The 57,370-nt window shown below is 35.7% G+C and overlaps 1 protein-coding gene across 2 annotated transcripts; it reads right to left on the reverse strand.

Moving 5' to 3' along the window:
• Positions 1-4,584: 4,584 nt before the first annotated feature.
• Positions 4,585-34,612, reverse strand: LOC106460515 (transmembrane protein 145-like). Of its 2 annotated transcripts, none has more exons than XM_022387262.1 (6): positions 33,953-34,612; positions 29,019-29,190; positions 27,178-27,285; positions 21,787-21,924; positions 12,642-12,897; positions 4,585-7,953 (listed from the first exon to the last, which is right to left on the reverse strand). In XM_022387262.1, the coding sequence occupies exons 1-6, from the start codon at positions 34,438-34,440 to the stop codon at positions 7,787-7,789; spliced, it is 1,329 nt and encodes a 442-aa protein (XP_022242970.1). In that variant the 5' UTR covers positions 34,441-34,612; the 3' UTR covers positions 4,585-7,786. The 2 variants fall into 2 exon arrangements, with proteins under 2 accessions (XP_022242970.1, XP_013775683.1); XM_013920229.2 differs by having other exon boundaries at positions 27,178-27,411.
• Positions 34,613-57,370: the final 22,758 nt, after the last annotated feature.

The raw sequence follows: 57,370 nt of genomic DNA on the forward strand, positions 1-57,370 counted from the left end.
CTTCGTTTTCCTTCGAACACATCGAAGACTATGAAACTATTTGAAGCTAGCCTAACTTTGCATGAAGTTAGTTCCCAACATGCAATCTTCCTCAATGTTAATTACGCATACATCATGAGGTGTAGAGAAGCTTCCTACAGTAAGGGTAATTTTAAATTTTTTCTTGCTGAAACTTTTATGTCCAATTGCTGTTCAAACCAATTAATTTTGTTTTCCTCATTGTTGGAGGCAGTTTTCCACTTTTCTTTACAAAATGAATCAAACTATTGTAGCTGTGAAACCAGAGTCTATCAAAATACTGCAAGGCTACATATCAATAAATTTATGAAATGGTTTCTTTAAATAATGAACTTATCTCATTTGTAGGAGATGGGTATTCTTAGCTGAACTTTGGTCCTTAAATCCAACTAATTTCTGTTTTCCAATTTCTGGTTTGTCTTTTTTTCTTCATTTGATTCCTCATAGTTTTAGCTGTAATGGATAGATTTCCCACATCTATAACAGTTCCCTTTTACTGACACTGTCTGGGAGGAGTTATTTTCTGCACTATTATCAGAAGAAGTTGATATTTCAATACTACTAGATCTGATATTCCAGTAACTTCTAGGTGGTAACTTTAGTTGTTTATCTGTGACTTTAATAGATTCAAGTTCTATCACCAACAGGAGAGCTTCCTTTAAATATATATACTTCCTGTGCTTCAACCTAATTCTCATATCCTTATATGTTATGACATCTAACTAAGATAATTGGGCAAGACTTTATAAATCTTCTGCAAGTTTGTCTAAGGTCTGTCTTACCTCTGTACTCTGCTCTGGATACTTCTTTTTGTTGTGTCACTCTGGACCTATTTGATAAGGTAGCTATCAGTGTTTGTTTGTTACTGCTCTCAGTTTAAAGGTTACTTAATGTTGTTAAAGCCGGTCTTTTTAAATGGGCAGCAAGATGAATAACTTGTTGTTCACTGTTCCATCTTTTCATTCTGAAAATTATTTCTAATTGAGCCTGATATACCTCTCATGGAACTTTTCCATCATAGTGCTTTGTTTTCTCAATTACATGATGTTGTTTAGTTGGCTAGCTAACTTCTTGAACTGGATTTCATAGTGTCATACTTCAGGAATTGGTAATAGATGTAGATGAAATAAGTTCTCCTACTCCAAATTTTGTAGTAGATGGTGTTTTAGGTTGAAATTCTTGGGTATATGCAGAACGAGGTGTGATTTATTTATTCTTTATGTTTACCAATTTGTTTTACAGATTTTTTATTTTGTAACTGATATTCTTTTCTACATCAATGATAACTTTTTATACTTATTTGATTTTGTCATTACAGATTTTCTGTACTTTAATTTTGTTGTAATCCCTGTCTACATTTCCAATAGTTTCATCAATTTATCTTCAATCAGATTTAATTTTTCTTAAATTCTTTTTGAAATATTATGTTTCTTTTTTAACTCATCTCGTAAATTCCTATCTCTTTCTCCATGGCCTTCTTTTAATGCTGTATCTCTGTTTGCTTTTCTTTCCATTGTCTTATCTGTAGTGGGTTTCCTATTTTACTTTAAAAGTTGAAGATTAATCAAAGTTCTATTGTATTTTTACCAAAATAATCCCATTTCTGATACCAGTGTTGTAACATTCTTTCATTCAACAGGTTATTTTGGATTATTTGGTAAAAATGATGCAAAGTCCAGTCCATGTAAAGATAAATTAATTTATTTCTTCTGTAAAGATTGCTACAGACTATGTTCACTTTGACATAACTTGTAGGCTTAAGTTCACAAAAAGGAATTCCTCACTAATGGTGCATACACCTAACTTGCTTAACTTTGATCAATAAGCAAATACAGAGCTGAACAGCAGAACAGAAATGAAACACTTATTGATTACTTCACTGAATTAACATTGAATCTTTATACACTGATTACTTGTATGTATAATGTACTCTTTTGTTCTCTCTAAATTCTACAAAATTTCTAGATTAAAAATCATGAATTTTCTAGGTACTCTATGACCACTTTTATGGACTTTCTATATCTAGTGTCATTATCCTGATTAGCAGCTCCCTCTAGCAAACAACTAAGTTATAAGATTGAAAATATAGCTTACAACAACATTTGCTATATGGAAGTATAACTTGTTTCACTTCACCAATTTAAAATATAAGTTTAAGATTTGGGCAACTATCCAACTTATTTACTTTGTCACGAAAGCTGTACAGAACTCTTTCGATTTAATAATTTGCACAAATCATAAAAACAATTAATATTATAGCCTCAAACAGATGTTACTTAGTTGAACATTTTACATATTTATAATTTGCTACATACTAGAGATCCAACAGTTGTTTATATTTACATAAAATTGTTTAATAGCACTAACATTAATAATTGGTTATTTAAAATATACAACAAATTAGTATTTATATATTAATACCTCAAATTAATAAGCTGTTTTAATTTATACATTCAGTATTATTAATTTCAGTAAGTGTTTAAATTGTTACATTCACCTGATTAACTTTATAAACTGAGAATATGATGGAGTTGAATTCAAATATACGACTAACATTATCTCCAAAAATGTTTTTAGTTATAATACTATTTTTAGTGTTTAATCCTAAAATTACCAGTGAAGATTTTTAAACACATCATTCTAAACTATTTTTGGGTCAAACATCTTGTTGATTATAGGGTTCCTGAGAACATACAAGAAAAAATTACAAAATTACCAACAATATGTTATAACTAATTCCACTTCTGGGTTTCCTATGTACTTTGCATTAGCAAGTGAGTGATTCTGCCCAATTTGTTTGGTCAATGCTTTATACTGCATGTTGTAATAGGTAGAAACATAAGATGTACTCAGTGTGATGCAATAAGTATATCCCCTCTAGCAGTAAATGGTATATAAATAGGCCAGTAATTTGAGGGTTAAAAACTGAAGATTGCCAACTAGATCTATTATGTTTATTTACTTAGTAACTCAAAATAATCAGTGAACAAAACTGCAAAAAATGTATTATTTTAAAACGTTTGCATTTTATTAGATTACAAATTAATTTGGAAACATAATGGCTCTAATAATAACCACTAAGCAGTTACTACTATTACATTGTTGTAAGATAAAAGGTTTAAAAGAATTTGAGTAATAGAAGTTTTGTGAATAATTGAATGCAGGCTAGTCTCTCTCATAAATTGTCTGATTTTTCAATTTCATAAAATGTGAAAACAAAAAAAATATTTTGGCTCATCTCAGCTGTAAATATTTTCATACAGTGTGTCAGAACTTGAGTAATTGAAGTTTTGTGCATAATTGAATGCAGGCTAGTCTCTCTCATAAATTGTCTGATTTTTCAATTTCATAAAATACGAAAACAAAAAAAATTATTTTGGCTCATCTCAGCTGTAAATATTTTCATACAGTGTGTCAGAAATGTTTGGGTACTGTACCTGAAAGCCCATATAGCTACTTGTGCTAAAGATTTATTCTATTGAACAAAGTAAATAGATCATTTAGAGATGTTCTAAAACACAACTGGTCATTATTTTGAAAATATATTATATGTAAAAACAGGATATCAGACACCTGTCCAGACCTGTTGGACACTGTGTCATATAATAAATTTTAGTGTGAAACTTTTTAAAGCTTGACTAATTGGTTTTTCTGTATTAAAAAAAAGAAAAACAAATACAGCTTAAAACATGTTAAAGAAACTGTTTTTTTTTGTCAAAACCCTTGTTATAAGTTTTCTTCACCTTGTTTGTTGAAAAATATATTTTATCTTGCAGGATTTGTTGAAAAATACCAGAAACTGCAATAACACATTTCATGCTAAAAGTGTACAGTAACAGAATCACACATGATGACACATAATAAAGTGTATTAAATCAAATATATCTGTAAGTTAATTATAATAAAAACTGATTTTATATCCATAAAACGCAAAAGAAAATAGGTAATTTTTACAAATTTATAAAACAAAACTTAAATTCAGAAAAAAACATTTGACTGTTAATGGTAATATATATCATATCACATGGAATTTTTGTTCAAGTTACAGAAGAAATTCAACCTTACCAATTTCAAGTTCTAATTCTAATTTTTTCTGATGTTGGTTTAGAGTTGTCATCATGACCAATGTGTCAGATATCTCTCATTTACCATCTATTATATATATTACAGACATACCTTATGAAATGTATAAACTGTGAATAGTAAGTGAATGCTATAGTGTACAGCAAGATAACTTTTTTATTGGGGCAAAAATTAATTATTTTTATACAGATCTCAAGAGAAAGCTAAATTTTTGAAAAAATAACGTTAAGATCTACTATTAGGGAACAACACCAAATTCATATGGATACAAGTTTAACACTTTCATGAGTCCTCTGCAATTCCATGTTTGTTTGTGACAGAAACAAATAAATATAAATTTGGTGTTGTTCTGTAATAGTGGATCTAAACTTTATTTTAGATTACTTTAACATGGTATTGTGTAAGGATGTTTGGTGAATGGTGATGAAAAGTCTGGATGTTTGTAGTTTGAAAGACAGTTACATTTATCATCACAACACTAACTATCATGCAAGTCGCAAGAAGCAATTTTATTATTCTTGTACATAACTCATTTAAAGCCAGTATAATATAATACACAGTTTATTTTAACATGCCAATATAAATTATGAAACAATTAAAAAAGACTTGCATATCACAGATCAAAATGCCATTCTTGAGTAGTACTGGTATATGACTAGATTTTTGTGCACAAGTAAGCACTTACTTATAATGGAACTTTTAACTGATTCATTAAGGAAATCAAATGTAATAATAATAATGTTCAATCACTGCATAGTTTTAAAATACATGTGAAATTACAAATAGATTTCACCATAAACCTTAGGAAATCTTCTTGTTAGAAGATTTAGGTTGTAATTCCATGGAAAGTAATGATTAGAATGAGCAGTAATTACCTGAGTTAAACTGGTAACTTCATAATTCATACTTCCTGAAACACTGTCTTTTTAAATTGTTCTGAAGTTTGAAAACTTTATGATATATAAACAAAGTAAAAACCTAGGCTCTGACACTCCCAATATAATATTTTTAAATAAAAGTTTCCACAGAGCCTTACATATCCTTATATACATGTGTGAAAAAAAACAAGATTACAGCAGTTACCTCAACAAACCACACATGAATAAATCTTAACTTTGCCATGCCACCTTCCAAGTACTACAACTTAACTTAGAATGAAGCAGAATAATTCAGATTCCATACTTGCTATATTCTCAGGATAGTAAACCTACCCTAACCAAACCTGATATGAGAGCCACAAACCCTGGTGTCATGACTGTACTTGCAAAAAACACCAATAGCATAATAATATTTGAACATTCAGCTATCACCCCAAAGCTGAAGTTTGCTGGATAATACAAATTACTATGAAAGCACACATAACCAAACAAAATGACTGACTAATTTATAAAAAAAAACAAGACCAACCAAGAATCTTAAATTTTAGTTCCAATATAGTTTTCCTCTACAGCTCTATGATTTCATAAGATACACAAACAGGGAGTTCCTCTCCATCTGGTAATATCCTGTTCTATATCACCAGTTTCCTAGTCTTGATTCTACCTTCTCTGTTTGGACATATCATATATCACTTAAAGTTTTCAATGATTTGAGTGAAAGTTAAAAGATACAGCCAAGAAGTTCAATGTGAAAGACCAAAGAATTTCTTACAGAACCCAACAGTCAATACTTGTACTGATGAAATAAAAACCACCCATAGCAGAAAAAAAAAAAAATCATTTACAATACTTAGTGATTATTTCATAAGACATATACTAGAGAAATGATATAAAGAACATAAAACTCAGCCACTGATAAATTTTAGAAGGAGGTCTTCTACAACAGTATCAGAAAACTCATCATCACTAGAGTTATGGGCTTAGAATAAGCAACCTTTGGTATGCCACCATAAAGTTAAACCAAATAATCCTCCATTTACAATCAAATTTTGGTGACATAGAACATCTGAAGTGATTTCACAACTGTTTCTTGTAGTTTCAACAATGGTCATGTTACGTCCCTATTACACAAGACAACCTAAGCAGCTTTCTGGCTTGCAGATGGTTAATAGAAGTTACCAGAAACATCATTAATGACTGCTTATGTTTCATCCACTCTATTGGTTTAAAATTCAACCAATAGGGTTTTCCAGAACTAAGAATTATGTATAAAAGATGCCAGTTGAGCACAGACAATTTACTTTTTATTCTAACCAATACTTTCTATTGATGTCTTGTTTAGTATAATCTTCTCAAAAAGTTTACAGAAATCCTGCTTCGCCTACATACAAACTAGATAAAAAACGTATAACACTTTTGGATGGTAAATGTTAAAACCTTCAAACTCTATAATACTTACATATTTTACCTAGATCATCAAAGCAAAAATTATGTACTACAGTCACATCTAGTTAGGACATATATACATATATAATAAGGACATATATACTGTTGTAAAACTGGTTTACTACCCACAAATACACCTCCATTCAAGGTATTCTAAAGTAATAACATTCACATTTTAAATAAAATAGATTATATAACCATTAAAGTGAGAACACAGCTTTACTTTTAAAAACACAGAACACAGAAATTCTAAATTATGTTTCAAACTCTTTAGAAATGTGCAGTCCAACACATTACCAATGTTCAAGAATATTTTTTTTAGGTTGAACTGTAGGAATATTTGTGAAAAGAAAAACTCAAAGTAAACACTGAAAAAAAAAAGCAACCGAGAAACAGTCTGATAAAGTCGTTGTTTGATCAGAGAAGTACAGTTTTAAAGTTAAGATGATATATATAACACTTGCTTCTTACTTTGTAGTTATAACAATGTCTGAGAAGCATTACAATAATAGCAGTAAATTGGTAAAGGTGCCCATTTCTGAACACCAATAAGTAGAGATATATACTAACTACAGATGCGCTGTTTATCATACATTGAATCTACAGAGAAACACTACACTACATCATCCTTTAAAGTAATTACAGATTGACACTCTTAAAGATTCTATAGAATTTTAAAGTACCAACTCCATGTTAATGTGCTATTAATAGTGCTGTATGAAATACTCTAATTCACATACATTTACAAGTCACTGGTTATATAACTTCATTTTATATAAAATGAGGTTTTTAATATGATTAGAGATCTTAAAGAATATAATGAGCCAAACTGGCATCTTCCTTTATCCACAGTAACATCTCACTTCACCATAAGTATACAATAAGATTTAGAATAAAAAATGGGCTAATAATTGAACACATAACTACCAAATACTGTAAATGTTTTATCAAGTTTGAGATTAAATTTACTAGTGAAAAACGTATATTCACAATTGTAAAATGAACAATAAATAATTCTGAAATTTAAAGTAGCAATCTTATGTTAGAACTAATTACATAAATATAAAAAAAGATTTTGATGAACTTGGAATACTTTTAGTACTTGCTGTAACTGAACTGTTATTCTGAGCACATATGGGGTCAATGACACTGACTAATATGAAAATTTAATTAAACTGAATTTATATAGCCATGTTCCATAGATGTTCAACCTTAGCCATGTTATTCTTTTTTTAACCTCAATAACTTCTTTCAGCAACATGTGCTTTTAAAAACTAGCATCTCCACATCTATTTTATATGAGAAATACATATTATAATACAGCATTATAGAATATTTGGAAGTTTACCCCGTTTACAAGATTACACTTTCTGGGGTCTGGGAATATTGTGAGGAGCTTCATTGAATTCCTCCAGTTCCTCCCCTACATCCGAGTCTGTTTGAAGCTGGAAATATTGCTCACTGCGGGTTGGCCATAACAAGTGAGTCATGATGGCATACGCTAGAAAATCTGCACTGGAAGTTATTCCTGTCAAAATCATTATACAATTTACTAAATGAATCACGAATAAAAAAAAATATTCAAATGTAAGTGATACTAGGCAATGTATCAGAATATAACAAATTCATGTATGAAAGGTTTTGTTCATCATTGTTATAATATACAACTGAAATTACAGAGCAAATTAGAATTAATAAAATTATAATAACCAAGAATGTAGAGAAAGCTGATAAAAGTTGAAAAACAAAACAAAAACTTTTCAACCAGAACAAACATTTAGAGTTAGTCTTATAAAGATAATTTGTTCCTTTAGCCAGTGGTTTACACAGGCAGAAATGAGAAAAGAGAAAGATTTAATATAGCCTGCTGGATGATTCTTGCAGATAGTAGTTTCCCCCTAAGGGTGAAACCTGCAAGTCTTGAGCACAGTATAGATGACATTGTAATCCATAAGGATGAAATTATCATCAATGTACATCGTCATGCAAGTATGTAGGATCTCATCCCTGTACTGCACAGCTGTCAAACACCCATTCTGTGATATATGGAGATCAGTCTTAACATGGATCATGATGAACTCATCACCTTAAAGGTTGTACACATCTATGTAAGCTGCGATAACTTTTACAATATCATCTCCACGCTCTGTGGAGTCAAGATAAAAAAAAAAAAGACTCATCTAAGAAAAGCATTGGTAATCTTGGATCTACAGGATTCTAATGCAAGCTTTCCATGGCCACAAACCAGACTCCTTGAGCCTATTATAGTCAGTTTCAGTAGACACGAATATCTGATGCAATTTGAAGGTCACCCCAGAATTGGTAATAGCTGGAAAAGGTCTAGGTTAGCCTGTTTGGTCAGGAAGCAATTATGTTCAGCCATGAGCATGCTTTTCTTTTTACAGTTCCAGGGAAATGTGTTGCTTCCAAGAATAGGAAACAAAACTTTGGCTCACACCAAAGGCAGCAGCAAAACAGCACTGAAACATTTCAGCTCCAAGAATTCCAAAACAATATTACAATTTCTAATTCTAAATGCCTTCTGATACACGTTTGAGCCATAATGATGCTAAATGCAATTGCTGAAATACAAAAACTAAGACCTTGTTAAAAATAAGCCATGTGGCATAGTGGTCTTTCTTAGCATAATAATCTGTAATAATAATGGTATATAATGTGGTGTGTGAGTAGTAGTACCTTTGTAAACCTGTCATGCTGCACATTTTTGTTAAGATGGATGTGAATAGGAGCACTGGTCTCCCACAACTACATAACTCTCATTCATGGCCACATCACGGTACCTTACTTCAGCTGGTGAATAAAACTAAGTGGAGGGTATCAGCAGTTTACCCAAAGACTGTTGTATAGGGGACATCAACCCTTAAATGCACAAAGACTAGAATGTTAGAGGAGACAGAGGAATCTCAACAGTTTGGACCAATGGCTCCAAAGGCATGGCAGCAAGATGTATGATACATCCAGGGCACATAACTTTTCAGACTTTAGAACAGTCACATTAATGAGTCATACCACCAAACTACTCTTGAAAGTAATACAGCAACAAATAGCAACTAAAACAGACCAGGAAGTAAGCAACTTACAGATTGGGTTCAGACCAGGATGTGGCACAGGAGAAGGTATTTTTAAACTGAGAACAATCTGTGAATGTGCCATAAAAGTCCAACAAAATGTATATATATATGCTTCATAGATTACACTAAGGCTTTTGATAAGGTAAAACACTTAAAGATGACTGAATGCTTAAGGGAGATAGACAAAGAAAAATCTCTAGATCACCACAAAGATGTATTGGGAACAAACAGCAGTGGTAGGAACAGAACAGGGAGTAAGACCAGAGTTTAAGATCAAGAAAGGCATAAGACAAGGATGTGTATTTAGTCTAGTTTGTTCAACCTATAAACAGAAAAAATAGTTAGAGAAATAGAATATATATATAAGAGGAGTAGTGATCGGTGGAATTAACATCAACATCCTAAGATATACAGATGACACAGAAGTACTAATTCTAAGTGTATCAGATCTACAAGAGTTAGTAAACAAAGTAAATGAAAAGGAAAAGGCTATGGTATAGAGATGAATACTAAAAAGATCAAATCAATGGTAGTAGCTAAGAACAAAGATCTATCTAGAATCAATCTAACTATAGAGAGAACAGCAACTGAACAAATAAATTTTTTTTATATATATCTAGGACACACGAGCACTGAAGATGGTAAGAGCGAAGTGGAAATTTTGAGAGAATAGGAATAGCCAGGAGTGTATTTAACAACATGTCAAAAATATTAACAGCAAGAAACATTAACATAACAACATGGATGAGACTAGTCAAATGCTATGTGTGGTCAACCATACTATATGGTACTGAAACGTGGACAATATCAAAGCAATTGCTAAAAAGGTCGAGGCATTTGGTATGTGGATCTATAGGAGAGTACTGAAAATATCTTGGACAGAACATAAGACGAATGAACAAGTAATAGAAATGATGGAAACTAAAAGAACACTATTCTCATTTATTAAGAAAAAAAAAATGTGAGTACTTCGGATGTATAATGAGAAGAAATGGAATACAAGGACTGTTACTAGAAGGAAAAACGGATGGGAAAAGAGGAAGAAATATGTGGATGGATAACGTCAAAGATTAGATGGGAACATCATATAGTAACTGTGTTAGAATGGTGAAAAGAAGAGAACAATGACGCTCCATGACAGTCTACCTGCTTTGAGCAGATGATGATGAATAAGTGATAAATGACAGAGCATCAACTACTCACTCATCATTTAAAACTAAAGCCTACAACTTCCTACACCCCTCCTAGGTTTGGAAAAAAAAAAAGTCAATATTGGATATTAGTTAGCAATGAGTAATAGTACTTCCCAGAAAATTTAGAGTTGTGTATTACTAAAAAACAATTCTCAGATGAACATTTAGTTAATGTAAAAACCAATTTTTTAAAGGATTGCATTAGAGTTCCTTCACTTGTAAAATACTGGTGAATTAGTAACCAAATAACTGCTTGAAAAATAGAAAATGAAAATGAAGTTAAAGCCTTAACAATTTCTGGATTAATAGAAACAATAAAAACTGAAGGTAATAAATTAACAAACAGCAATATACAGCAATGAAATTAATGAATCAACAATCAGATAGCTATTAGAAAATGAATTATCAAACATGTAATAGCTAAAAACATAGACTGCAATAAAGATATTGAATTTGATACGAGAAAATGGCTGAAATACAGAGGGTTAATCTGTATATAGCTACTTTACTTTTACCCTGTAGCTATTTGGGAAGTCTGTCAACACTAGATTGGAGGGAATACTGAACTATACTGGAATGATGTGGACTGGATTTTGTAGCTATGAGTTTTATACATGCATGTTGGCTAGGCTTTATAGTTTTTTTAAGTTGTAAAGCCATATATATAGATAACCATATGAATTTTTCAAGTTTTATAGATGAATGCATATTCAATGCAAATATAAGACCGTGTCAAAATATAGTAGTGTATGTATACAAATAAGCTTCAAGGTTGACTACTCTATCCGCAGTATCTATAAAATTTGCAATCACCCAGTGTTGGCTAGAATTTGACACTTACCATCAGCCATCACAGTGATTGCTGATCAGATGCTCAAAATTGAGCTTGGTGCTATTTTTTAAACTACAGCTCAAAGATTTCTGTTGTGGGAGATAGCCTAGACATTTGTGTAGCATAGCATAATAGAAACTGTGATCCTGTCAGCAGCATCATATCTGAAAGGGCATGAACATTATAATAAACGATATGCAACATCTATACAGTTGCAACAATAAATTAATAATTGCTTTGGTACATGTGTCACACCTGCTATATAAACATTAAATTACATCCACAGTCTGCATGCAGCTATATACATATGCATGTATATTAGATTATGAGGCTCCATATAAACCACAGACTAGATTAAAATGATTGGGTGTCAAGAGTTATACAGCTGCTGTTATCTGCTAGGTAGTCAAATAAACTTAAAAACTATCCTAAACAATGAGCAATGATGCATTTAGTAATACTGCACAGGTTTTATTACAATACTCATAGCCATTTTTGCCGTAGGCTGGTGGAACAATATTAAATAATAATAAAGAAGAAAAAATGGGCAATCTCTATTAAGAATCACTACCAGGGTTTGTGACTGACTAAGCTGGGTACATTTCTTGATACAATTAACCAGATAATTAATAAGGATTTGAAGTTGATAAAGACTCATAAGTCAAAAGTTCACTAGTTTCCAGCTACACCTTGAAACCAAATGTTTGTCAAACCTTGCCATTCTTCACAGAAGCTTGTTACAACAGACAGTGCAGTGTAAGGCAATATTTTTAAATAATGAAGACTGTTTGATTATGAAGGGAGTGGTTTCATGGATAACATGGGGTCTAAAGTAATGTTCTTATAAAGTGAAATTATTTCGCTGCAGACAGGAACAAACTTGTAACTATTTAAAATAAATACTAGAATGAACTTGTTGAATTAAAAAACTAGGTAACTGCTAAAAATACAGACTTTAATGAAGGTAAGGAATTAGCAATGAGTTAATTGATAGAATGTTTGGCTGTAAGTTTAATGAATTAAAAGTTAGAAGAAATTACAATTTTGATACTACAACTACTTTTTGTATGGAAAAAACAAAATCAAATTAATCTTTTACCAAGTAGAAGCTTTTGTCTCCAAAGGGCAGAAACTTGAAGGGCAATTAGAGCAACAATTGGAAGGTAAACAAACCAAACTAAGATCCCAGCTCCAAAATGTAGATAAAAGCGTAGCTTAGCCCTGTCATTCTCTTCTAACATAGTGGACCTCAATTCATACAGAAACCATGTCATGATGATAAGACGGAAGATGATGATAATCCAGCCAGGAAATGTTTGATATTCATCAATGTCTTCAATAACGTCCACTTCAGTCTGCATGCATGATAAGAAGTTATAAACATAAACAATCAATGTTTATTTATGAAATGTACACAAATGAGAAGATCTAATAACAGAAACACATTAAGTATGGAATGATAATAAAATTAACACTAAAAAAGATATAGAAGTGTAATAATTTTCCTATACTGAAAATGTATTTTTGATAGGTACTTTCCTCTCTCACAAGATTAGCTATTCTCATTCATTGCTGCCCTCTATAAGCAAACTTTTTCGTTACACATGCCACAAGCGTTCCGCTCCCCCTATTGGAATCAAGTGATTCCAACGTGTCTCTCATGTAAATCACCATGTGTCGTCTCTTCACCAATAGGAGCATAGTATACTCATATGATGCAAGTGACTTCCTCTATGCATTTCTACTAAACTATCACTTCAAAGTTTGGCAGAAGATAGAAGCACCGGAAAAGGGGGGGAGGGGAGGATGGGCGTGAAGTGTGAGTGGAAATACATATGCAGTATAGGAAAATTATAACTTCCAATACAGTACTCCCCTCTGTTCACAAGATTAGCTAGAATCCCACATTCATTAGGAGGAGGGCCCAGTGTAAGGGAAGAACAGACGTACTCCCTGAAAACATCTGAAGGATACCTCTGTAGATAAGAGAGTAGGATCCGAAGAGGGGAATTGCACCATTTCTGACCAGGTATCTTCTTTGCTCATCTGCAAAGAGTAGAGAAATAGGGCAGAAAAAGGAGAGGAGCACATCCAAGTGGGAGAGAATTGAGGGAGGATAATTATTTGAATCCTTAAGTAAATATATGCAAGTCAATCCCACCATGCAGAAAAGTGGGTAAACAAAGGATAAACCCCATTGTGTAGAGTGGCTAGTCAGTCAACTACATCTAAAACCCATGCTGCTGGGAACTGAAATCCACTTGGGGAGTAGAATGAGGATCATACCATCTTCACCTCAAGCCCCAGAGACTGGAGCGAATCTAAAACCATTCTAATCCCAGAGCATGACATGTTATTCCAACATCCATTATCAAAAGGATGTCTATGTAAACAAAATCTACTCCCCCAACCGACCGGAATCATCTGATAAGCAATAACATCCTCGGACAAAGGTACATGAGAGATAACAAAGCACATTACCAGAACAATTCCCCTTACTCCTGCTGTGATCCACAACACAGGGGAGAACAATCAAGGGAGGAAGACAGACAACCTTGAACATGCATGAGGACTTATGCTGATTTGTTCACTCTAAATCCAAAACCCAGCTGCAGGGTACCGACATACATGTGGGGGTAGGATGAGGGCTTCTAATCAAAGGGGTGAACTGCAAATCAATGTCTCACTCTAATAATTGTATAATGCATATTGGAGGATAGAACATCATCTACACCCACAGAACACCACCACCCTACTCTGTACTGAATGGTATTGTCTGTTTTGTGTGGAACACATTCAGCAGGGTGCCTCCACAGTCGATCACCCCTGCAGCTTAAAACTGGTAAGTGGTAAAGACTTCCATACTCCACTTAAAGAAAGGGTGTGAAAATGCGTAGGAGAGTCCAGTGGAACATCATCGCCCAAGACAGTGCAATGGGTGATTATGAAACCCTATTTTCAAAAGCAGACCATCCCAATGTATTCAATCAAGGCAAGGCAGGGATGGGCAACTATCCTCTTCTGCTTTACCTATGAAGTCAATGAGTGGTATGGTCTGGAATGGGCAAGTTTATGAAGCAAACATCGTGAGATTATTCACCTTGAAGCGATCTTGTGAAACACCCCAACTCAATGGTAAGCATTGCAAAGTCATGGAATGCAAAGTGCGACTCAAGATAGCTGTACAGTGCGGATCTGGAATTTTAGAATACCTGGCCAGGCACCACTCACCACAGATCAGGATTCATGAACTAAGATATGAAGGATGGGCCCCTGAATTAAAACAAAGCATTAATATAGACTTACCTAGTCTTAGAATCACACCGAAGCTTGAAGAAAAGCCACAGGTGGAAGCCAAAACTGCAATACAATGTAAATAATGGGAGATGAATGTGTTAGATGTGTTACACATGCCCGATTGTAGTATTTCCTCCAATGACCGACAAGTGAAGGAAAAAGTGAGGTGTTGAATTTGATGAGAAGTACCTCAGAACTAATTGCTGTGGGAAGGGGATAATGAGGAATAAGCCAACTGTATCAAACAACAAATCCAACTGGTGAAAGTTGAAGGGAATAGATCACTACATGAAGAAGATTGCCACGGGATAAAGAGTCTGGAACCAAGGGAGGAAGCCATGTGGGCAATACTGCAATGAAGGGCAAACACCAGACATAGAAGTCTATCTGGATTGGGACGAGGGTAGAGATAAGAGATAGAGGGAAGGGAAATAGGTGAAAATTAAGAGTTACCCTCACAAAGCAGGAAGGAATGATCCGGATAAAGAAGAAGATGGTATGGTGGTAAAGTGTGCATGTAACATTGATGGCAAACATGTCATCACTGTCAAGACCACAGGCGAAAAGAAGGAAATATGCCTTAAAGGAATGGATGACCACATTAACCTCCCAGAAGAGTAGGTTGTTGGAAAGGACAACCTATCCAGAAGGAATGGATTAACATGGTAAGGACAGGTGAATCAAAGACTCTACGGTAACAAGAAAGATGAAAGGTATGGACAAGACTGCCTGATAACCCAATATTAAGGAGACCAATGTGTCAGAAACTCGGACATATCAGCCACAGTAGGTCAAGCTGCTGGAATTCTCCAAGCATGTGACCAGGTTTGAAAGACTTTCCACGTCCATTGATATGCCTCCATGGAAGAAGGATGTATGGACTGAGCCAAATGGAAAACTACATGACAGGAGAAACCTGATCTCCTCCCCAAGGACTGGACAAAAGCAAACCATGAAGACAGGATGTGAACTGCGGGATGTATAACCAGTGATTGGGGTTGGTGAAGGAGGGCAGGAAATAAGAGAAGGGGTACAGGATGGAATAATTAGAGTTGGTGTAAATGAGGAAACCACGGTTGAGTCAGCCAATATGGAGCTATCAGAAGGATCTGGCACGGAACAGTATGAAACAGGGAAACCACCCAATGAAGCAATCAGATAGCAGGATAAACATATAGGAATTTGTGGTACCAATCTTGGCTGAAGGTATCAATAGCTAAAGCCTGAAGATGAGGCACCTGGGGTAATTTGTAATTCAGGGTAGTGGCAAATGCATCAATGTGAAGAAAACCCCAACAATTGCAAAGTCACCAGAAAATGAGAGGATCAAGGGACCACTCTGCCACAAGATTGAAAGCACCCAGAACATGACACATAATTAAATGAATGTGGTGCATATGGGTCTAATAGAGGAGATACAACATACGAAAACAGGAATCTTGACCAGGTGCCACCTTGGTGATTGATATATGATACCGCCATCAAATTATCAGAATGAAACATCACCAGACAATGTCAGTTGAGAGGTAGGAAGTGTTCCAAAGCCCAATGGACAGCTAGAAGCTTGAAGACATTGATATATAAGGACTGCTCATTGACAGATCAATGACCCAAAGCCTCCTGGTGAATGACCTATGTACCCCAGACCTGAAGGGATGCATCTGTAAGCAAATGTAAATCTGGATGATGAGGAGGAAGTGGGACACCCGCCAATGTAAGAGTCTTGTCTAACTATGAAAGTAGATCATTCATAAGGGAAGGAGGAAGTGTAACAGGAGCAGCCAAGGGATCCCAAGTAAGGTTCCATTGACCATGCAGAGTCCACTGCAGGGAACACATATGTGCATGATCTGAGAAGACCGGTGGTGTCATGGAAAACCACATTCCCCAAAGTGATAGAATCTTGCATGCAGAAAATGAGGGAGGAGACTGGGCATGGTGAATGAACAATTCCATGGAATGAAGTCAGAGAGGAGAAGGTTGGGCCGACTGAAATGAGTTTGAAAAAGATACCCAAATGGAGAAGGTGTTGGGTAGGACTTCTCCAATTTGATTAACCAGCCCACTCAAGCAATCACTTGGTGGAGCTGATGAGTACGACTGGCCGACTCCAGTTCAGAATGGGCCAGAAGAAGCCAGTCATCCATATAATAATGGAAATGCAGCCCCAGGGCATGAAGATGAAGAGCAAAAGCCTTGACCCCCGACAGAAAACATAAGGTGCAGAAACATGCCTGAAGGGTAGGGAGCAGAACTGGTACACCAACCCACGATGGATGAACCGAAGATATGGATGAGACTACGCTGAGACTGGAATATGTAGATAAGCATTGACAATACCCATTTTAGTCATCCTTAAACCTGGAGAAAATGCCCACTGTAGGGTGAGATAGGGCTCCATGGTGAAAGAGGGAAAATGAACAAAGAGATTGAGGCGGGACAAATTGACGACAGGCCTCCAGTCTCTGGTTTTCTTAGGAACAACAAATATTCAGGAGTAAAAACCTGGTGAATGATGGGGAACAGGTTCAATAGTCTTGAGTGAGGAGGTCATGAACTTCCTCTGGCAGACATTGAGAAACAGTGGGATCCTAAGGTGCAGGGAAGGAAATGAGTACAGGAGACACGGGAGACGGGCAAGAAATGGGATCTTGAATCCTTCTGACAAAACTTGAAGAACCTAAACATCATTGACAAAAGGGCACCATTGATGGAGAAAGGCCACAAGTTGAGTTCCCATTGGACCCGAGTCCTCCGGGTAGTCACTGGTACTGTTGGCAACGTGACATGCACCGTTGAGGAAAATGATGAGCTGTGGTACCTTGAGAAGGGGGGGGACAGGTAAGGGTTGGGAAGGGGTAGAATGGGAAACCGTACTGATTACCACACTTGGCTCTGACTGAGACAAATGGGCTACCAGATGGGAAAGGATAAACAGTTGTTAGAAAGAGGCGACCCGAGATTCTAAAGATTCTGGGATTGTATCAAAAACAAAATGCCATAAAAATGGGGCCATACGTAAATGCAAGAGATAAGTTGTAGGTAAATGGGCCTTTGATAAGACAGCATCCCAGCCCAGAAGGTCCCAACAACAGAGAAACCATGTATGTAAAGACAGAGTAAAAGATGATAAATGAGCAAACATGGCAATAAGGAGGGAGAGGATGTCCCCATAAAATCCCTCAGGATTTATGTAAAGAGCCTCAGATAGGAGATGAATAGTGGAAAGATACTGCAAAAGAGTCATGAGGGTAAGACATAGGCAGGAAAATTGGACATGGGTTAAGCTGATATGAGATTTGGGGCCCACCCCAAAATGGGTAAAAAAGAACCTAACAATTGCTGGTCAAGATAAGGACAGTCTGCAAAATGATAAGCGAGGGCAGACTGATATGAAGCCCATGGGGGATGAGGCATGCTAACACCATCATTTAACTGGGAGGCGAGTTGTTTGGCATGGACCCAAATGTCAGAGGGAGGGAGGAAGAACCAAATAGGGTTGGGAAGAATGTTCATGCAGAAAGGAAGGACATAGGGCATAAGAAATAGGGGCAAGGGAATAAAACATCACATATCTGAGAGATAAAGACAAAAAAAAAACTGGAAGGCTGAACTGAATTTCAGGAAAAGTATGGGAAGGCACGGCAAATTCAGGAGGTGGAAACAGGCAATGGAAGTCCTCATCAGTTTGAATAGGTTTAATATATTCAGGGGGAAATGTTAAGAGTTAGAGGTTGACCCATGTAACGTTCAATCTCCTGTTGGGTTGCCTGCACCTGAGGCCTGAGATAAAGTGCATGTCGAAATTGAGACACCCAAAGTGGTGACATTAACTTCAGAATTCAAGAGTCGACAAAACTGTGAATGTATAAAAAAGAAAAGGTGACTATAATGAGTTAGTTACGACAATTCGAAAGAAAACTGGGTAGTTTATCAAGTATAACCACTTCAAAAAGAAACTGTATCTCAAACTGTCAAAAAAAGAAACATGTCCGAACACAAGTGCTGCCAAACAAGAAGTTATAGTTCGGTAGAGGTGCATAGAGGGAGTCACATGCATCACGTGAATATACTATGCGCCTATTGATGGAGAGGTGATGCATGATGATTTACACGAGACACATGTTGGAATCACTTGATTCCAATAGGGGGGAATATACTCATGGTAACTTCCATGCCACAAGGAAACATATATATACTCATGGTAACTTCTATGCCACAAGGAAACATATATATAAGGAAACCAATAACCTGCCCCTCAGCCCAGTCCCACTTTCTGCACCATCGTTGCCAAACTCACCTAACGCTCTCGTAATCGACACCTCCCCTGACCATGACCTACCCGACAAACTTTTCCGCGCTCTCCACCCACCTAACAGAGAACTTCACACCGTCAATACCACACCAGAACTTGAACCTACCCCCCAGTAAAACCCTGGCAAACATAAGAAGAATCCATAAATAATTTAAACTATAATCCACCCCCAGCACCAGACTTCACTTTGCCCTTCCAACTTACTTCTTCTTGCTAACCGGGCACTGGTAACAGATTGGTTTTCTCGGGGTACTCCCCCCCCCCCCTTCCACACACATCAAAATTATTGGCATAGGATTTAGAGATCCCTGCCGCCCTGATGGACCATCTGTCCTATATCGCCCATTTACGTTTTTAATTACTTTTTTTTTTTAGTTTACACAGCTTGTTTGTATTAATTTCCTGTTCTTCAATTTAAGGCCATACTTCTAGTCCACACACGGGGTGAAGGAGGATTGCTTAATCTTTGAGCACCCCTGATTATTAATTATTTCTTCTGAAATAATTAATTTTAATTCAAAATAAATGCCAGAAATATATAATATATATAATCCATGCCACAAGGAAACATAAACATACTCATGGTAACTTGTGTGCCACAGTGAATTATTTTCAACTGAAGAATGCAGAAGAAATATAACTTGTAGACTAGCAACTTAGTTTACTTCATCTATAATAATTAGAAGTAAAGATTGAGCTGTTGCATAAAATGCTTTGTATTATTTACACATAATCATGAAAATATACTTCCCAGTAACTTTTCAACTCTGGTCTCTAAGTTATTGTAACTTCTATATTATCTTGCTCAAAAACATTATATAATCTCTAAGATATTGTACATTGTCTGAATTATCTTTATAAAGAATTCTACATTTTGTATTTTTTTTTACAGGAAACATGTTCTATATGATCTGTACTTCAATAATCTATACTATATGTATTTATAATCTCCTTATAGTATATTATTAATTTTGCAAAATATTAATTAAATTAACACCTATAGTAAACTAATTGATACTGATGGTTAATCACACTTTATCAGAATGATGCTCCAAGCACACTGGTTTTTCTAGGAACTACTTTCTCTATTACAATTAGTGGTCAATCTGATAAATAGCATTATTATACAATATTGCCCAACATTGCACTTTATATTGTGACAAGCTTGAGGAAGGAATGAAGAAGTTCATATTGGACAATACATATTGACAGACGTTAAACAGACCTTCCAGTGTACATTGGCTTCACTTTTAACTCTCATCAGCACATCTTTGAAAAATTATGTTGTGGAACAACTGGGATCCAACCGGACTTCAGCACAAAATTACCATTATAGTAAACTCTGGATTGAAATTCCAACAACCAGTTGCATTACAACTTTTATTATGGCTAGCATGCGATGTGAACAAACTAAAAATATATGTATTCTAGAATAAATCTGTTGACAAATTAAGAAATTACATAATTACTTTGTTCCTCAGTATACAAATAAGTAGCATTAAACCATTCCTTATACAAACAGTGTACCAAAAAATGTTTTACTATACTCATATATTCAAGGTATTATTCAGCAATATATGATAAGATTACCACAATACTGCAAAATACAACACAAAGAAAACTGAAAGTGTATGTTGTGAGTCACCTTGGGTCCAACCAGGCCCCAACACAATTATATCCTTAGACTAGGCTATGGATTAAAAATCCAATAAGCAGATTATTTACAACAATTATCAAACAAGGTTTCCATAAAATAGGGCATTATTAGCAGTCATTATAGATAACTCCTGTTGAGGAATGAAATGCACATACATGCTTACCACAATGATGTTATAAGCAAACAGACCAGATGATACTGTACTACTTTGATGTATTATCCTCTACAATAACCTATATAGTGAAATAAATGTTTAGAAATTTGTTTCATATACTATAGGACAAACTGCATGTATAGTGATGGTCAATGATAGTATGGGGTCTGCATCGACTCAAGACGAATATTAGATTATAGCTACGTAGTCTTTCTGCCTGTTTTGAAAACAATGGTGTCATACTGATCCATGTTTTCTGCTTAACAATTACATTATTTGATATAAATTTGTAATGATTATGTTAACAGATATACAAATGAGAAAGTTGTCGGGGTCCACATAGACCCCAGATGTGCTGATGAGGGTTAAGTAGAATGAAGGCACAAGAGTTGACTGAAGCTACTTAGGGCTTGACTACTATGTGATCAAATGGGATTGCTACGATTCCATATTCTTTAGTCATTTTTCTCACGAAAATAGCAAATGAATACAAGTTGTGGAAGATGATGAACTTAACTTGCGAGTCTTTGTCAATTTCAAACCTTTTTTTATACCTTGCTGATGATACAAGGAAATATGCCTAGCTTTATTACAATGGTTTTTTGAGTATGAGGGTGTTACTCCAAATTTGCTTGGGGCATGGTTTTGGAACCTGGTGCTGTTCTAAATACTCTGTTGTGGACAATGAATAGACAGGTGTTAAACGTGTCACCAGTGGCAGCATCTACAGAAACATACCACTGTATTAGAATATGCAGATCATTTTTATAAAGTGTGATAAATCTTCTGTATTAAATATAATCTAAGTTCTTTTTACTTACCATGTTCCACACATATAGCAGGACATCAACAAAAGTATACAGTAGCCAAACACAGAATAACACAGGCTTCCAGGTAAGTTCTGGTCTAGTAATAGCCCAGCCCTTAGCAATTAGCAGTAATAACAGCATGAAGAGGCTCTATCAAAATTAAAAGGGTTTACAATGTTAGGGTATTCAAAAGAGTTCTTTTATCTATATTTTGGCCAGAGAGATACATGTACAAGTTACATATACATAAATACATGCTGCTATAAGGTTGGTTTTTTAAAAATTTTTAGAAAGTAATTATTTTCCTTTACTGAAAAAATATTTCCGATAAGTACTTACCTCCACTCTTATAATAGTTATTCTCATTCAGTGCTGCCATCTATACACAGTTATTTTGGCATGCCACAAAGCCTTGTAACTCCTACTTACCCCACTATCAACGTGGTTCCCTGCATCTTTACATGTAAATCATCATGCGACAATCTTCCACCAATAGGAGCCTGAAACATCCTCCTGATGAACGTGACTCCCTCTATTCAGTTCTACCTAATCATCACTTCAAGATTAGGCAGAAATTAAGCACTGGTTTTAAGTGGGGAGGAGAAGGGTGGGAAGTGTGAGTGGAAGTAAGTACCTATCAGAAATATATTTTCAGTGTAAGAAAATAATAACTTCCAATACGATACCTTACCTCTTCTTACATAATGGCTAAAATCCAACATTGTTATGGTGAAGAGACCAGTGCAAGGGATACAAATAAGCTTCCTTCGAAAGTGTCCAATGAACATCCATGGAGTGTGAACCCCTGTTGGGAGAGGAACATACATGAAAGATGGCACCCCTTCTATACAACATATAAAGTTTGCCCAGTATGGTAGTAGGTGTCACATAAACTTTCAGATATTTGGAGGACCACATCGAATGAATTACAGAAGAAAAAAATGGGTGGTTCTGACCCCACATCCCATTGAAATCACTGGAATTGTAGTCCAGGATAAAAATGAATGTGGGGTCCTCACCCAGAGATCAAATGGTGGGGAAAGCTAAAATGGATGTGTCTCTTGGTGTAAAATGGCTAGGGCACAACAGATCATACTTGGCAGGTCAAGTGCAGTCCAAAACCAAGCGGCATCGGTCATAAATAATCTGACCTGTGGTAGAAGACGGGTCCACACCATCTTCACCTCAAGTTGAGTAGAATGAAAGAAGAAAATTACCATACAAGTCCACTAAACAGGGTGCATGTGCACAAATCCACAATCAACACCAGTCATCTATAAACCTGACATCTGAATGACAGGTTGAAGGAATATGCCAATGTGGCAAATGGACTAGTTCCACTGTGTGCAACATCTACCAAAGGGACAACATTTGCTCCACACAACATCTTCTCAAAATAGGACCGCACAAAAGCTGGAGTGCATGAACTCGCAACATCAACTCCTGGGACCCACTGCAGGGAGGTGTTGTGCACGAGTGGAGGATCTATGCCATCTACACCAGCAGAACACCACTACTCTACTCTCTACTGAATGAAAGCAAACACATTCAGGAGGTTACCTCTGCCAGTGCCTAGGAACAGGAAAGTGGCAAGGACTCTCATACTCCACTAGAAGAAATTAGGGGAGAAATGCAGTGAATAGTCTGGAGGAATGCTGACAACAGAGACAGTGCAATGGGTGACCACAAAAACTCTATTTTGAAAAGCAGACCACCTTTGATTTGTTCAATCAAAGGGATTGCAGCAATCCCCCTTCTGCTTTACCCATGAAAGTCCATGGGTTAATATGATCTGGAATGGGCATGTGGATGTAACAAATTATTGTGAGAAAAACCTACTAGCAATCTTGTATCTACTATCTATACAGTGTGCATTATTGGCCATGGGTATACATTGAGATTGGTGGAATGAGCATCCACCCAAAGACAATTTCGGTGAGACGTCCCACACAACCCTTGCCAAGTTACCCCACACAACATCATTTTCTAGGGCCCAACCTCAATGAGGTGGAGCATACAAAGTAGTCTGTGCAACATCATCCTCCAAATAAGACTGCATAGAGGTTAGAGCACATGTATTACCAGCAGAATGTTTCGAGTAACCACAGTACGTAGAATGATCAAAGCTGGGACTGCACAACATCAACCTCTGGGACCCACTGTACAGAGGTGGAGTGACTGAGTCACTAGGCAGCAGATAATATACCCCTGCATGACTTGTGGTTGGCCATACAATGTGGATTTTTGAAATGAATAGAGAAATAGCATACCTGGACGGGCAACACTTGCCACAGAGTGGGATCCTAGATCTAAAAGGGACATGCCATTGTAAGCAAAAGTAATATATAGAAAAGGATAATTAAATGAAAAAGAAACAGCCACCTGATGAAGGTAGTGGGAGATCAAATGTATGAAGTGTTGCCAACATGCCCTAGTGAAGAATTTCCTCCAATGGACAACAATGGAGGAGCAAGCAGGACCCTCTCCATAATGTTATCCTTGTTCAATCACCAATAGAGATCTTTGAGAAGGGAAGGAGGATGATTAATTGGGGAGTCCAATGGATCCCAAGTAAGATTCCACTGGTTGCACAACATCCACTTAAGAGAATGTATTTGTGCGTGATCCAAGGGGATAAGAGCTTCCATGGAAGCCCAAGCCCCAAAAGTGATAGAACCTTGCATGCAGAAAGATAGGGAGAAGAAAGGGTGTAGAGAAGTGAAATCTCCCTCAAATGCAGACAAAGTGGAGAAGATTGGGTCAGACTGAGGTAAGTGTTGAAAAACACACCAAAGTGGACAAGATATTGGGTAGGAATCCAACCAACATGAGCTGCTTCTGTCAATAGCAGATGTGTTGAGAAGACACCAGTTTGGAAAAGCTAACAGAAACAAATCATTCATCTAATGGTGGAAGTGCAATATTTGAGCATGCACAAGTCGAGAAAAGGCTTTGACCACTCAACAAAACACATACAGTGCTGAAGCAAGCCTGAAAGGTAAACTGTGAAACTGGAATACAACCCTGTTGTGGACAAACTGAAGATAGCATCGAGACTGATGAGAAATGGGAATATGGAGGAAAAAATTCGGGACATCCACCTTGGTCATCCATAGACCAGGAAACAAAGACCATGGAAGGGTGAGAAAGTATTCCACGGTAAAGTGAGGTAGATCCAGAAAATGGTTGAGGTGGGACAGATCAATCAGAGGATACTAGTTCCCAGTCTTTTTAGGGAAAGACAAAAAGCTTGGGGAAGGCTGGCTGACAAGCTCAATAGCACACTGTGAGGGAAGTCTGAACAGCCTCAGATAGATGCTGACTGGTAGCAGGATCCCAATTAGAAGGATGTTGGGAAGGGAGACAAAGAAGGAGAGGAGAAGAAATGAAGAAAAAGTCTATCTAAAAAAAATCTGATCACCCACAGATCAGGAGTGAACTCCTGTCACGGTTGAACAAAATTGGAAATAAGCACCCCTAATGGGCTGGGAACCACCTGATAGTCACCAGAACTATTAGTGGCAAGGAGCATGACAGTAAGCCAAATGACAAACTGACATACCCCTGGAAGAAGGAACAGGCAAAGGATGGGAGGGTACAGAACAGGTAGAGAATATGGTATGGGAGCTGGTTGATACAAACAACCAGCCAACGAAAAAAAGAGTTGAGTGTTGCCTTTCAGATTCCACACGAAACTCCAAAGATTTAGGAATATATTCACAAACAGACCTTTGGAGATGTGGAGCCATCCTTAGGTCACAAAGATATGTGGAAGGTAGATGAACCAGAGACAAGACAGCATCCATACTAAGTAGATCCCAACAGTAAAGAAACCACATGTGAAGGGAAAGGGCAGAAGAGGATAATCACACCAATGTGGAGATAATGAGGGAATGTTTATCCTCCAAAAACCCCTTAGGGGAATGGTAGAGAGCCCCAGCAAGGTGTGTGTGGGAAAGATACCATAGGAGAGATGTAAGGGTAAGATGAAGTCAGAAAAACTGGACAAGATTATCAGGGACTGCCCCCCCCCGGACAAAAGTGACTCCAGTTTTTTCGAGTCAAGAGAAAGATGATTGGCCTGATTATAAGCCAATGCATAATGATCAAAGCCCATGATGGATTAGGTATGCTGGTTCCAGCACTCAATTGAGAAATGAAATGCTCAGCATGTACTCTGATATCAGGAGAAGGAGGGAAGACCAGGTAATTGGGCAATGGGGCAGGATAATATGAAACTGGGGAGAGAGAGATAAAATGTAACAAACCTGATAAATCATGTCCAAAAAGGATGAGGGAAGCCTGGCTGATTCCTCAGGAGTGTACGGCATAGGCAAGGAGGTGGAAAAAGGCTTTCAAAATCCTCCTTGTCATGAATAGATTCTCCAACTAAACATTGTCAAAAGAGGAGGGTTGACTCCTGTAAAGATAAATATCTCAACAAATGATGGCCAAAAAATCCTCAACCGAGACCCCTGACCTGAAGCCTGTGTAATGATACTCGAAGTAGTAGGAATAGAAGCTGAAGTAATAACACGAAATTCCGAACTCATTGACTGTGAACAAGTCAAAAAAGTTGAAAAAAATGACAAACCAAGGTAAGTTGATTTGGCCAAATACAACAGTGAAAAATTAGTAGAAATGGTAAAGCACTACTTTGCAAAAAGAAAATAAATTATCACATGAAATGAGCACATTTTCAAAATGTCTGTACTAGACAACTGCCTAAGGAGAAGTGATAGGTAGAATCAAATAGAGGGAGCCAAGTGCATCAGGAGTGTGTGTCGCACTCCCATTGGTGAAGAGTTGTCACAATGATTTACATGTGAAGATGCAGTGAATCAAGTTAATAATGGGATAAGTGGGAGTTTCAAGGCTTGTGGTATGCAAAAAATATTTTGCATATAGCTGGCAGCACTGAAGGAGACTAGGTATTATGTGAGACTGAGTAAGGTACCGGGTACTGTATAGGAAAACTAATTTCACATTTTACTAATATTTCTGTATGCATTTTAAGAAACATCTCTACCTACTGAGAGTTTTTACAGGATTCATAATAAGCCCATAAAGCTATTTGAAATTTAAAATATTTCACTTGACTATAAACTGGCGAAACAAAAGAAAAATTGTATAATCAAAATAAAACAATTTTTACACAAATAAATTATTTATGAGTGTTTTCCTAGATTAGTACAATAAATTAGAATGCATAACAGCTTTAAATTAATATTTGAAATATAACCTAAATTTGCAAAAATACCGGTCTTTCATTTTTGACAGAACATAAAAGCATGAATAAGTTTAAGTGTTAAGAAGACCTTCATTGTTTTTATAACTAATACTAGAGATCTTTTAATAAAAATGCTGTTTTCTTTAAATGTCACTTAGATTGCTTTTCATTACCTGAGCAAACAACCTGACAACCTCTCCTGCTATAGATAAAGCCTCTATCCCCATTCCATCAAATGCAAACTTGATCATGTGGATGAGCGTGGAGAAAAGAGATAACATCTGGAGAACAAGTGAAGCAGTGAAAAGCCTGGTGAGGTGATGGTGTTGACGAACAACAGCATACACTTGCAGTGGCACAAGTATCAGGTAAAGTGTGAAAAAACCCATATTCATTTCTGTTATATCCTGAAGCAAGCAAACAGCATCAAGCAACTCAAGACTGATAAATATTAATAAAACAACTTTTAAAATTAAAAATGAAATCCTTATGTTTGATAAGTTGTAAGAATAGTACATTTGTTACAAAAAAGTTTATAAAATGTACCCACAGAGGCTGGAAGTGGACATGAAAGAGAAAAATATTTCATGCTCATAAGATACTATATTTAGCACCAGGGGCGTACCTAAAATATTTGGCACCTGGAGCAGACCCTTCCTTTGGTACCCCCCTCATAAATAATTTTAAAATTTAAACACACATAAAAATATATTATGTTTGCAAGTAGATTTTTAAACAGTATGGTACTGTCATAAGCAAATTGGAAATAAGAAAAATGCAGGACATTAAAAATTCAGTGAACAGGTAATACCGCATTTTATTTTATACAAAAAAACAACGGAAATCTAGTCTCAATGCTAAGCCTATTATTCAAAGGTAAATAGAGAGGATTTACAGTCACTGCTTTTGAGCCTTAATTTCAGCAAATTGATCAATGACCTTATCAGAATTCACCTTCTTTGCATATTCATGTTCAATTGAAAGTAAAGCCAGATTTGTCAATCTTGTCTGACTCATGGTCGAGTGAAAGAAATTTTTTTTATCAATTTCAAAAAACATCTTTCACATGAAGCAATAGACACACAGACAATCAAAAAGAATTTGAAGCACAGTGATAAGCTTGGCAGAGATCCGCAAAATCCCATTTCACAATAAACTCCAGAAACTGTAATGCTGTCCATTTCTTTGCCTCTGCAAGGCTGATTTTGGCAGCTTCCAAGTGCCTCCGAAGTTGTCCAATTTCCACACTGATATCTTCATCAGAGAATTCATTGAAAATCTGTGTCAAACTGGGTATATATTTCCAAAGTTCTTCTTCTGTTGCAACACAGTGTTTGGTATTATCTCATGAGCATGAGATAATAAGTTATGTAGTCGATATATCTTGTGAGCATGAGATGATAAATTGTGTATTCAATATATCTCATGAGCATGAGATAATAAGTTGTGTATTTGACATATTTCATGAGCATGAGATAATAAGTTGTGTAATCGATATATCTTGTGAGCATGAGATAATAAGTTGTGTAGTCGATATATCTCATGAGCATGAGATAATAAGTTGTGTATTTGATATATCTCATGAGCATGAGATAATAAGTTGTGTAGTCGATATGTCTTGTGAGCATGAGATGATAAATTGTGTATTCAATATATCTTGTGAGCATGAGATAATAAGTTGTGTATTTGACATATTTCATGAGCATGAGATAATAAGTTGTGTATTTGATGTATCTCGTAAGCATCAGATAATAAAATGTGTGCAAAAGATAATTTGTGGTGCACACAATATAATATTTTTCTCCTGTATGTTCCTTCCTGGGCTCTGTATAATAAACCAAATGCTTTCAAGAAAGAAATATTAATATACAAGTTGGATGCTCATTTATTTCAATAACATGCAACTTTTTTTTGGTAGTTTAAAACATTTGGTAATCAATATAAACTACATTACACCCCTTAGCATGTATAAGCTATGAAACTGTCAAGATCTAAAAGACATATGATAGCAAACCTGTTGATCAAAAGAGAATTGGTATTCAAGTGGATTTCTGTTTGAAATGAAAGGGTTTCCATTAACAAGCCACACATCATATTCCATAGCAGCTCTACTGTCTTGCGTTGATTCTCTCCAATCGCAGACATTTGGCGTTCTGTGACAAGCCACAAGGCTAACATACCAAAACCTATGAAAGTTGGTCATAAAAAAATATGTACAGACAATAAAGTAACTCCAGTATCATTACTACTTGTGTATAGAGATGAGCAATTAACTCAATTACGTTTGATTAATATCATTAACATAATCAACTAGTGTTTCTGATTATTACTGTTTACAATTAAATCGATTAATGTCATGAACATAATCAAGTAACTGAAATTAGTGCTATCAATTATTACTGTTTTTGATTATTCCAACTATTCAGTAATCTAAATATTGCCATTATGATTTTTAATTATTATTTTTGATTAATTCAAGTATGTTCATGTTAATCTATCAGTGTCACAACTCACAAAAATAATCCTCTAACTGAAATTAGGGCTTTCAATTATTATTATGTTTGAGTATTCCAACTATCCAAGTAAGTGAAATTAGTGTCATTATTTTTTTGTTCTTAAGCACAAAGTCACACTTAATGTGTACTGTTATATGTTGTTTTTAGTCAACTCATTGCAATAATGAATATTTTTTTAAATCCTCTCATGAGAATAATCAATTAGTTGAATTAAATCAGATAACAAGCTTGATGATTAATTGATTAGCTAATTTCACTTGTTGCTAAGCTCTACTAACAAATATACATATAAAAAAAAAATTTCCAGCACTTTCATCTAACACCAGAAAACACAGAACAATGAAGAAATGAAGAAACTTAAACAGTTAATTTTGATAACCTGCAATAAAATCTCCACAAATTAAATTTATATCACAGTTTTTAAAAAATTAAGAGCTGCTTTATAAATGAAGCTATCACAAGGTATGAAATACTTCACATGTAAAGAAATACAAGTGTAAACTAACTTTCTAATTCTACAAGCTGTAAATTAAAAAATTATATTATTAATTAAATAGGACTCTAATGGCCTTTTAAATGCATTTTTTCTAAACTATTTGAGCAACAAATAGTTTGTGGATCCATGACTTTATTGTTTATAGGATACCTAATGTAAAAGTAAACAAAATTACTATCAATAATACAATTAACCTCATCAGTTACTGTTGGAGTCCCTTATGTAACATGGAAAATGATATATCTTACCCAATTGTTTTGGCCAGTTTTTTAAACCATTATAACAGGTAAAAACTTAAAATTAACATAACATGCACTCAACAAGGGACCATTTTGTCATTCAGAGCTGTCCTTGTTCATCCACTATTAAGAAAAATAAAAACTTAAGCCCACTCTTTAAACTCTTGTTAAGTGCTTCCCTCCACTACTGTCAACATAATCACATTCCATATGCCAAACACCCTTTCAGAAAAACAAGTGTTTCAACTGGAGCCTAACCGGTTCTTTCTAAACTTTAAACTTGTGTAGTATCTTTACAGGCCTTTATCCAATCGATTCCCTACATAATCTTGTAAACTTCAATAAGAACATCTCTCACACTTCTTTTTACAAAAGAGGTTAAGAGATCTTAACCTATCTCTAAAATAATCTTTCCAGCCTCAGAGTTATCCTAGGAGCCCTTTCCAATAAGTCATTATCTTTTCTTAGATAAGGAGACCCAAATAACACTGTATTCCAAGTGACGCCTTCCTAGCAATTTATATATCGAGAGAAATTGTAATAAATGTCTACAAATACATCCTAAAATTCTTTCAGCATTACTACTAGCAATATATAGCAATGCCTAATAATTTGACAGACTAATTCACCAACATGCCATGATCCTTTTCTTCAATTACACTATTAAGTGCATCCTCATATATACTACATATGGGATCCAAATTATGGTAACCCAAATGCATTACCTTGCTCTTATTATACTGAGTAACAATTTAATCAGTATGTGGGTGAAATGAGTAGTGAATAGTACACAAACATTTCAGTAATTTTAGGTTTAAATAGCCATTTAGTTAAAAGGAATAGATGAATTAATCCAGAATTTCTCTCCAGAGATTTTTCACATTAATATAAAACTCCTAAATTCCATTTGCAAGCCTTTTTTTTTTTTGCATAGGTCTTACATTTCTGTAAATTTATTTATGAACTTACAATCATATAGGGACTCATGAATATAGTATAATAGTATCAAGTGAAACATACAGTAAACTCCAAAATGAAACAGCTTTCAATGTCTTTTGGATAAGGAAATTTTATTGTCTATATTTTCCAATTACTTCAACTCTAGTTTACAGCTGTATATTCTTTTGAGAAATACTTTATAATAAATTAGCAAATAAGGAAAAAGTTATTTTCAAACAAGTATATCATAAAATATTTAAGTTTCATGATCCTCTTACCCACAGCATTTTGTTTTTGTAAATTGAAAGAACATTGATATAAGCATAATACTTTTTAGTGAGATAAATATCAAAGTACCAGCTGAAATAAAATAAAACTATCTGACCTGATGAGGCATTGAATACAGAGCTTTCATACAGTAATGATCATTATATGAATTAAATAAATTATCAGGATTAAATGCTGCACACATTATTCTCTGTCTTAACAACAATAAAATATTAAAAGCACAAGATGATCTAAAACAGCAGTACATGAGATTTCTCATATACTGTATAAACTAACTGTGCAGTTTTAAATATAACTATTTGTGATACAGATCTTTGGCTAAGGCAAACCTACAACTCTGGTAGGGTTATAAATTTCTGGAATGGTTTGTCTTATTGCTGTTTGGATGTGAAATGCTATATCTAGCTGGGGGAGGTAATATTAGTGTTGTTCATTATTTAAAAATACCACAATTCTTAATCCTGTGAAATTATTCAAAGAAACTTGGATCATAGAGAAACTTGATCACTCATTTGTTGTAGCTCATTGTAAAAAACTTGCAGAATTTTTCGAAACACAATAAAGTGTTAACAGATGCAACTTTTCTGAGAGCAAACTTATGAATCAAACTAAGTCAAAAGTATCTAAAGTGGCCATTAAAAAATACTGTGAATTTCATATTTTGGATATATATATATATATATATATCTTCAGAATTTTTTTGAATCCATGTTTCCACAAAAATTAAATTAGTGAAAACAACAATTAAAAAACTTTTCTTGGATAGTATCTGTGCTCACTGTTAGTCACTATCATTATCTCCTTTGACTAAAAATACATAGTTATATACATATAATTTAAGAAACAAGGGATTTATTGGTCCATCTAGGCCATTCCATCAATCAAACTAAACTTTAAACTAAAAATAAAACACTCAAAGTCAACCCTTATCATTAAAATATTTATCAAGTTTTCCATTAAACTCCCTTAAATTAAATGCATCCACAACATCTGAAGACAACCCATTCCAAAGGCCAATATACCTCTAACTTCATTTTTTTAACTTAATCAATAAAAAGTTTTCTTACCATAAGCAAATACTATAAGAAATTTATTTCAAAATGACTTCTTGCATAAAATTAGACAAATGAAAAGATAGGAGTTTGAGAAATTAATATCTTAAAATTTAAAAAACATTGTTCTTCTAAAGCCAAAACACTTCAAACACCAATCTAAGAAAATCACAAATATTTTGCCTTTGCAACCATACCAATTTTGCTTATGTTTGACAAGCCCACTAACAATATACATTAGTTATGAGACCAGATATCTTACACAATAATACCTTTTGAGAAAGTGGACAGATATCCATTGTGGGTTGCACATAGCTGAGCCAATTGTTTGTCATATTCAGATTTATGTAGCTTTATCCAGGATACGGTCACTTGATCAGTTAAAAATTCATGTCACTGAAGGTGCAAATATGGAAAATGTTGTTTACAGGAAGATTTGCAATGAACTTTTTTTTTTCCAGTATGAATTTGATAGTACTTAGTTTTAACCCATGGTTTGAAATACCACAATTCTATATATTTTGTCAAGTTTTGACACATTCTACTAGCACAATAATATAATCTTGGAAAACAGATGTCTGTTTGTGCATTGTGTATGAATATAAAGAAAAAAATATGCAAAAACAAATATATGTATAAGTGTAAAGCCTACTAAAAGCAACTCTTATAGATGGATTTTAATTTCTGTGTGCATGTGTCATAATTTTTCCATTTAATGCTTTAGCAACAAAATGATTTTTTAAAAGCCAATTTTTAGGATATTGTTTATGTTGTTTTATGCTAATATGAAAATGCTACACTTATATTCTAATGAAAATTTACATACAATAAGCATGTCTGAACATGCTTTGTTTTTATTTCAGTGTCAAATAGAATTCTGTTAACAACTGCAAAACATAAATAATTAAGTCACATGTTTAAAGAAGAGGTATTATAAAGTCATTTTGCTGTTAACAAGTGGATAAACAGGGATTATGAATCAAAACTTTTGAAAGTGGCCTCTGGTGAGTATTCATAGTATAGCTCAGTGGCCAAACAATTAATTTTGTGTGGTTTGACGAGCATGTGAATTGAGTGTATTTTGTCAAATTTCGACGTGTTCTACTATTCCAATAATAAACTTAAAATCTTACTTTCAAGGTTTTTAATATTTTATGCAATTTTCAGAAAAAAATAATCTTGAATGAATGAATAAGATTTAATTAAGTTAAGCTTTAATAACTTAAATCTAGATGACTAACAAGTTATTTTGATAAGTTACATGTATAATTCTAAGTTTATTCTTTTTCAATTACACAAATCACTGTAATTTGTAAATTATAATAAACACCAAAGAACTTGTGTAACAAGACAAAGACTGACCAGTTTATTTAAGTTTGTGAAGTCTAATAAAGATAAAAGTTATGATGAATATTTACCTTGGTTGATTGCTGTTCTGAACTGCATAAGTGAGTTGATGACCTGGGACCACACGTTCTGCAACATCTTCTTCCTCACATAGCTTGTCCTTGGGGCACGGAATATGGCGTAGAAAATCTTCAGACCCAACATCATTACATTCACTGTCATATGCAATTGTATTAATCTTTTGAAACATCTTTTGGCATGCTTCAGTTTTATTGGACAGGCTCCTATTTCCATAATACTCTATAAAAAATTGTTTATCGACTACCACAAGTGTTGCATAGCTATTGCCAGAATAGTTCGAAGCATTATTAATACCAGTTGATATATTTCCATAAATGTAACCTAATGAGTTAGCACGATCGTGAAGATTAGTTTTCTGAAACCCAAACTTAGAAAGGAAATGAAAAAAGTTGTTCGTGTCCCATGTTCCTTTCACACGTAAGAAATCAGCACGAGAGAAGACAACTAACAAAACTAGACACTCGATAAGTCTCATCATTTAAATAAAAAGTAATCGTAGATAAATACCAGTAGTAGTTTAAAATAGCTAAATAAAACTAAATACAGATGTTAATTAGGCAGATATAAAACATAGTTCACGTAGAGTCTACACATTTAGTTAAAGTTTTACTGATTATTAGTATTACATAAGACTTTCTGCATTTACCAGATTTTCACCGCATAGTCAAACTATTGCCAACTCCATCTCGCGGAAAACATAGTATGAACGCATTAAGTAAAGCAATATTAAATATTTTCCAGTTTCAGTAAATAAGGGTGATAACCACACAGATTTTTGCATTTATTTATAGTCGTACTATTAATCATATTAGACTAATAGTCAAACTGTTCGAAAAATCAACATCACTACTCCTATTTATATACTGATAGTTAATAGTTTTTAAGTAATCGAGCTACATTCTCGTTCTTGTCGATTTTTTACAATTGTTAGCTGTTAAGCGTAAATGGGATATCTGTGTTATGCCTACCATAGGTATTGAAAACAGGCTTTTAGTGTTATAACCCAGCAAACTTGCAACTGTGCCAATGATGGACTTCTCTTGAACTAAATATAACTAAAGTTATGGTTACGTTTTCTATTTTCAGGGAGACATAGATGATTACGTAATATCTCTTGTAAATGGTATTAATTTCTAATTACCGATTTAAAGAATGAAACAGGTTTTTCAACCACATAAAAAAGAGATAAGTGATAACTGAACTTTTTTTTTCTCACAACAACAAAATATCTCATTTTATAAAGTATTATATAGAATTTAGAATAAAAATATGAATAATCTAGAAACATTAGTTCTCGACTAAGTTAAAAATAAACTTAATAATGAAACTAATACTTATTTTAAATTTAAATTTTGTATATGGCATACAATATGCATACTTATTTCAATAGAATATATAAATCTGCTGTTTCCTTACAACCGTATAAATATTCTTTTAGTATTACTTTAAATTTGATTGTATCATTTTTATTTTTTAAATTTATTAATAAACCATTACAAAGTTTTGGAGGTAAATAATAATAATGTTTTCGCATTATCTGATTTTTAAGTACAGGAACTAAGTACCATAATCCTTGCATTCTACTTAAATAAGCACCAATTTTAGCCTGTACATAATATTTTTTATTGTTTTACAAATATTAATAATTTATAAGCGTACAAATATTTCAAACAAAATATTCAGTAAAATTTACTTGTTAAATTTGCGCCATGTTTGTTTTTATTTGAGATATGTTTTTTATTTTATAATCTTATTTTGCCAAGATACTATTAATTGAAATGGGTTGATTATGTTTGTCCTAACTCAAAATTCCACACTGTAATACGTTGTGTCAATGAAAGTTCAATTGTTATAAATATTTTCAATCTAGAAATACTGTATGTTTAAATAACAAATCTTATATAACATAAATCTTACTTTTACCTACTAAACCTTTCACATACTATTTACAACTTAAGTTATCATCAATGTCTAAATCTAAGTATTGTTGCGTCAGCAAGGTCACGTGACTAGTGTCACGCCACTTCTTTCTTGAACCTTCTAGATTGGGGGTAGGCTGGTATATATAGGATGGTGACAGCGTGGCTGGACATTGGGTAGGTAGTGAGTAATTGATCTGCAGTCAGGGAGTATTGTTGAAGCTAACGTTCGTTATAGCGTTTGTTTTAGCGCGAATTTTGAAATTAAGTGTATCGTAATGTTATATTCGGAAAGAATAAACCAGTTTTATTAAGTAAGGACTTGTGTCGCTAAAGTTTCGTCGGAACGAAGTTACGGAAAATTAATTAACAAACGGAGACGTAACAGTATCTTATAATAAAATCTTATACAACATAAAGCTTACTTTTATGTACCAAACCTTTCACATACTGTTCACAAATTCAGTTATTATGAATTGGCTATTATCCAAAAGTGTACGTTATTTGCACATCGTTTTTTGTATATATAGATAAAGATATCCCCGTTTTGTAGAAAACTTATTTTTCAATTTATGATATTGTTGCATCTCTGTTCATTTGTTAATTTCCGGTATAACTTCTCCCAGAGGAACTTCAGCAATACAAGTCCTTTCTTTAAATAAAACTAGTTTATTCTTTCTCAATACAACTTTGCAATACACATAATTTCCACAGTCACTTTAACTTAAACACACGCTATAATTCACAACGATTCATGCAATTACTTACTGTCACTACCGCTCACTTGACTCAATTATCTGTCTCTATATCTCTCTTCAATCTGTTATCATCTCCGCTTTATTTGCTGGGCTTATATATTAAAATAGAGGGCGCCTGGAAAAGACTAGAGTTGCCAAGAAAAGGCATGTTCCTCCTAGAAACTCATGACATATTACCAGTGTCACGTGACTTCCGCTGACGTAAGAATATCATTGTTTTTGAAGTATTAATATATAATTTTTTCAACAAACCAATTAACTGCTATTCATAAATCACAATTGATGATATTTTGAATTAACTCTAAAGAATTAGAACTCAAAGCCAAAATTGTATCATAGCAAATGCATTAACTTTGCTTTTAGTTTTAAACCGTTTTTTGCTTGTTTGTTGTAGTACAGGTAGAACAAGATGGGGAAGGAAAACTATCAGGTGCAACCAGAAGGCCTGGTGAAGTTATTCCCCGAGGATGACTGAGGATTGTCGGAGAGGTAGGCGGGCTAGGGTGTCCAAGAGTGAATTGATAGGTCTTTATGACCCATATAGGTACTTCAACCAGAAAGCAGAACCTCGTCTCTGGTTGATTCCACCCACAGGACTAAAGAGGAGAAGTGCCAGTGGGACGAGCTTCACCAACATGGACTGTTTTCCCAGCAGGGGAGACAGCAGGGTCTCACTGACAGAACTGATACTTGCTGGTTTATCAAGAAGCCATTCTATGACGTGAAGCATGTAGCCAAGCCGAGGTCAAACCACAAAATACCCTTGTTGAATGAGTTTCACCTACAAGCACTGTTTCACCAATAGACATGATGGCGAGCCCTCATACAAGAGATCGACGATGGATGGGATAGTAGTAAGCTTCTCCATGAAAGGGGCATCCAGTTCTAACAAGATTGAGAGCAAGGTGTCATTATTGGACAGTATATGTGATAACGAGCACTCGTAAATGATAATCAGGTGCAAGTTGCAGAACTTCTCCATGAAAAGAAGTAAATAGCCACTGAGAGTTGGGTGAAAGAGGTCACTGGTGGATGGCAACCAAAAACAGCATGTGTATCTTCATCAGATAAGACAAGAAGCACTTGTCAATGACGGCAGCAATTGATGGAATAGAAAGGAATATCTCTATGAAGAGAGGCACTCGCTCACCCTGAGAGCTAAAAGTAAGGTACCATTGTTGGATGAATTTCATCAACACGAATTGTATCAGCAAATGGTGATGCAGCGAGTGCTCACAAGTAATGAGAGAGAAAGGTGGGGCAGGAAAGACCCTCTCTCAGAAGAAAGATTGAGTTGCTGAGCCACCGACAGGCTATAGTTGTAGGACCCATGGAAGAGATATTGTCTAATCATTCAGTGACCCCAACATTGAGAGCAGACATTTGATCTTTATAACTTGATGGCCTGTTGCATCTGAGATGAATTATGAACCTGTAGTGCGAGATATGTATCAAGAATATGTGTGCCCATGATAGAGGCAAAGCAGATTACGTTTCCAATCTTTAAGAGAACAGCAAAGGAAGACGTGGAATGATTCTTAAGAAGGTTCTGACAGTTGATTGCCTAGAACCATTGGTCTCAGAAGCAGGAAGTGCAATGCCTAATCCTGAGTCTAGATAATTCAGCACTCAGTAATGGTGGAGTAGATGGTTGACTGGGACTGTTGTGGCCAAGTTGCACTGATGTTTTGACTTGGTGGAGAACCAGGCTATCCACTGGGCTGAATTTAAGGATCATAAATAGAGGCTCTTCTAAGAATTTGGACACCTTCACTGATCATTTGGCCATTTATATGGGAACACATACTGTGCTCAGAGGGATGTCCATGTGAAACTATAAGGAATCACTTGGGGTATGAGATCTTCATACCCCTAGTGATGCCTTATAGTTTCACATGGACATCCCTCTAAGCATAGTATGTGTTCCCATGTAAATTAGGTGGTATCTGTGGTGATGAGATTTGAGGTGGAAAGGAGAAAACTGACAGAAGCCATTATAGTAGTCCCGAGTATGACTTGTCTGGTACTTCCTGTCAAGCTCGTCCTCTGCAAAGAATTTAGTTACACACGACTCTGCAAGGTATTGTGACACAAATAGGTTGGTACTCAGCTATCAGTCAGGGGTACTGAGATCCTTTTTTGATGTTTGTGTCACAGCAACTGCAACCAGTACCTTCCTCTGGCCATAAGTTTTAAAGTGAGGACCCAATCATTTGTCACTGTTGTGGGTTGCAGGAGTATTCCTAGACAAAGTGTCTGTATCTTATTGGGTAGTAAGATAGATAGATTCCTCCTTCCAAAAACAATTGCACAACAAGCAGGGGGGGGGGGTAAATGCAGCTGTTGCTCAAGCTCCAGAATACTAATAGAGCTTGAGTCAAGTCTTGTAATCGATTCTATGTATGTGCCTGAACAAATGCACAGTGAGGCAGTCGAGTTCCTAGTGGAGCTGCATAAACCATGGTGGATACTGCCATGTATCAGTCACTTAGAGTAAAATTGCCACTCTGGCAAATGGTGTCAGACCAGATGTGAATGGAGAGGCACGTATCTAACTGCACCTAGGCCACATGAATTGTAGGATGAAGATTGTAGTTGTGACCCTTGGGTATGGCAATAACATAGTTGTTGTGGATATTACAGAAGCTTTCTGGTGCCTTTGCCTGTGGAACAGGTGAATTGAGTTTTGGCAGGTAATCCATCCAGCTCTTGTCATAACCAAGCCAGGAACAGTGGGCCACTTATGTGTACTTTGTGGAAGGTACAACAATATAATTATGTATACAAGTGGTGTGCTGTGGCTTATTACAGACCAGATAGTGTGTCAGTGCCATGTATTGTGATTGTTGAACTAATGCATGAAACACACTGTCTTCTTGACCTACCCTCTGGATTCTGGCAAGTCAAACAGATGACAAGAATAGTGCCAAAGCTGCTTTCAGCACATGGGATGATATGTTTGAGTTATGAGTCATGCTCTTCAGCCTGTCTAATAGTACCACTACTTTTAAAGGTCAGTGGAGATTTTAAAGGGTTACAATGGGGAAAATGCCTGATAGATGTAGACAAAATTTATTATTTGACTTAATATTTGTGTCTGGTGTTATGTACTTGATCATGACTTTATAGTGGATAATAGTGCTTAAACCTGGGAAGTGTGCATTTATACGCACATCAGTAGAAATATTTGGTCATATCATTTGTAGAAAAAGTGTCTTGATTGATCTTGTAAAGACTGCAGCAGTTCAAGATTGGCTCCAACTCTTAATGTGATGAAAGCTCAAATTTTACTTTGGTTCATGGTCAATTTTTGCAATATTTCTGCACCAGTGTCTACTCTTACTAAAGCTTATGCATGTTCCAGGTAGACCTAGGAGTGTGAGCAGGCAGTCTTCTCCTCAGTCTAGTGGAAGCACTCATCCTGACTTATTCATGGCAGAATTGTGAGTTTCTTTTGGATACAAATGCCAGCAGTAGGATAGTAAAAGCAGTGCTGTCAAATTTGCAAAATGGAGTTAAATGAATGATCACATATACTAGCAGATACTCCATTATGAAGAAAGAACTGCTTGCAATTGTAGTATTCGTGAAGCACTACCACATTACCTGTACAGCTGGAAAGCCCACCGTCAGGGTGGATCATGCACATCTGAAGTGTCTAATGAACATTTAACAACTTTGGAAGGAATGATATCACACTGGATCACAATGTTGCAGGAGTATGACACAGTTATGTAGCATCATTTGAGAGTACTAAATGGAAATGCTGACAGACTATATCACCATACAGTGGGACCATTTCTATTCATTGAATGTCCTGATCTAGAAGACCAAGTTGAAAAACCCCATTTCTACTGTCATGACACAGATCCAGCCATTATTTGTTTTTACTGGTGATTGAATGCCAAAACTCACCTCTCGATAGCTCTGGGAAGAGCAATTAGGAGACCCAGAACTGCCACAGGTGCTCCGTGTTGTGTAACAAAATATGTGTATCTATACAGGTTGAGGAACTGAGTGCAGGCACACACAGTCTATGAAACTTGTATGAGACAGGTGCACATTGCATGTTAAAATGCTACTTTGGACCACTGAGACATGGGAATCAATCTGTGCTGCACCTAGTGGTCTCCCACCCCCTGAGAGAGCAAATTCTTCAAACCATGCATAATGTAAGGACTGAAGTTTATCAGGGTGTTATTGAAACTAGCGCTCGTGTCTGAAACTATTCTACTGGAAAGGTTTGAATCATAATATTCAGCACTGGTGACAGCACTGCAGTGTAAAGAATAAGGCAGCCTAGATAGGGCAAACTATAGTAAAAAATTGTTGGTCCTCTCTTCCACAAAATAACCCTGGATATTACTGCTCCCTCTTGGATACTGATAGAGCTAATTGATATATACTGATCGTCATTCATTACATCACCAAGTGGCCTGAAGCTTCTCCACTAGTTAACATTTTAGCACAGTACATCACTAATGTGTTGGTAAAACAATAGATAGCACATTTTAACACCCATGAATAGATTCACATGAATCAGGGAAATAACCTAACAGCTAGGTATTACCTTAGATCGTATGAAGTTGGTAAAAAACATGCAATTTAGTGTAGCACACCTACTCAGATGATTTGGTGGCATAGGTGATGCAGAATGTAAAATGTATGCTTGCAAAGTTTGCTAATCCCGGTGAAACTGATTGTGATGAACAATTGCTGTACCACACTACAGAATAGTGATTAGTATGGGTTGTTATTCTAACATCTTCATATTTGGGCAAGAAGTAACACACTCTGTAGAGGTGATGTTTAGCTCACCTCATAGCTCCATAGCACCATAATATCCAAAAGTCTATGTGCAGTGGTTGAAAATAACAATGGCAGATCCACGTGAGTTTTAAACTCAGGAACTAGGAAAAACAGTCATACAACAAAAAAGGTGCTGTGACAAGATTGTCAAGGAAAGGACCTTTCAGCATGAAGGTTGGGTATTGCAGTGATACGTGCTTCCAGCAAAGAAGTTGCTTGGCTCTGGTTAGATCGGTTCTCATTTAGTACTCGGACAAGTTAGCTCATTTATGTAAAATAACCAGCATTTAGAAGAAGTGTGAAAGTGTATCCAGTTCGTAAATAAGTTTTGACCATATATTACAATTGAATATCACATGTCATGGGTTGCCCAGAAATCAGAGTTCTAGGTCAATGAGTCTGAGTAAGAAAAGAGTGTTATGGAGCATATCAGATCAGCTGATAAGGAGAAGAAAGATGAAGGAGCTTACATGACTTTGTTCAACGAAGCAAATGAATTAGCACCTGAAGAAGAGCGGGGTAGTTCCACTGGTTGGCTAGATAACTGATGAAAACCTCCTGATTGTTATGACATCGAGTAACTACCAAACTACCTAAGATGTTCATTTAGTCATACCACTAATGACTGGCTTATAGATCCTTGCCTCTTGAGCTCCCAGATGCTGATGTGAGACACCATGTATGTATTATCAATTACTACTTTCGTATTAGTTAGGATAGTCCAGTAGGATAGACAATCATGTAATAAAAAATTGATGACTGAAAAGACTTAGCAACCCTTGCTTTCTGAGCCTTTGGGTAGTGATGTGAGATATGATGTTTACATTACAATGTAGAGTTGGCACTCGAGGAACAGCTAGAACAGTTATTTGTTCAAGAAACCAATAACTCAAAGAGTGTCGTGACTCTTTTTTTTCTGAGTACCTGAGTGATTTTCTGAGTACAAATCACGTTCCCTTATCAGAGTAGCAACAGTTATACCAAACAAGTAATGGGGTCCTTCATGGAAAACTCTACTGTAAACATAACTGTATATAGTTCCTTCAAATGCAGTGAATGAGTTGTATCCTCTATCACCCACAAGCACAAAAAGTGGATTAAATGGAATGGGCCTTGTTTTATTGAGATTGCTGTTATGTCAAGTAACATGAATGGATTGACTTGTGTGAAACAATACAATGTTCCAGTGTTCCATGGTTGGTGGCCATTCTGAACAATGATTGCCCATTTACTGTTGATTGTTATATTTAGCTGTGGTTGAACTGAAGGTGTATTGATGTTCAAGGTAGTGACAGAGCAAATACCAACTTTAGCACAAGGAAGTTTAGCTGTTAAATAAACACGACTATTTCCATTAAGTATATCATAAGTATTAAATTTAGTTATTTTCATAAACAATAGTTTATCACCGGTTTGTTTACAAAACTGTGTATTAATCATACATTGGGTGGTTCAGTTGTTGTGAAATGGTGTTTATTGTATTATTTCATCATGTTACTATAAAGTGCAAAGTTTTTCTCGTTGTTTCAATTTGTCATTATTGCATCATATTATCATGTATTGTGTAGAGCATTCTAGGCCTCTGTCAGTCTATAAATACGCTTACAAATGTAGTTCAATTAAGATAGACAATTATTCATAGCTCTAGATACAACTGTGGAAACCAACAGGTGTAACTTAAGAGAAATTATCACGAATTGTATTGTAACAACAGGGCAAAAAAGAACAATTTGCCTTGTGAATTTTTTTATAAATTAACCGAACCAACCTGTGAGAACTTTGATGAAAAGAGACGATTATTTAAAGCTTTGGATACAACTCTGGTGATTAACTGTATAATGAACACTTGTATATACGTTTGGCTTGTTTTAATATATAATCTTAAAATAAGTGAACGATGTGCTGTTTGTTTATTGTTGAAATTTATCACCAACAAATCACAGATACCTACTGTAAAGAATCCTGCCCATCCATATATAACAACCTGACATTGGCGAGTCAGCCATGATTATACAGTGGTAAGCAGTGGTAGAAGAAGACATAAACAACAGTGGAAATAGGCCTGTATACGCGCAGCTTAAGTGGTGGCAGAAATATTATAAAGGTCACAACCATGCTATATAACAATGCCAACTGACTTTGACAAGTGGATAGAGAAGGGCGAGTGACTTGGGCTCAAAGATATCGACCTACAAGAGCTTGTTAAACAACAACAAGACCTAGTGAGAAGAGCATCAAGATAGAACAGAAAATAAGAATACAAACTGAGAAAGAATAAAAGGAGAGACTGTAAACAGAGAGAAAAAAATAAGAGCACAGGAAGAGAAAGAAGGAAAGGAGAGATTGGAAATAGAGAGAGAAAAAGAATGACAGCACAAATTGAGAAAGAGGAGAAGGAAAGAGAGGAGAGACTGGAAATAGAGAGAATAAGAGAACAAATTGAAATTGCCAAGCTCACACAACAGCTGATTAAAAGCTGCCCAAATTTGATAAACAGAAAGACGACAAGGAGGCTTTCCTGGAGAGGTATGACAGATTTGCCCAAGAACTGAAACAAAGGTGACTGGACAGTCTGTCTCAGTTCCCTTCTCACAGGAAGAGGCCTACAAGTGTATATGGGCATGATGTCAGAAGATGCCATGGACTATGAGAACTTAAAAGTAGTCTTGTTGAAATGCTATGAACTTACTTTGGAAATATTTCTTAGAATGTTCAGAGAAGTCAAACTTGACACTGGAGAAGCTGTATTTCAGTTTGGGGCATGTCTAAGGCGATAATTCACAAGGTAGACTGACATGGCCAAGTATGAAGATAGTTTTGAAGGCTTGACAGATTTACTAATATGTGAACAGTTCATGATCACATGCTTCACTGAAATATCACTGATCCTAAAAGAGAGAGCACCAAAGGATGTGGATGAGATGATCAAGCTGGCAGAACAGTATATGGAAGCCCATGGAAACGTATAACTTTCAAGTCTAAGAATAACCAGTTAAAGTCAAAACAGGAGTGGCTGATCAGAAGCAGGATGCCACCAAAAGTGACAAGAAGTCAACAGGCAAACTTGGAAAACAAATGCTGTGCTTGTTATAAAATGGGGCACATTGCGAGAGGGTGCATGTATGTCACCAACAAACATCTGCAGAAATCTCAACATAAAGCAGCTATAGCTGCCTACAAAGATGGTTCTGGCGAGAAACAAGAAAAGGGTGACTGTCAGAAGAAACAGAATCAAGACAATTTATGTGGTTCACCACAAGAAGGAAGTCCTATCATCATTATTAAACAGTGCATGATTGATAGTCAGTTCAAATTAGCAAATAGGTCAACATTGCCAGTGGTAATAAAAGCATGTGAAAAACATTGAGAGGCGCCAACAAACCACAACATGCCAATAGGTGAAAGTTATATCGGGAATATGAAAGTGAAAGTCCTATGAGACACTGGGTGCAGCAGTGAGAACCAGTCTAATATTTGAGGGAACCATATGACAGGCAAGGTACATCTGTGTGTGTTGATTGATAGGAGAGTAAGAAAGTTATCTATAGCAAGAATAAAGGTGGACACTGTATGCCACAAGAGCTCAAGAGAAGATGAACAAGCAAGACATCTAGCCCCTGCAATACTCGTAAGGTGACATATCACGAATGTGGGTCTATGGAAACTAAATGAAGCACAGAAGAAAGACCCTTCACTGCAGAAACTTTGGAACAGTGCCTGGGAAAACATCGAGTACAAAATCAAGGTAAAGGGGCTTACAGAATAGTAGACCAGAAGGGAGTGCTGTATCAGATCTATCAAGGCAGTTGTACTTGGGAACTTAAACAGATCATAATAACAACAGAGTACGAGACTCAAGTGATGAAGTTGGCCCATGAGTCGATTGTGGAAGGACACCTAAGAGCAAAGAAGACAGCAGACGTAATCACTAGCAACTTCCATTGGTCGGGTCATTGGAGATGTGACCAGATTCTGCAGATCACGTGACATCTGCCAAAAGACAATACCTAGAAGGAAAGTAGCCAAGGTGTCACAGGGTGAGATGCCTCTCATAAAAGAACTGTTCAGCACAGTAGCTGTTGACTTGGTCATACCACTAGCACCTGTATTCGACAAGGGCAACTGGTACATGCTGACAGCAGTAGATTATGCAACATGTTACCCAGAAGCCATATCACTGCTGAGGATAGAGACAGAGAGAGTAGCAGAAGCCCTTCTGGAAGTGTTCTGCAGAGTAGGCTTTCCAAAAGAAGTCTTGTGTGAAAGAGATACTCATTTTACCTCAGAATTGATACAAGAGGTGTGCAGACTTATCAGTAATAAGCAGTTCCTTTACCACCCCATACAACCCCAGATCTAATAGACTTTATGAGACAGTCAACAGAATCTTAAAGAGTATGCTAAAGAAGATGTGCCAAGAGAGACCATGTGACTGGGTAGGTATCTGCAGGCAGTATTATTTGCTTACTGAGAAGTCCCGCAAGCGAGTATAGTATTTTTACCCTTTGAGTTAGTGTATGGAAGAACAGTACAAGGTACAATGCAGATATTGACAGAAATGTGGACATAAGAAGAGTCAGAAGTGAGGAACCCATAACAGTATGTGTTAGACCTCAGAAACCGACTGGAGGAGACCTATCAACTTGCTCGAGAGAGTTTGTATGCCACTCAAGGCAGCCAGAAGTACTTCTATGAAAAGAAGGCTAAGGATTGACGTTTCAAGGTAGAATGGAAGTTCTTTGTTCTGTTACCAACACACAACAACAAACTCACCCTGCAGTGAAAGGGACCTTTTAAAGTACAAGAAGTGGTCAAAAGAATGGAATATATGATGAAATTGGATGGGAATATCAAACTCTACTATGTCAATTTGTTTAAGATGTACTTTGAGAGGGAAGAAGACCTAAGGCATGCAGCTATTGAAGCACAGATGGACATTACAGGTGTGGCTGTCATAAATGCAGAACCTGCTGGGTGGAGACGAGATGTACAAGGACGTCAACATCAGTGATGAACTGACTGGTAAGCAGAAGATAGAGATACAAGATCTACTGTGCTAGTATGCAGATGTCTTCGCATATAGACCAGGCAAGACAGACCTTGTGCAACCCAAGATCGAGACCAAGACCACAAATCTAGTAAAGGTGAACCCCCACCAGATGCCTTATGCAATGAGAGACCAGATTAAGAAAGAAGTTGGGGAATGTTAGAAGCTGAAATCACTGAGCCTTCGAATTTAGTCCACTGTTCACTGAAGGTAATCATGAAAAAGAGGGATGGCTCAAAATGTTTCTGCATAGATTTCTGGAAGCTGAACCTCGTTACGAAGTTCGACTCTAGAGGCTATCATGGCGAAACTAGATGGGGCCAAATTATTTTCCAAGATCAACCTCAGTAAAGGTTATTGTCAAATTTCAATGGAGACAGAGTCTAAATAGAAGACAGCCTTTGTGACACCAGATGGATGGTACCAGTTCAAGAGGATGCTACTTGGGTTATTCAATTCAGCAGCAATATTCAACCACACCATGAGAAAGATGTTGCACAAAACCACCAACATTGAGCATTATATGGACGACATTATGACCCATACAGCCAGATAGGAAGACCACCACCTGAAGAAACACAGAGAGCTCTTTGGGCGAGTGAAGGCTTCAGGTCTAACCATCAGACCATCTAAGTGCTATATTGGTTATCCTTGCAGTACTTTGTTTGACATCAGGTGGATGACCAACAGAAAGCCATGGAAAAGGAGAAGCTAACCTGAATACAAAAGGCACCATCTCCGACAACCAAGCAGCAAGATAGATCTTTCCTGGGATTAGCAGGATACTACAGGAAGTTCATCCCAAACTACTCTGAAGTCACTACACCACTGAAGGACCTGACCAAGAAAGGCCAACCAAACAAGGTGAAATGAGAAAACTACAGTAAATGGCATTCCAGAAGTTGAAGAACTTGCTAGGAAGTTCGCCAATCCTTAGAATGCCAGATTTCAACAAACCATTCTTCATTCAGGATGATGCATCAGACGTTGGAATTGGAGCAATACTTCTACAAGAACATAAAGATAGACTATTTCCCATAATGGATTTCAGTAAAAAGTGGTTGAACAGTGAGAAGAACTACTTTGTTATTGAATGAGAGCATCTGGCTGTCATATTTGCCATCCAGAAATTCGAGAATTACCACTACGGGAAAGAGTTCATCATCTAAACAGAGCATCAGAGGTGCAAAATCGATAGTGTCAGGAATATTATTATTTTTTATTACTAATAGTCATCAATCTAATTAAAAACACATTAGGTGTAAAAAAAATGTATTGAGTGGGCAACTTAAAGGAATGAAATCAAAATTAGTGGCCAACCTTGTAGCTACACTTATAGCATTGATAAAAATTTTACAGCAAATATTCATTCATTAGTTAGTCAGGCCGCGTTTTGTGTTCAACTTGGTGGGTAAAACAAAATACGCGGCCGCACCTTTTTTTTACACCTAAGGTGTTTTTGATTAGATATCATGACATTTTGTCAATACACACCAACAAACCACTGCAAGTAAGAAAGTGACACTCGATAGTAATCCACATTAGCTTTAGGATTGCAACTATTACTTGAAACGAACCTTTGCTTTACAGGACCAACCAGATTCTTTAAATATATGGTGGTAGTTTTCGTCTCTAAAACAGTGTTAATAGCTTCTTTTATAGTAACACTATGAAATTTAGATTAACAGTTTCTTGTCATCACCCCATGCAATCGGTACAGCCGTATCAAGCATCATTATTAATGCTAATTGCTTAAGCAAATATCACATGACGCTAAACGCTCTTTAATTAGAATAATTTCATAAAATTTAGTAAATTTGTGCTGAAAAGTTGGCAAAGAATGATCAATAATGTCTACCCGTATGATTCTTTTGAAAACTAGAGCTAGAAACTACTAATCCAGTTTGCTTGGCCTAACCCTGTATCTGCACGTCCTTTCACCTTATAGTTTTGATGCTCTAAATCAGCTGTCTTTAATCCGAATGATAAAAATTACAATTTAATTACAAATTAATTTTACTATTTTTAAGTTTTAAACTTGCGTGCATGTGATTATATATGTAAGAGGTTTTACATACATCTATGGAACTTTATACAGTTATTTATAAGTGTTATAAAAAAAACGATGGACAATCACTGAGAGAGCAACCTGAAGGCAAGTTTGTAGTGAGAATATGGGAATTTGATCAGAATGTTAGAGCTCTGAGGTATGAAGTTAACTGTTATTACTGGCCTGTCAGACATTTTATGGTGACATAATGAGCCTCTTGGTTTTATAATTTAGCTTCAAGAAAGTTTCTGTTTTTACATGAAAACATTTTGCAGGTAGCGGAGTTTAGAAGAGAAGGTGAGAGTAACATCTATGCTCTCACCACTTATGCAGGAAAACACAGTTCTATCTGTGTTTTATAACTTTTAGCCAGTAAAATTTCAGTCAGTTGGAAATGAGATGTTAGCGAGTGTAATCATCTGTGAAAAGTAAAATTCATAAACAGTATATCTAAGTATAACAGTTGTGAACGTGGTGCACCAAATGTTTCATCTGTTATGTGAACTATATGTGAACATGCAGGTTGAAATATTTCCAAAGAAAACGGTTTTCTGAATATGTCCTCAAAGTTTCTTATGGCAAGACCAGTTAGAATTTATGGAAATTCAGATTGTGCATGTAATGTAAGAGAAGAGATGTAACATCTTCATGTGACATGTATCTATTCTCCTCTGCGAGAGGTGACATAGGAAATAATGAATTTCAACAGTCAGAGAAAACAGATCATAATCTGAACAGTACTTGATTAACACTGGTCAATGGTGTGGACACTCTAGCTTCCCATTTCTATTCTACTGGACCTTGGTTCTGTTGGTTCAACGACCAGATGGTAGTGGAGATAATACTGCAGGGACTATCATCACGTTTATGAAGACCTTGGAGATCACAGCTGAGGTTTGGGTCAAGCTAGGGACCAGAGAATGCCTGCATCATTTGTGGTCTACAGATAGTAGGAATAACGTTCTACAGGCAGGTTAAGCATGAGCACATGTATGCCTGTGTACACAGAGTTTGACCACAGGTTTAATTTTGGTGTTTTTACTTTTTTCCGGATGAAGTATTTTTATAACTAGGAAATTACAATTTTAACTGATGTCTTTGACCAAATTTTTCTAACCTATTGGAGATCTTTTGGCCCCGAATTATCAATCCTAATTTTCCCTATTTAAGATAAAGTTTTCAACCCTTCTGGCTATCTTCATATTTTGAACTAGCCAGTTGGTGTTCCAAATTTTTCTGTGTTGCAGAAATCTATCACAATCACTGCGAAAAATGAAAGAAGCTAATTATGAGCCATTTGTGATAGATTCTTAAGATGTTTGGGGTTTCTTGTGTTGCCTACCACACCTGGATCTGGCCTTACTTTCCTGCAGCCAAAGCATATGGATGAAGATGTATTGCTCGATGGTGCAACTGATATGAGGGCGTCTGGGCCTACAACTGTGGGATTAGCTCTCCAGACATCATAACATCAGGGAATACCAGCCACCTCCTCGCCATTAGAAGTCCCGATCTTGGAGCCAGAGGATCCAAGGAAGGTGAGCCCTGATGATTGCAATATATCCAGTGTACCACCTATCCAGACAATTCTACTTATCCTGGAACCCATCCCATTTGAGGTTAAGGAGTGACCTAAGTCAAATAAGTCCATAAAAACCAGGCAAAGAAGTACCAGTGCCTCATTAAAGAACGTTTTGTAGAGAAGAAAAATAAGCATGGAAAGTGCACTCACCTCATTAATACAATCGCATCATTCATCCCTCTAAGATCTTCCCACAACTTGAACACCAGAGACGAGCTGTCAAAAGGGAAGGTCCCTCCATGGATTTGGCTTTTTTGTTCATGACCCCAGGGGTAACCATCCAAGTGGCAGCACCTCCATGTGTGATGCCAATCCCCACCATGTGTGCTCAGGTAGGGATAGAGAAGGTAATACTCTCCCACAACACAGATGAAAGAGCAACTCTTGCTTCAGTAGATCACAGCTAAAATGCCACTATCAAGAACACGTGGTCAGGTAGACAAAGACCTGTATGTTATACAATGATGAGAAAAAAACATTTACTGAAGCACAAAGAGCCACCAACACAGTTGGAGTTGGAAGTGCATCATCTCAAAGAGGATCTGGTACGAGCTTGTAAGGTTTTTGTGAGAGCTAGAGAGACTATTTACCAGACTACCATGGCACAAAGAAAACCTACAACTGTTTTGGAGGATTTGTTGTTGGAATTCCCTCAGGTGAGTAGTTCTATTTTCCCCTAAAATTGTAAATCTAGTGAATTTTTGTATATGTATATATATTTTTTTGTATGATTAATTTAGCATTTCAAAATTATTTTTACAGTGAATATATGCTTAGTTTTTTGTTTGTTTCATGTTAAGCACAAATCTATACAATGGGCTATTTGTATTGTACCCACAACAGGTACTGAAACCCGATTTTTAGCGCTATAAGCCTTCAGACGTACTGCTGTGCCATTGTGGAGCTATATGTTTAGGATCAAGGATTTTATATGCATTTTGACACACTTCAGGTTAATTTTTGCTGTGTGATTTCTGTAGGTATTTAATTATCTCTTTGTGATTCGTTCGTATATAGGATTTATTTTAAGGTGTTACTTTTAAATGATAGTTTTACAATCATTTGTTTGTATATATATATATTTAGATTGGAATTTTTGGTGTTTAGATATAGCTTGTGTAAGGTTTACGTTTAAGGGTATGTGTTTTGATGTGCATATAATATATATATCCTTCTGGAATTGCCATTAGCATTGTAAGCAAAATGGAATTAACTAGGGGTAGTAGTAATATTAGGGTTGTATTTGTCACGTGACTAACATATCTAAGAATGTTATATTGAGAATTGTGCAAAAAATATGGACTCAATGCAGAGGCAGTAACTCAGTTACTCATTAGTCGAATATTTTGATGCATTTATAGGATTAGATGTCAGATTGGGTAAAATGGCATTAATTAACTACACATAGATAATGATCTAACAATCAGTTCACAGACTTCTCCGATACAGTAAAGATGTAATCAGTGCCGAGCTAAAATATGTGTTAAAGGACAGGATCATAAAACCTCCAGAGAGTGCTTAGTAATTCCCAATGGTGATTGTCAGATAGAAGGAAGGCATGCCAAGATTTTGTATTGGCTTTAGACAGGTGAACATGGCAACTTGCACTAAGGCTTTTCCATGACCTTGAACAGATAACTGTCAGGATGTGTCGGAGGGAGCCCATTGGCTCAAAATTTTAGACTTGGTACACATATTCTGAAAACTTGAACTGGATTATGTGAATAGACCAAAAAATAAATTTGAAATTAGAGAGGGCTTGTATGAGTTTTCCATTATGCAATTCGGCCTGCCACTTTTGAGAGACTAATAGAGCTTATACTAAAGGGTCTGCAAAACCAGAGATACCTGGTCTATGTCAGTAACGTTTTGGTGTTTATTTGGACATTCGAGTCTGCAGTTGATAACCTGAAAAAGCAGGCTTGAAACGGAAATCAGTAAAATGTGTCCTCATATGTATGGAAGTGGAATTTCTTGACCATATTGTGAGTAGAGATGGAGTATACGTGGATCCTTCTAAAATAGCAGTGGTGAGAGACTGGCCTTAAAATGTGACAAAACGATGATTTGGTAGAATGGGCAATACAGAATATCAAGCAGATACTTTCCAACTTTGTTAATCCTGACCATAATGATTGGGATAAGCACTTGCCATATGTAATGCTGGTGTGCAGAACAACTGAGCATGGATCAACAGGTTATTTGCCAAACATTTTTATATTTGGGTTGAAAATTCTGTTCCCTGTAGACATGATCTATGATCTTCCTCCTAGAGTAGATGTCCTGCAATGTCCAGAAGAAAATGTGATGTAGTTAAGATCTGCATTTTCATGTCAAAACTAGGAAAGGCCATCATACAACAAAAGAAGGTAGTTAAAGAGAAAATGTATCTGCGTGGAAACTGGGTGTGGGGTACCTCACAAAAGTAGCTCAAGCAGGCTGGACAGGTTCTTATCTCATACTCTGACAGATAAAATCACTGACAAACGAATTACAACAGTCTAAATGTGCAGAGCATATTGCCAAGCTGCCTCCATACATTAACAATAAAGCTGTAGTGCACTGGATTCACCAGGAATCAAAGGACGAGGCTTACGAGTTATAGAATGATATGAATGATTTTGCATGTCAAATGAACTCAGCCAATAAGGAGAAAAGAGTGAGTATTTATCTGGATGTATGCAATGAGCCAGATGAGGAAGTACCAGAGTTAGATGTAGAAGATATAAGATTGGGACGAAAATCGCCTATACGCAGCTAGGGCAGTCATTTTTTAAAGGATGAATGACTGAAAGGAGGTAGTGTCACCTGCTTTCTGAGCCATAGGCTGGTATTTCATGGTACACTGTATACAGTACTTTGTGGGATTGTAATTTGACTGTTTTGAAGTTAGTATAGTTCTTGATTGCAAGATTAATGAGGCCAAAAGTTTTTTAAAAGAGGGAAATGAAGAATATTGGATGATAGCTGCTTGATGTCACACAGTTTAGGATGGCTGGTGCTAGTAGATGTAATGTCTAAAACACCAACAGTTTGCATGACTGAGGATAATGGCAAGATTTTTGAAAATGCAGTTCAAAGGATGTTGCGACCCTTGCTTTCAGAGCTATTGAGAGATTTTCGGTGGAAAAATATTGTGTTACAGTTATAAGAATTGTTATCTGATATAACTGAATGATAAGAGTTCTACACAGCACCCTACATGATCCTCACTATAACTCACAAATGAGCAGTGAGAAAGTTGTGTTCTTATGAGTGTGAATTGACATATACTGTAGTAACATAACGAATATTAGTCCTGATTGGCGATAATTTTGCTGAAAAGTCTTAGTTTGACTGTATTCTGCCAATTTATTTTGTGATGACAAAGTATAATGTGTTGAGTTACATGGCTTATAGATGGCACCACTTTATGCTAATGCAGCGATTCAGACGTAGCTTGAGAAAATATCCTACCTTGAGAACGCTTCCAAAGTACTTTATGTGGGGTTTGCATATGTTTATGGACGTTACAATACATTCACATTATTATTCCTGTTTGGGAAAAAGATTGTTTACATGTATTTTTACAATTGTGTCAAGTCGTTTACTTCCACAAACTCATTCAAGGAGAACAACTTCAGAATTACTTTGTAGTGAATATCTTGCCGAAACTTCTCTTATCTAAAACCAGTTTTAACTGATAACAACACATTTTAAAATAATCTATAGTTTACTACTTTAGATCAAAATCTCATCAATACAGTTTTAACGCTGTTTCTGTTTACAGTTGGAACTGTGTGTGCAGCCTCTATCATGAACCACGGTAGTGGTTCATAATAGGAATCGTCAATTATTTTTTTCCGCCGGCCCCCAGCAAAAACGGGTGCGAGTATTACAATCAAACCTGGGTAATATTACTAAACGGATCATGTTATATCTATACATTTAATAAGCTAAAAATAATAATTCTAATGTAAGCGATGCTATCACTATCCATTGAAGCTAGTTTGCTTACAAATATCTGGTGTTCCTTTAAGAAGCTTAAGTACAGGGTGAAACAGGAATTACCAGGCAATGATAGATGAACATTAGATGACTGTAACATGTAGTTACATGTACACTATACAATCGGTGTCTTTAGGGAACCATACCCTATATTATGTATGAAGTGAATGAATAAAAAAGAATACATATAACATCAAATTTTATTACACGCATTCATAGAATAATTATTTAAAAGACATGAAGGTTTATTTAAATCGATGTTTTAGACGCACGTGTTTTATTTGAAAAGACTGCTTTTCTACAGGTAAAATTTTATACAGGCTTATTGGGGGATGTGTCTTGTATGTTTAACTTGTTTATTATCCTTATTTGCAGGTTTTTGAAATCCCAATTTTTTATTTATCTTGTGTCTGAAACATTAAGCTTGTTTATTTATTTTTGTTGAGACTGTATTTTCATTCTAATCTAGCTATCTTGTTTCCGTATTGTTTTTAAGATCCCTATTCTCCTTTTAAAATTAATTTTCTAAAATAACATTGTATTATCCTTGTTAATTTTAACTGACTTTATATGCTATTTTTTACAATGTTATTAACTTTTCGAAATTTTGATTTTTTGATCACTAGCTCAATTCATAAACCTCCATTTAATTAACTTTATCTCTTTTTATTATTAAGTCCCTTTATATCTTGTGTTAGTCGATGTATCGTATTCAAAGTTCCATCTATTTCATTTCAAATATATTATGTTGTTTTACTAATTATCGCCCTTCAACTCAAACTGTCTCCATTTCCACAATATAAATCCAATTAAGGACGTTCTCTCAGTTTCTTAATTACGTTAATGTTGATAAGATATGAATTATTACTGGTTATATTTATAACGTTATATCACAGACGCAGTGACACATTAGTATTGAAGTTAGGCGTTTTGTTTTAGCTATTTATCTAATCACTCTTTTATATTAGCCACTGATGTGATCACATTTTGGGACAATGATAACTCCTCGCTATAATAAAACCGACGAATTAAGATTGATGTCTTTACAGGGAGAGCATGCATTGTTTGATGGTACATTTTCAAAACGATCCAAATTATATACATACTGTATATGCTTTGTTCACATATGTTGAAACGTTACTTGAAAAGCAAACTTATAAGAAACACACATCATAACTATAAACTGGGTTTGGATCTATTTAAATTTATTCATTTTGATACTTTCAAATGACACGATAGGCCCAGTTCCCCAACAATCCAAAGAAGTCTACTGTAGGTTATAACGATTGATGTTAAATACTTAATTTTTAAATGAACATCGTCTCTTGGGCTGTATTTTTAAAGTCTCAAAATTATAAACACTTCATAAAAAATGTAATGAAGTTAAACAAAATGAAAAACAATTCCTGTATCACAAATTTCATTTAGAAAATTTCTTGATCAGTTTTTGCACCTTTCGATTTTTGTGTGTGATCCCAATCCTAATTGGTAAATAAAGTTACCGAGGTTTTAATCTTTCCTTAATTTAAAATAAAAATATTTGAATTTTTTAAAAATTCTAATGCTTTTCTTCTTTACTTAGTTAGTATGATTGTGAACAGGATGTACTAGTACTTTATTTACATTAACCCCGTCGTTAGGCAAGAACAACGCTGGTCAAAAGGTGACTTGTATTTTCTTCTATAACCTTTCTACCTCAATGGGACAACGGTAAGCTTACGGACTTGCAATACTAAAATTTGGAGTTCGATTCCTTGCAGTGGACACAGCAAATAGCCCAATGTAGCTTTGCTCTGAAAACAAACAAACCCACGTGCTGTGCATACACAGCTTATACGGTATAACAGGTGAAAGAACAAGTTAAACATGCTATCTCTGACAACCAGGAATTTTGGGATTGTAAACCAAGTGTAGAGAAATCTAGAGCGAGGTCTAAAAGTCAGGATCTTCTTTGTTCTGGTCTTGTCTGACTTTTAAGAATTGCCATTGTCTCCAACTCCAACGGCTACTGAAATAGATCAGAACTCAAAGGCTTTACATGAACCATTTTCAAATTACTTTGGATCTCTCACGCTGATATGAATACATTTAATACAACAGCATACAATTGTCAGTTTGTGTAAAATTTAAATAAAATCCTATATCATCCCATTGTTTGAAGGCCTCCTTCAGCTGTTTGATTTGACTTTTTTTTTTTCTGAGCAGTGGTTATAAACAGCTTGCTATACTAATATATCTTATTGTTCTGGAAGTAAACTCATACCTACACTCACAACTAGGTCATTGGTTAAGACCTTTACTGTCGTGTATCACGTAAGAGCATACCTTTTGAGGATTTTGGGCTTTATATCTCGACTGCATCTACTGTTATCAGTATTAGTTTCACGTATCTTCTTCAGATTTTTCATACAGTTCTTATTAAAACATGAAATTTCGTCACACTCCGTTTATTGGGGCAATCTCCACCAGCCAAAAGTTAGACTTAGACACGTTTGTCATGTGATGTTTCTGTCCTGAGAGCCATGAGTGCATTCACCCTACAACTGCTAGGAATAGTTTGACTACCTGTACTGTCTAATTGTATGTATAAAATCAATACCAGTGTTAATTATGAACACGTGCCTGTAATTTGGTGCAATTCGTTTTTATACTAAACATGGAGAGCAATCCCGTAACATTTGCATTTGATAGTCATTTTGTGTATTGTTTCCACTATTATTTTCAACACTGTATATATGTATATATGTATATATATAACCCATATATATATATATATATATAAAGCAAGACGAATATGAGACCCATAACCTACAAATACTGAAGTCGTTATATGCATATTACCCATAACCTACAAATACTGATGTCGTTGTATACATATTACCCATAACCTACAAATACCGATGTCGTTTTATACATATTACCCATAACCTACAAATACCGATGTCGTTTTATACATATTACCCATAACCTACAAATACTGATGTCGTTATATATATATTACCCATAACCTACAAATACTGATGTCGTTATATACATATTACCCATAACCTACAAATATTGATGTCGTTATTTACATATAGCTATAGCCTACAAATACTGATGTCGTTATATACATATTACCCATAACCTACAAATACTGATGTCGTTATATACATATTACCCATAACCTACAAATACTGATGTCGTTATATACATATTACCCATAGCCTACAAATACTGATGTCGTTATATACATATTACCCATAGCCTACAAATA

Source organism: Limulus polyphemus, unplaced genomic scaffold (assembly GCF_000517525.1).
Source record: "Limulus polyphemus unplaced genomic scaffold, Limulus_polyphemus-2.1.2 Scaffold784, whole genome shotgun sequence".
Taxonomy (NCBI): Eukaryota; Metazoa; Arthropoda; class Merostomata; order Xiphosura; family Limulidae; genus Limulus; species Limulus polyphemus.

Excerpts from the sequence above, each read along its gene's own strand:
- LOC106460515 (XM_013920229.2), bottom strand. The coding sequence starts at position 34,440 with ATGATGAGACTTATCGAGTGTCTAGTTTTGTTAGTTGTCTTCTCTCGT. Across the intron at positions 29,191-33,952 it reads CAGAACAGCAATCAACCAAG|GTTTTGGTATGTTAGCCTTG; the intron begins GTAAATATTCAT and ends CAACTTTCATAG. Across the intron at positions 7,954-12,641 it reads GAGACAAAAGCTTCTACTTG|GAATAACTTCCAGTGCAGAT; the intron begins GTAAAAGATTAA and ends TGATTTTGACAG.